Source organism: Grus americana, chromosome 3 (assembly GCF_028858705.1).
Source record: "Grus americana isolate bGruAme1 chromosome 3, bGruAme1.mat, whole genome shotgun sequence".
In the NCBI taxonomy this organism is placed as follows: domain Eukaryota; kingdom Metazoa; phylum Chordata; class Aves; order Gruiformes; family Gruidae; genus Grus; species Grus americana.
Window position 1 is genome coordinate 36,684,127 of NC_072854.1, and position 72,089 is coordinate 36,756,215.

General features: G+C 42.5%; 1 protein-coding gene across 2 annotated transcripts; it reads left to right on the forward strand.

The window, feature by feature from the left end:
• Positions 1 to 1,785: 1,785 nt before the first annotated feature.
• On the forward strand, positions 1,786 to 47,386 carry SH3BGRL2 (SH3 domain binding glutamate rich protein like 2). 2 transcript variants are annotated; one of them, XM_054819412.1, is made up of 4 exons: positions 1,786 to 2,047; positions 24,073 to 24,258; positions 41,024 to 41,104; positions 42,229 to 47,386. In XM_054819412.1, exons 1-4 carry the CDS (start codon positions 2,003 to 2,005, stop codon positions 42,241 to 42,243), a joined length of 327 nt encoding a protein of 108 aa, XP_054675387.1. In that variant the 5' UTR covers positions 1,786 to 2,002; the 3' UTR covers positions 42,244 to 47,386. The 2 variants fall into 2 exon arrangements, with proteins under 2 accessions (XP_054675387.1, XP_054675388.1); XM_054819413.1 differs by having other exon boundaries at positions 1,788 to 2,047; positions 42,226 to 47,386.
• The last annotated feature ends 24,703 nt before the right edge of the window (positions 47,387 to 72,089 follow it).

Genomic DNA, 72,089 nt, shown 5'->3' on the forward strand with positions numbered 1-72,089 from the left:
GTAGTGAGTTACCCTGATTCTGTTTGTTTCATATAATAACAGTATGGCCAAACTAGAATATTAAACCCAGTATTTTATAGTAGGGAGTAAATAGGGAAGTAACTGGTAGTAAAAATCTCCATCTTTTTTAAGAACGTGTAGAGAAAGATAGGAAAATATGTTGTCAGAAATGATCTTGCAGTGTGAAGGAAATTCATTAAGTAAGGTAATGGGGATTTTCCAGCAAATTCGTATAATTAGTCACCTATCACAGAGTTTTAACAAGTTGCTTAGAGTTACCTTACAAACCAACATAAAAAAAAGTTTTCCTCCTTTGCTCCTTTTGCTGGTTGTTCACCAGCAATTAACCAGTAAAAACTTGTTGGTTGCTGGTTTATGATTCCCACAGTAAAAGTTATGCTCAAATGAAGACAGGAGCACTGAAGCCAGAAAATCTTAACCTTTGTACCTAAGTGTACTCCAATGAAGTTTACTCTGTTTTCAACAAGCACTCTTATGAAAGCAAAGTAATGCATAGTTATAAATCTTTACAAGATTGGTACCTGAATTCCCATTACAGGATTAGACTTTATATTGTTGATATTGAGCTCCACCGCAGAGGACAGTGAAGTCAGTAGAAAGCCTCCCAATGACTTCCACAAGATATAAATCAAGCTCAAAATAGGCACCAAGCATCCTGATTATTTTTATGGCTCTTGCTACGTACCTTCCATGAGACCTGCAGGATTTTGAAATAAATTATCAATATTAAAATGTAAAGAAAGCTTTAAGGACATATTTGGCAGCAAGTCAAGGTCAGCGCTTAGTCTGGGTGGTGGAAGTTCATTGAGGGCGGTGGCGATGCAAAGGTGTGAAGGAGGCTGACACCATGCACTTCCCCATTGAGTGAAATGGTGGGAAGGGAGTTTAGTCAGAGGGAATGAGTAACCATCTGGCTGCGTGTAGGGAAGTAAGAGGATGAGGGTTACGACTATAGTAACACATATATGTCTGCCAGCTACGTGGTTCCGAGTCCTTTAAATAAAGACAGGCCACGTCCTCACAGACCCAAAAGCTGATGAGGGCCACAGGGATTCCCCTCAGTCACTTGCAGATGAGCTGACTGATGAAGGGTTATTTAGGGTTATCTGCTTATTCTGTTGATTAAGAACATCTGTTCCACAGCTGACAATATTGAGAACTGTACATCTCTACCAGGGAGTGAAAATAGCGCTGTTTAACTCCTGAGATGTATGGTCTAGGAGAATCCTCTTGCCCTGCGGCACATCTCCCTTGCCTTGTCCCTTTTGCCTGCCCTGACAGGAATGCCCCCATGTGCCCTGTCCAGCACACCGCCATTTTCCACCCCTTTGCTGCTGTAAATGGCGGCCAGCTGGGCTGGACCCAGGCCCGGCAGAGTGGAAATGGTGGCTTGGTCACTACGTGTGGGACAGGAGTGCTGGGAGCGGCCAGGCAGGCTGAGCTGTCAGGGAGGAGCAGCCCTTGATCGCGGAGGGGATGAATTAAGTGCATTTGTTGTTCATGATGCGCTGGGGCCACCTTGACCTGCAGGCAGCACACCTGGAGGGTGGCACAAACCCGTTCTCAGCCTCTTAAACGCGAATGGTGGCACTTGGCAGCCCTGGGCGTTGGGGACAAGGCTGCCTGAAGCACGCAGGCTGCCGGCTTGGCTCGGTTTTCCCGGTGAAGCACGACGAACAGTGCGCTGTCTCCCGCCCGGGGAGAACTACAGCGCCCGTCGGCCCCTGCGCGCCACCCCCACCTTTCCCGCCTCTCGCCGTTATCGCCTGCCTCCTGTCAGCGAGGAGCTGGACCCGGCTCATCCGAGAGGGTTTGCCGCCGCGGGGAAGGAGGTGCTGCGGGTGGCAGCCGCACTTGGGGGGCGACGGCGGGGTGGAGCGGGGCGGCCCCGTCCCGTGCGGGGGAGCAGCATCTCCGCAGCCTTGCTGCCCGTCCCGTCCGGTCCCGTCGCCGCGGTGGCGGCGCGGCTCATGAGGTGAAGATGGTGATCCGCGTCTTCGTCGCGTCCTCCTCGGGCTCGGTGGCGGTGAGTGGGGGCGAGCGGCGGGGAGAAGGGAGAGGAGCGGGGCGCGGGGCCGCTGCGGCCAGGGCTCAGCCTCCGGGGCTGGGGACAGCGCTGGGCAAAGCTGCCCGCTGGTTGTCAGCCGCCGGTCGCCGTCCCCGCGGTTGCGGAGCCTGCCCTCAGCTCCGAGACCTCACCCCTCACGCCGACATGGACCTGAGAGGCAGTATGCTGTTGCGAAACGCGGGTCTGAATTTGCCGGGGTTGCGTGTGAAAAGGCGGGGGGGGAATAAGACGACTACGCCTCCCCACCTCCCCGAAAGGCTGCCAAAGCTTAACTTGTTCGTCAGTTGCCTTTGGCAAAACAAGCCCCCCGAAACCTCTTTGTAGGGGACAAATATTGGGTGTGTTTAAGGGGTCTTAAAAGTAATTAACGTGGGCTAAACTTGCCCGCTGGGGAGAAGGGTTCAGCGCCTTGGTGCAGGGGGAGCCGGCCCTGAGGCGCGCTGAACCCGGTCAGGTGCCGTGCCTTGGTGCCTGCCAACTACTGCAGGTTTAAAGGATAAATAAAAGGAGAGCCTAGAGACAAACTTCAAGCCGGTAGCACTTCTCTGCATTAACAAATACTCTGGAAAAGGTACAACTCCTTTCAAACTTGGTTTTGAAAGGCACCACTGCATCCTCTGCTTAATTGAAGTACTTATAGCTTTCTCTTGTTGAATTAATTGTGCATGTGACCTATGAATTTCCATATTTTCATATGAAGTGACAGCTCTGATTTCCGTTAAGGCAATCTGAGCGTAAGTGTTCTACTGAATTTGTTCTTTAATGAGAAACATCAGAAGGATTTAGATATAATTGCTATTCTTTATGCTTCAGCAGTGAAGGCAGCGGCGTTTTTGCATTGCGGAAGGATGTAGCACTGTATTTTCCCATCTGAAGGTTTACTGTGTGTTCACTTCATTCAGCCTTTTACTACTCAATACTTGTTTTCAGTTCAGTAGCATGGTGACAGGTATGTGTTGTGATATGTTTTGGCAAGAATTGTTCAAAATGCTTAGTGGCAGCATTACAGCTAATAAAAAGTAATTATCCATTTCAGTAGCCAACCGAGTAAACACAGAGCATCTTCAGAACTCTAAAGTCCATGTTCATCAAGCATCCATAATAGAAACATCTCCTTCCCTGCATGGGCAGTTGGTTCATGCTGTGGTAGCTGAAGATTGCTAAGTTTAGTTTCTGTTTCATGCCTCATAACTTGAACGATAATGCATAGTTTTATATTTTGCTTCTGTTGAAGGGGCAGGAAAAAGGGCCACATAATTAGCTCACCCATATCTCCTGTTCTGACCAGTCTGCAAATAGGTTATTGATGGGAGTTTTTGATTCTGCCTTCTCCTTCCCCTGTCTCTACCTGCAAGGTACATATCCTGTTAGCAGCAGCAGTATAACCCTCTTCACAATCTATTAACCCAGCAAACCAAATCTGAGGTTGACAAACAATTTAAGTTGCACATCAGTTCATTTGCTGACTTTTTTCTGGGTTGGACAACAAGATGACATATGATACGGATAACAGTTTGCATACTGGTGATAGTCAACTTTCTTCATCTAGGCAGCAGTATGTCCGAGTACAGCCTAGTCAGAGAATTGATAATTTAGTGATCGATGGTACTGTTAACACAGGCCCAGAGCTGTGACATTTCTTTTCTGTCAGTTTTTCTTCATCTGTGTTATCACAGCATTTAGGAATGTTCATGATGGTCTAGGTTCCTGCTGTGCTCAGTGTCGCATCACTGAGGCTTTTTACTGTGGGCTTTGCAGGGGTTGTCCATAGATCATGGCTAAGTGATTGAGGAAAATGACAAAGAAAAAATTATTATCAGCTGGTTATGTGGGAATCTGCATCTGGAGAAAAGGGCAGTTACTGTATTGCATGTCTCTAAACAGGGAAGTTTTAAGCTAAACATTAGTGAAAGGAAACAAAAGGTGTTTGAGTCATGTAATTCCTTGTGGTCTCCTCCAGCCTTCAGCACAACTATGTCAGCTACTTTTTGGGATCCTATGCAATTCATGAGAAATGAGGATTTCCCTGTCTAGAGAAATGAGTACCCCTCTAGAGAAATGAGTAGCCCTTATAGATTCTACTCTGGCTCCTGCTAAAAACAATGTTAGAATCTATGGTTTACTTTCCACCTGTAGGTCAGCTTGAGTCAAACTGTAGGCTAGCTGCTTGTGAGAGTGGATGTGGCTGACTGAGATTCCTGCTGTAATTGACCAAAACCTTATATATGTAATATTTGCTGATAAACTAAAAGCAGTATCATAGTGACATGATTCATTTTCTTAATCTCACTAGAGATATTTTGTTAAATTACTCTTTATTTTAAAATGAAAACTCCATCTAGTCTCTAGAGTAAGCTTTTGGTTCCATTTGTTACCTCACCAGCAGTGTGCTGTTGAAGCAGGAGCACTTCTTAGTCCTCTTTCCTCTTTGTGCCTGGAATAAGACTGGCTTGAGTTTTCAGAGAGGGAGAAGTGAAGACAGTGATTTGTTTAAATAAAAATAATACACAGGAATTTCCTTATGTTAACTGGTGAAAGAGATTATATTACCTAGCAAATATAATGAGCTAAACTCTTTGTGTATGACTACTTTTGAAATCTTCAGAATACCCAGGTCAAATGATAAGCATTTGGCTGAAACATTCCTGAGAAATATACTGGTTGTGTAGTCAGCAAAATCTTCAGTTTGCATAAATATCACTTTCCCTGGAAACTTTTGAAATGTTTATTGATCCTGATACTTGGTGCAATTTATTTTGTGCTAAAGATAAAAATATGCAATAGTCATACATAATTATGAGTTCAGTGCATAAGATGTTTTGGGGGTCATTCTGGAGAATGAGAAAAGGAAATAACGGAGTGGAAGAGAAGTCAAGAACAATGCCAACCTTTCCTCCATTTGGTCTTGGACTTCTCCCTGCAGCATCTTCCTCACATCTGAAGGTTCTTAGACCCCTGAGAGGCTAACAGTAGTAACTGGTTGGTTGGGATTTTTTTTAAATGAAACTTGTAAATATAAATGCCTCATGAGCTCAAAAGAGCTCACAGATCCCAAAGCCTGGTTGTTGCTTGAGAGGAAACATTCATCTTCAGTGTTAGGGAAGCTGGACTGTGGGTTTACCCTGTAGGGATGCTGTAGACAAGGTCCTGAGACTTTCTTGTGGGAAGGGAGGAGAGAGGCATTGTGTATATGTGTACATTTCTAAATAACCTCCTGTTGTTTTAAGCATGCATTAGGCAGATCCAATTGAATCACAATGGGAAGCCTCTGAATAGGCAGGCAGGCATGTTTCTACAAGCCTTACTGTCTCCTACTTTTTCTGACCTGTATTTCTACTTCTCATTGGTTAGCTTTGTCTCGAATTCCAAGCACTCCTTTGTAGGACTGGGGAGGCAGGCTTTGCTACTCCTCCCTGATAAGGACAATCAGCGTTCCTTTGTGGTTAGGAGAAAGGCTACATTAAAATTAGCGTTTACTTTTCTCCTTCAGCAGTGCTTCACCGTTTTCAGGAAGTAGTTTATGCCCTCGTTTTTCATTTCACCAAATCATTCCAAGGTGACTGTAATTTAATCTGTTTCACATTTTCCAATCTATGAATAAAAATTCACACTTGTGCTACTGTACTATGTATTGACTCAGTTAAATGGTCTTCAGTGTTTTAAAGCAGCTCTACCTTTGACAGGAAGCTGGTAGTATGAGCTAAGTAACTCTATGCCTGGAATTCCTACAGTTGTGTAGAAATGTCGAACCGGAGGAGACTGCAGTCTTCTTGCAGTCAGAGAACTGAAGATCAGGTAAGAGGAATATCATTGAAGAGCTTTCAAATAATAGAGGAACTTCAAATGACTGTTGCACTTTCTCCTCTGTGGTAATAATTTATTGCCTTGGAGCTTCATCTGTTAAAACTGAACAGATAATACAGGAAGTTACTGAAATAATGGAACAGCGGGTAGAATCTACTCTGACTAGTGACAGATGCGAAACACTTTCCCATTGAAATTTTTGTGTCTTCACGAGATGTGAAAAACACATCACTGAAATGAATTCCATTTAGCGTACAAGTGCTGCTCAGCCACATTCTCCATGAGAACATGTTTAGGGGGACAGGAGGGTTTGGGGAGGAACCGCACCAACCCAGAAAGAATAGACTTTTTTAAATGACCAAGACTTGGACTTTGACTCTTGCTACTGAAAAGGTTTGTGGGTTTTTTACTAGGAAGCTTGATAGGTTCAGTTATAGTTAAATTGTTTCTATAGCAAATGTTGGTTTTATGAGACTAAAGCTCTTCTTTTGGTTAAGCATATTACAGAGGTCAAATGAGTTGGAATTTTTGTTTCCTGGAATGACTTTAAATCACAGTGTAAAACATCAGAATGTCAGAATAATTAGTTATGTTTGTTTGGTTCACATGTTGTTGGAATGAAGACAAATACAATGCTAACGTTCTTAAGGCTAAGCTTGTCTCCTAGCAATAACGATGAATTTCAACTCCACCCTTTTTTGTACAAACTCATTGTAACTCAACATTTCTCGTAGCACTTCTCAGAAAGAATGTGTTTCTTGTTGAGAGGTTTGGAATAAATTAATTTAGAATGTCATTTGTAGAATATCCACCATCTAACAGGGTTTTTTTGCCTCTCTGCACCCTAAAAGCTCAGCAGTCAAAACTGAAAGTGATTTGGTTGATTGATACAAGTGCCTTTTGTGAAAAATGCATTAGTTATGGCGGTCATTTGGAAGGATGTGATTTATGGAAATTCAGCTGCCTATGATATAAAATATCAAGCTTTGCAAATTATAAACATAATGATTTTTTAATATTAGAAGTTTGTAAAATCAGATCAGAGCAGCAGGTGAGTTAGCTTTTCAGAAATGAGACCATAATCTTTACAATTAGAAGTGATTCTCCACTATTTATATGGGAAATAGCAGTATTTTAAATGCATAACAACAATATTGTCAAACATCTGTCAGCATGCTGTTTGATTGGATCCTCCAGGCCTGATTTATGAATCCCACATGAACATCATACTGTATCACTTCGCTTGGTCAAGATGGTGGTGCTTTTGGTCGTGCACAGGCAGAGTAGTGCTGTAGCAACAGGAACGATACTAGAAGAAAAAAGTTGGATTCTTGTTCAGTGATGTGTACCTGTGTCTTGGACATTAGCAATTATATCATGTCCATAGGAGAGTTCTGGGGACTTTCTGGATCCAGTCCCTTTGACTGACAGAATTAGTTCCCTCGTCCTTCCCCAAGTTTCCTATTGTCAGGTCAGGTGGCTCATATTTGTCTTCACTGGCTTTTGTCAGTCCTGCTTTGCAGGGTTCACATGGCAGAGTGCCTTGCTTGACTGTGAATTCTGCAATGCAAGGAGGTCAGCACTGAAACCTTTAGCTATTTTCCACCCTAAGGACCCTCTGTGGATCTAGCACTCAAGTCTGTATTCCAAAGAAGTCTAAATTCTAGTTACATCCTCCTGCATTGTGATGGAGAGAACTAAGAGACCCTGGACGGTGGTTCACATAGCTTAAGGAATGTATTCAGGAGGGAGCTGGGTGAGAACCCTAGTCACAAGGGTACAGGTGGAATTTAGACCATCTGTGTATGGTATTCAGTACCTAACTGTTGCAACATTCTTGTGTGCTCTAGCGCTTTTCAAATATTTACATTTCTTCTTGGCAGATAGATTATGTCAGAAATAATGCTACCTTGAAGAACACACTTTAGACTACATAGTGTCATGAGCAGTAGGACGGTTGCTGACCTTTGGTTACAGTTGTGGCTGTAATAAAACTTCAAAGGAGGTATTGTTCTCATGAGTTTCTGAAGACTGTTTGGAGTGTGTGTTTTGACTCTTCATTTACTGATCTGCTTTGTACAGACATATGGTTCCATTTCTCTAACAACAATATAGTAACATCTTCATTACAGATTTAGCCCTCTATTTTGAATATATTCACGTGGATTGGAAAGAATAAAATGAGTAATAAAAGGCAACTTGTTCATTTTAAGAAGGTTTTTCCCCTCTGTTTTTCTATGAAGTACAGCAGCATCAAAGTGCAAGTCCCTGAATGCACATACTTCACAGATGGTGACCTATTCTCCTTAATCTTCACCCATATCTTCAAAGCCTGGAAATTCATTTTCGTAACTCTGGTCATAGTGTCAGTGATCACAGGAGGTCACATATAACTGAATTTGTTTACATTAATAAAAAAAAATAATTAACTTGCATGCAGTTTAATGACTTTTGGATTACTTTTGTTTTCCATGTTGTTTTGTGAAATGGAAATTAATTCAGGCACAGAGCTCACCTGTCTGTTTTCTGGAGAGTACAACCCAGGAGGAAAGGCAGGGAGTGAAGCATATGCCATTCTTTTGTCATCCCCATTTTGTTGTCTGGTGTTAGTACATCAACATATAAACTGCCACTTTTATAGCTGTCATTGTCACTTTATTCTGTGCCAACATTGCTCCTGCAGAGACAAACTCCAGCAGAGGGGCAAGGCAGGCAGCTCTCTTTCTGTAACACATTGGATCACTGCAACTGCTTGCTTCGGTGCCGCTGAACTGGGGCTCTTGGTACCAGTGACATTAATCTGGTGAATTCAAATTGAAAGCGTTTTCCATACGCAGCCTACTGCAGGCTTGGTGTCTGGTTTCTTGTAACTACAAAGGTCTCTCAGCCAAGTGACAATGAATTGAATTCTGTTACGTTTGTGCATCGTGGAACTGCTTTCCCAAAATTTGTTCAGCTATTCTTCTGTAAACCTAGGTCAGATAGTCACTCGTCTCTAGATTTTTTTTTTTCAAGAAGTCTCTTATTTGGGAAAAATATGCTAAGCACCAGACCATCAGTACTTTTTTCTTTTCTTTTGGAGTTAAGTATCTTTGTAAAAAGAGGTATTAGAAAAGGCCATTGAGTTCAAGTCACTGCTGAACTAATGCGAATCCTGTGATCTGCAGTCATTTACTGGGATGTAGTGTGTGGTGTAGTAAATTGTAAGATGTGATCCAAAGCTTGTTGAAATTAGTGAAATCATCTTAATTCACCAGCTGGGCTTTCATCCAAGCCAAGTGGCTTCCATGCTTACCATTAAACCTAAATGGTGTCTCGTGTGTGTGAAAACTTCAGGACTTTAATAATGTATATTTTAAATGCTTTTATTCATGTATATAAACTGTACAGTGCTGCTGCCACCAACTTGGAGTTGCTTGAGTACTGTCTGCAAACATAACATCCCCATTAGCAATAAGGAGATATGAACCTTGGGATATAATTTTCAAACTAAAATTAAAGACCTAGATTGTTGGTAAAACAGTTGTATTGGACTCCTAAGCTTCTGTCCTTGTGCAGACCACAACAAGTACGTACCAGTTGCATGATTTACAGGCCATGTTCTAGGCAAGAAAACTGAATTTCCTGAATTATCACTGTTCTGGTAAACAGTGAAACTAGAAACAAATAACTAACTCTTGCAAAGTTATGTCTGCTTTCTATTCCTGAATACTTCCTCATTTTTAAAATTTAAGGATCTATAGATAAAATCCAAGCAACAGTGAAGGCATGCCAGTAAATGTGAAAGCGTACTAGTCGAAGTTACTTGACAGTACCAAAGCTCAGAAAACAAAGCTTGCCAATGTCATGGAACAATATTTATGCAGAATAAATTAACTTTCTTAGTACTTATAGGAATTTTTTAAGTTCTTACATTCTAACTGATACATCGAATATTCTGGGTTTAATAGTCTTATCAAAGGTGAAGTATACTGTTGAATAAGTCCATTTCACTTGCTATATGAATGCTTTTGATTTTAATTAAAGCAAAATTTATATCTAGAATGCAACGTTTCAGTTGACCGATGTCAGATTTTCTCTGGTAATGTGATTCTTTTATGTACAATGCACCTTCCAATTTAATTATTTCAGACATTTCTATTTATCCAAAGAGGAAAATACAGAAGAAATTAAGATTTGTGGAAAAGTAGTTAGCATTTAAGGAAGTTTCTTATTGCATATAATCAGGATCACTTTTATCTTTAGCAATCTGAGTTCAATTTGGAGATAAAGAATTGTCACTAAGCTGGTAACCTAGACTGTGTCATTTTACTAACAAATACACTAAAGGCAACAGTTTCCTGACCTGCAGCCTCAAGTGCTGGCCTTTTAAGGGAGTCTATCCAGAATGAAATACTGCAATCTTTATTTTGCTTGCAGTGTGAAAGCTTGATAAGAATAATAATGAACACAGAAATGCTGTAGTCCTTGGAGGATATTCTTAGTTGAAATCTACTGTATCTAAACCTGTGGTCATGTACCAGGTTAATGTTTGGTAAGTTTTACAGAAAATAGTTAACATTTTGCAGGTCCCTTAAGTTGGTGGATTTCCTTCTTGGCAAGGTGAGGGGAAATGTAGAGGCAGTGGTAGTGCTTCTTACCTGTGACTCAATGGAAACAGTCTGCAGTTAGCTGCAATAGCTTGGAAGAGCTGCTGAGTTCCTCGGTAGCCATGATACTGTTTCCTTAATCTTCTCTCCTGGGGTTGGTATGTTGTTTAGTCAGCACCCACTGGAGGGGCAGATGGAGTCAATTTAGAAACCTAAGTCACTGTTGACTCTCATTTCTAAAAACAAACATCAGATTTCAGTGGGACATTCATTTCAGTGGTACTCATGTAGGTGAAGAATGTGTGACCTGATCTTTCAAGGAATGACTCAAACTTGTTGGTGAACTTCAGGTGCGACTAGGAGGAAGGGGTGACTGAGGTACAAATTCATTTAACATAGTTTGTCTCATAGCAAGAAAACATGGATCCAAAGTCTACTTTCTTGTATTTCTTGGGCTTTGGGCCTCCATCCATGAAGTATTTTAGGGTGAAATCTTTTGATACTTCTGTTCAAGGCTGTGGCAGTCCTTTCATTTAGGTGTGCTACTTTCCTAGGAGAGTTATTTATCACCACTCTGAAGGGACTGAGTCAAAGTATGTGGATATCCTTCTTTTGGGGTGATATGAGCTATAGCGATGAGGAACTTTCTTAAGTTATTTCTATCTCAGTGGGGGAAGAGAAAAACTGGCTTTTACAACAGTAGACAAGCTTATTTAGTCTAAATTTAATATTGTACTTCACTATAAAGTAATTGAATTTGGCATGGAGGAAGGGGAGTAACTGTCTTGCTAGCTGATTTATGACGAGAAGCTCTTAGGAGATGCAGGTTGTTCAGTGACTCATATTAATCATCAATAACAGCATGCCCTTCTGTTGTTTCCCATCTCCCTTGGATAGGGTAGAGCTTGTCTTCACAGTTAAGAGTTCCAGTATTTGTTGATTTTTTGTTTGTTGTTGATTTTTGCTTTTTTACCTCTGGGTAACAAACCCCACCATTCCTAGTAAGACAATGTGGAAAACTGCAAGATGTTTCTCATTTTAGTGCCAGGAATAAACTTGCAGAAGTTAATACCTGGGAGTAACCTTCGTAAATGTGTCAACCTGCCTTTTTTTTGAATATACATATGTAGATGTGCATTTTTACATACACACGTATATTTTGAGATATAGATATAGTGTATGTTATATATATTTATATCTATGTACATATTTCTTAACCTTGAAATCACCAATAGATGCTAATTATCATATTAGTGGTAAAAATAAACCACTAATTTTTGCATCCCCAGAAGAGAAACAAAGATAACGTCCTGATGCCTCACATTGGTTGCTCAAAATATGTCAGCATCTGTCGGGGCCCTATCAAAAATGATTGCTCCTTTATTTGAATGGCTAGACCTTATGGAATTGTAACCATGGATGTCTCTTCTGTGTAAGCTAGAGTGCTAAAATCATAGAATGATAGAATAGCCTGGGTTGGAAGGGACCTTAAAGATCATCTAGTTCCAACCCCTCTGCCATGGGCAGGGACACCCTCCACTAGACCAGGTTGTGCATGTGTGTTTTTCAGAGAAAGGCAAGTGAATTTTAGTGTGTCTTCATTTGAAAGAAAGCTTCCTTTGATCTGATGAACAATACAGCATCAGCAACTGAATCCTGTCATTACTTTGCTGCAGGGTTAGTGAAATTATCATCCCTATCTAATCTAAAGAAACACAATTCAAGTATGCATTAAACCTTTGATCTGGATCCGCATCTCCTAAGGTCAGACAATCTTCCTGAAGCATCTCTAATTGAGTGATCTGGTATGTTTATACAGAGGCAGAGACAGGAGTGGCATTTGAAAGATTTAGATAGCATCAAATTCTTCAGTAGGAACCTGCTAGGAAGCTAAAATTAGTTAAAAAGGAGATACAAAACTAGTCTTTGATCAGAGAAGCCAGCTGCCTTGAAGGCCAGATGTGCATGCAGTCCCTTCCTACTCAGTGAGACAAGCTTGCCTGCAGCAAGGTCTATTATCTGGTAAAGGTTCCCAGAATTAGGCCCCAGGAGAGTCTAAAAATCTATGGATTTATTCAGCATAGTATTCAGTGATACCTTTGGCTATGTGGAGGTGACTCCAGTTGGCCTTACAGGAGATGTGTCTGTAGTTTATGGGATAATAATCAGATGACTGCTGTGTTTGGGGATGCAGCTAGCCATTAAGAAATGGGGCTGCAGAAGTATAAAAGAGGTAATTTGCACATACAGACCTGCAAGAACACACAAGTTACACAGATACAGTTGCAGTTCTTGAAAGAGAGATAACATTGACATTTGTTAATAAAGTTAGATGCCTCATTCTGTTCTCAGTTGAGTCAAAGGTAATTCTGTTATTGATCTGAATAATAGCAGTGGCAGTCAGCCCTAGTTTAGAGAATATCAACAAAATCCATCATCTTAGCCTTATAAAAACGTACTGGTAGAACCTTGCAGTAATACAGTCCAATTTTATCTGAAATCTGACATTTGTCTAGACCTGCAAATGCATTTTTCTGTTGCTATTTCATATACTGCTGGGAAAACCTGTAAATATCTGTAAAAACTTAGCACAACAAATTCTGAATGACTAGCACTGCCGTTACTGCTGTTATTTTAAAGTGTATTATCAGGGGTGTGTATATCTGTAGTTGGCAGAATTACACATCTGTGCTGTGTGGATAGTAGCTGTCAGGAAAAAATAGTGAAAGTATTGACAGCTTTATTTCACAAACTTGTTTTTATATCTCTGATCCTTCAGGATAAGAAAAACAAATAAATGCAAGCATACTCCTTCTTAGGGAGAGGCTAGATGTTTTTTCCAAGTGTCCAAGGGGTCTTGTAATTCTCTTAAATTCATGAAAGAGGATTGGTAGTTATGTGGGAGAAATATGGATGTGACCTTGTGTTCATGTGAGAACAGGGTTCTCCATGAAACCCGGTATGCCACTGCTGGGCTAGGCAGTGCTGTGGTCTTGGAGCGTGCCTTAATGTCTCTTTGAAACTCCACCATATTGTCAGGAGATTCTGCTGCATGTGGTATCTTATGGCTCCACATTCTTCATCAACTAGCTCTTGTTTCAGAAGTAGCTGGAGCTGCAGTTGGGTGTAATTGCATGTTGGGCTGTGGGTCCTGAGTGACAAAATGCAGAGGGCGCAGCCTCATGGGTAAGGTAGGAGATGGCCAGTGGAACTTACCTCTTGAGCTAACAGAACTGAGACACCACCCAGATGAAACAAGGCTAATTACTTATTACATCTCATGGGCCGCTAGGTGTTTTATCCATTCTAATAGATAAGTATTCCTATGCCACTGGGTTTTAATGCTTAAAGCTAATGAGAAGGAAGAAATATGACTTTTTTTTTTTTTTAGTACCAAGAAATTTGCTTTTATACCTCTTTTGCAGTAAGTACAGAAAATACAGCTGGGGATACTTTATTCATTGTTACAAAACAGTGTGACTGATAAATACATAGAGCTCACAATGCTTTCAGTGCTCTGCTGACTCACCATGTCACAAAGGACAATTGTGTGTTTTCATCTTAAAAGTCTAGGTGATAAATGTGTTACATAATAGGAAGTGTGTGTGAATTTCTTGTTTCAAAGATTTTTTGGTTTAAAACTTTTATTTTTCTTTGCAGAATTTAAAACAGAATAGAATTATTTCAGCTGGAAGGGACCTAGTCCAACTGCCTGACCACTTCAGGGCTGACCAAAAGTTAGAACACATTATTAAAGGCATCGTCCAAATGCCTCTTAAACACTGACAGTCTTGGGGCATCGACCACCTCTCTAGGAAGCCTGGTCCTGTGTTTGACCACCTCTCGGTAAAGAAATACTTCCTAATATTAAATCTGAACCTCCCCTGGTGCAGCTTTGAACTGTTCCCATGCATCCTATCACTGGATCCCAGGGAGAAGAGCTCAGCACCTTCCTCTCCACTTCCCTTCCTCAGGAAGCTGTAGAGAGCAATGAGGTCGCCCCTCAGCCTCCTTCTCTCCAAACTAGACAAACCCAAAGTCCTCAGCCGCTCCTCACAGGACATTCCTTCCAGCCCTTTCACCAGCTTTGTTGCCCTCCTCTGGACGTATTCAAGGACCTTCACATCCTTCTTAAATGGTGGGTCCATAACTGCACACAGTACTCAAGGTGAGGCCGCACCAGCACTGAATACAGCAGGACAATCACCTCTCTTCACCGGCTGATTATGCTGTGTCTGATGCACCCCAGGATGCGGTTTGCCCTCTTGGCTGCCAGGGCACGCTGCTGACTCACATGAGTATTACAGCATTTGCTTGCTTTCCAAAACCTGCTTATAAAACTGCGCTCTTCAGTGCTATTTCAGTGAACTTTAAACAATTACCAAATATTTAACACATTTTAAGAAAATAAAGAAAGAAACCATGGTTATCATGTTTTTCTTCCCTCCACAAAATCATCATTCTACCAGGCAAGCTTGATTCACATAAACAAAGTGATATCTCTTAAATCTCTGCAGATTTCCAGCTATAGCAGTGTTGGAATTCCATGTGCAAGACATCAAACTATTCCCTGCTCTCCTAACTCTGCAGGAGGAACTGTGAGATTCAAAGGTCAATTTTCTGTTCATCACTGCAGGACTAAGGACTGAGTTTCCAATAGTTCAGAACTTGACAGTTCTCAACTACCTTGCTGAATTGCGACTTTACTGGGAAGCAAAGGATATTCTTCAGAGTCAAATAACTTACAGAAATCAAAAGAAATAAACATATGAATAAACGTAATATATCATGGAGATCAGAGGACAACTTGCATTTAATTAGGGCGTACTAAAGAGTAACTGAATTAATAAAGGTTGCAGTTATCATACTTGTATTTATGTGTAGTATACATTTTGAAAAGGAAGATAGATGTTGCTTGTTGAAAGGGCTTCTTTCATGATGCAAAATACTTGCTATAAATATGCCATTTTGGCAAAAGAGAAAAGTATGAGGAGGAGTTAAAAGTAGAATGCTAAACAGGAGATTTAAATTATTCTCTGGCAACTTTGAGAGGTTTCTGTTGGAAAAAGGCATAAAAATAACACTTTCTGTTTAACTACTCTCTTGAATTACTGAAACATATGGTAAATTACAAACAAAAACATCTATCTTTTGAAAGAAGTTAGCTGCTGGCTAGGGTTTGAGTTGTTAGTTTTATGAAATGAATTATTCTAGTCCTGCAGGATGATTCCACCAGAAGTTTTTGATAGCTGAGAATATGCTTTATGAATCCCTGAAATCTTCCAGACCGCTCAAGGTTTCTCTTGGTTTTTTTGTGCTTGCCAGTAGGATCCCCAACCTTGTTTAAAAAAAAAAAAAAAGTCCTAGCACATAATTCTAATAATTTTGAAACTTATTGGCTCACTGTTGGCTGAGACATTTTTAAAAACAGACCAAGTTATCAGCTTGTTCTGGTAATCTGCCCTCTGTTTTAGCTAGAGGCCCAGCTGAAGAAGAACCAGTATGCCTTCCCAGTACCCTCACAAGAAAATACCTATGACTAGGAAAGATCTTGGTATCTGTAGCACAAATATCATTGCAAGTGTGCATTGTGTCAAATAGAAATGCAGAATAGTGTAATTCTGTAGGATGGAGCTCTTGTAGCTTACAATCCAAACTGGCAGTAGGTTTTGCAAGCTTCCTACTAGAACAACCATCATCCTGACCTTCAATCTGGCAGTCACCTGCTGCTTGCCAGGCTAGGCAAGGGGATCCTCTTGCTATGTTTCCCAGTGTGCATGGAGTCCTCTGGCTGCTAGTCTGTCAAGGTCTCTTTGATTTGGAGCTGCCTGCCTGTCCACCCAGTGGGACTGCCAAGTTGTTCAGTTCCTGTTGCAAAGTCTTCAAGTTTCACTTTGTTTTAGCCATTTTTTATTTCCACAAGCAATGCTGGGGTTTTTTTTTTGTTTCACATTGATGCAACTGAATAAAAATTGACGTCATTAATTGGAAGATAGATCCAGCTTCAATGGTATTCTTACTCTTTTGATGGGAAGTAATGAGCCAAGATTTGGGTCTCATAGCATCTGGTTTCCTCCAGTCCATGAGAGACTCACATGTAGTGAGTGGATTTTCAACACTGTAGGAACACATTGTTCCTACTGCAAGAAGAAAATTATGATAGAGTCACTTACTTCATTTGTGTACATCATTGACAAGTCTTGTTTTCTGAAGTACAGAATAAATCAGAAGAGGTAGACTTGAGAGTGACTTGAGAGGCTTTCTCAGCTACGCACAGCTCAAAGGTGTCCTGCATGGCACTGCCTGTAGCTGATATTTCTGTAGAACCTTCTGTTTTTCTTTTCTTGGTCTTTCCCCTTTTTCTGTCTCTCCTTTTCCTTTTATGCTTACTGAAATAATACCAAGTAAACTCCTGAGCAAACTCCCATCATCTTTTTGTTTTGTACAGTGATGGATGTATTTGTACTTGCTAAAGACTCCTTAGTGTTTTTGAGTGTTACCTTGTTACTTGCACAGAGAAAAATGTTTTTTTACAAACTATCTTAAATAAGAAACTTCTCCCTTCAGCTTGTATCAGACATACATACACAGATTTAAATGCATTTTATCATAGTGCAACATCTGACAAGGAAAATACGAGGTTAGCTGGCATTGGCCATGGAACAGTTTACTGTCTTCCATAGCTTTATAGAAAAAGCAAATAATGTTTTCCTTTGCTGACTGCTTGTGATTAGGAGTCTTTTAGAAAACAAACCTGGCTCAAATTTTAATTGCATTTGTTAAATACTGGACTCCTTCAAAGATGCCATACAGATATTGCGTGGAGGTAAAGGTGTGCAGATTGCCTGGCTAAGCAGTGGCTCAGCAGCTCCCAGGGACCTGCAAACTTATTTTGCATAAAGCTGAACAGATTGCCCTCCCAGTTCAATAGAGTATTTCATATGGCGTGTCCTTAATTATGTCTCTGTATGCAAGCGGAAGATTGCTGCTAGCAGATCAGGGCAGTGCAGGCTGCATGTGGCCACTGTTCAGGGACTGTTCTATTTCTTCTCAGATTGAAAAGTTCTGTGGTCAATTTGTAGGATATTGAAACATTTTCTTGAGGATGAAGCATTGAAGGTGTTTTTAGCTATTTGGAGGTCTGTTCTGAGGAGACTGTATTTTCCTTTTATCACATGTAGTGCAATATTTGCTACGGCAGGTAACCACTTACTTTCGAGAATAGCTATGTAATGCTGATTTTTTTTTTTCATTTTAAATTTCTTCTTTATTACCCTCCTTCACCTCACTACAGCTTCTCATCTCCTTTTTGCCTACGCACATAACTGAGTTGTATTTTCTTATGCCAAAAACATTGAATTAATCATATAAACCCTTGTAAAGATCTGTCACAGCACTGGCATCTCTGTGCAATAAAAATTACCAGGTGTCAGTTGTGCTCTCCTTTCCTAAGCCAGAAAGAGAAATTTGGTAGAAGTCTCTGTCGCTACAGGTTGCAAATGTAACAGGACCATGAGGATTTGCATGTCAGTTTTGGTGAATGTGTGAGATGATTGTTTTCCATTACTTCTGAATGAAAGCAGAAACACAGTGGAAACAGAAGAAAATAATGCAGATGTTGCTTAGTCTGTTTGAGAGGCATTGCCTCCTCCTTGCTTTTCTAAGGTAGGTATGTGTAGATTTGCAGTTAACACTGTTTAGAGTTCTGTTTATTTGATGTGGTTAGCGCTTGCATCTCTTCGTTAGAGTGTAGTATCTCCTTATTATATGGGAGTATGTGTTGAGCCTCATCTGTATGAGAAGTGAAGATTACTAATCCTCTGCAGTAACTATAGTACATCTGCAGTTTACACTGCTACAATCCCTTTGGTTTTGTTTGCATGACTTGTAAAGGCAGAGGATCCCATTTGATATTTTCAGCTGTGGGAGTGAGCTGGGGCTTGTGTTTATGTAACTCAATGTTGTTTATGCAGTTCATATTTCAAATACCTGTAGCTGGTCATGGTTCAGTTTCTGCTGAGCCATTTTCTTTGGGTGCGGTTTTGCTACTGATTATAAACTGATGAGATTGTGGTGCTGACATTATTGATGCTTCTTTGTTCCCCTGATTCCTGCATTATGCTCGTGCAAGGAAAGCTGCAGGAGCTGCTTGGCAGGAGGGAGGAACATTGTGTCGTCTCAGTGAGATGGCTTAGCTGTATCATCAAACTCCACCCTAAAGGTGCCCCTGCCAAATGCAATACATTCAGTTTTCAGCTGAGTCAGTGAGTGGATAACAGCTGCTGCAGTTGTGGAGTAAGGGCAAAGGTCAGGAAAGAGTAACAAGATTGAAAGAGAAGGAAGGGAACCAGCAGGACCATCTCCATCTTCAGAGGCACAGGTCTAGGTAGACATATGCCAGTCTGTGAAACAAGTCTTTGAGATGGACTTATACATGCATTCTGTTTTGTTCGTTTAAATGTCAGACTTGTAAAATGTGTTTGTGGTCTGACAAGCCAGCTTAGAAGATACTCATCATAAGGCCTTGTTTTCAGCCTGTGTGGTCTAGATATTTTTTGGGGTGGGATTTTGTGTTAGAAAGCTGGCTGTTTGTTCTTAGGATCTGTCTGCAGTGAGTGGACAGTTCAGTTAGGCTTTTGGTCCCTTCAGTTCCAGGATGAAGAGGCTGGAACACATATCACTCACCAGCCAATGCACTGAATGGTACCTGCTGTTGTTCCCTCCGCTTGCAGGCAGGAGGACTGAAGCCCAGGGAATGCCTTATCTCCAGACAATGGGTGGAGTTAAGAGTCCAGAGCAGAAGACCAACCTCCCAGGTCTATTTTGTGGGCACCAGACACTGAGCAACATGCCTGCTGACACTGTGAAGAGATTTGAAACTGAGATTGTGTCTGCTTTGTCCCACTTACATTAACTGGGCTAATGAAATAAGGGAAAGAAGTTCTCTTTAACCATGGTTATTTCAGTTCCTATTAATACTGCTACTTGAGTCATTTTGGCTATACTACAGTAGAAATAATACTCATTTATCCTATCTGGGCTAGATAAATCCTAGACTAGTGAGATTTTTGCAATGTATTCAGTATCTTAGTTAAAATAGTATAGAATAATGGCATACTGCTGTGATTTAGTAATGGAGACACCACGTGATATGCTCTTCTGGTTCAGCAGTTGTCAGCAGGCAAGCCTTTATAGTACAGATCTTCTGAAAACAGGTTCAGGAAGCATAGCAAAGGAAGAAAAGAAGGAAATTGTGACCTGTTGGAAGTGATGAGAAGCTTCCAGGGAATTTTGGAGCAAGGATGTGATCTGATTTTGCTAAACTTCTGATCCAGTCTGGATATGATTTATGATGGTAACACTCTTATTCTGCTGTTAAATGAGCATTAGGATTTATCTTTTTATTGGAGATCACTGTTCAGGTTAGCTGGGAGATCTGTTCCCCCCATATTACTTGTGTGGGAAACAGAAATCTTGTTAACAGAAGAGTTTTCAGTCTAGCCAAAGACATAAAAAGTAAAGCGGCTGAAAGCAGGAAGTGAGGCAAATTCTGAACAGAAGCAAGCAAATATTTTAAGTGGCAGCAGTTAATGAACTATGGGAACAATTTGCAAAGGCTGGCAGATTCTCTGTTATTATCAGTTCAGGAATGGAGCTTAGGGAGAAAAAATCCAGAGAAACTCTTTACTCCTAAGAGGAATTAATTCAGGGATGCTGAAGGTCAAAGCAGATAATCCCAGTGGTCCCACCTGGCCTGACCTGAGGATGTCTTCGAAGTATCTCTCCAAAGCAGTCTGAAAGCATATCTTCCTATTACCTGTAGCATATCAGTATAAAGAAATGAAAACTAGGGGAGACAGCCAGGATACTTTAGCTGAGATAGAGGGGTTTTTTGTAAATCAGTCTACTGAACAAGTGATTAGCTCATTTTAGCAGTTCTGTATGTCAAAATGAACATCCTATTTTTCTGATTTTTAATCCTAATAAGGAGACCAGCTTCAAATACCAGGATAAAATGGAAATGTCTCTGGGAGTTTTTTCCTGTCTTACTTTTGTGAATAAAAATATAGGTTAGCAGTAAAACCAAACCCAGAGAAATGACGTTCAGAAAACCATCAGCCTGTTAAAAATACAGCAGACAAACATCATATTATGATAGTAGACTGTTAGCTCTATTAGAGTTTTCTTCACCATGTTAAAGGTAGAGTAGAATCATATTATTTAGACACACAGATTTTGTTTCAAAGTCAGTGTCACTGCTTCATAAAAAGAGATGATATTGCCTGTTCCTAGTTGTATTTATGGCTAATACTCTTTCATGACTATAAGGAAATTTAAACAAAATCAACATTGAACTGTCTGTTTGAGATGAGATAATTAGGATGCATATGGAAGCTACAGTCTCTTTATAGAAATCAAAATTAAATGGGGGATGTGTTTTCCTCTGAAACTTCACAAAGTATGTATATTTTGATGGTGTATCTCACAGTGTCTTCTGGTATGCTGCAATGTATTAAAACCAAAATATTTTTATGCTAAAGCAGTCTGTCCTGTAAGAATACAGATGCTTTCCCAAAGTGATGTATGAATAACCACAAACTAAGTTTTTCTGAACATGGTACCTCTGATTATGTGAATAATCTTTTCAGATTCCTTTTGATTGCATCACACTCTGGAAACCTTGGAAGCAGCAAGGTCCAGGGCTGTTTCACAAAGAGAACTGAAGTATCCACCTCCGTAGTTTGTCAAATGAGGATATATTTTTCTCCACTGGGCTCTTGATAGGAGCTCGGATCCTCTGCATAGGCTAGTGAGGAAGGGAGAACTGACACTGCTCTTTGTGTCATGTTGTCTTTGCTCAGTTTTTCATGTGGTTGAATGCTGGAAGTTTTTATAGCTCAGAGTAACCACAGATGAGAGCTACAGGCAGGATTGTGAGGCTGACACGCTCCTGCGGCACAGATCCAGTTGCAGAGGAAGACAAAGGTCCTGTGGTTTTCTTGGGGAGTAGTCAGATGGCTTCTGTTGTGGCAGATGCTCTGAGCATCCATCTTAAACAATAAGGCATAATTTAATAGGATTTTTAATGTACCTGATGCTCTTGTTTCAGTTTACAGACTTGAATCAAATCACTTGGGGGAGGAGAAGATGCTACTTTTTGGGCTAAGAATTTTCAGGGCATTTTGTTTAAATTTATGCAGCTGGCACATCCACAGCTGATAACTCATGCAGATGTCATGTGGTAGAATTGCAAGGCTTCTGGCTAAAAAACCCCACCCTACAATTTATTTCATTTCAACATCTTAATTAGTTTTATAAAAATAAAAAGGAGGGATTAGGAAATGTGAATTCTTATGGTGTGAACAGTAAAATACTACGGATCTGATTAAATATGAGTTGCAGTTAAACTTGTGCCCAGTATACAGACTACTGGAAGACAGCAGATGAGAATAGGTACATGTAGATACATGTGTATCGGTGTGTGGCCTGGGTCTAGCATTGGAGCTCTCTGCTACTGTGAAACTGCTAGAAGAATGGTTGCCAGCACAGACAGCTTTGGACAAGTCTTACAGTGTCACAAACAGTTCATGGCCATGATTTAGATGTTACAGCATGCCAGGGATCATTCCCAATGTACAGTTCACATGCAGCCACTCTGAGAAGGTGCAGTTTTAACAGACTTGGCCAGATGATGCCATTTGGCCTCAGGGCCAGAGGGTTGGCCCAGGCACTATGTAGTTTGCTAGTTGCTCTGACCAGTGCAGGAGGGAATTCATGGTGATTTTAGCAGTACTCCACTATAAGGAAATGACCTCTCCCACACATCATTTTAGACGTCTCATTTCTGTTTGAACAAATACTTAATATTCGTCTTAAGAAAATCTCAGTCTCTGTCTCTTTGGGGCCTCTCTTGCAGCTTTTTTTTTTTTTTTTTTTTTTTGCAAAAGACAGAGGAAAATATTTTTGTCTTTCACTTCTACATTGACAACAGAATTTGTTTTTGCAATTTTTAGGGAGACAGTGAATGTCATGTTGTCTTTGGTACCAGCAGTGATGATGATGCAGTAATTTTGCTGTGGTTGGTAATGCATTATTTGCACACAATTTTAGGACCTGCCTTCTGTATGAAAAAGTGATCCTGTCACATATGCCTAAAAAACCCCGTCAGTATATGTAAGAAAAGGAAAAAGAATAAGACACTGAGACACAAACTTACTATGCATCCCACTTCTTAAGAAAGACAGTAATCATTTAAGAGCTTTGTCTTTGCAGTTTCTTGGGATGGCTACCCCCTTATTTCAAGGAAACAATGATTCCATGAGCATTACCTCCAAAAGTTATGTGTTTTTGTGATGCATTCAGATAGACAGAATGGGTTGTGTGACAAGAACAACGAGCACATGCACTTTAAAAATTCTCTGATTTCTAAATAGTATCTAGGTCATATGATACCCACAGGCATGATTCATCCACCTGGGCTTTATGCCAGTCAGCAACTGCGTGGATCTGACACTCCACGAATACTGTAAAATTATTAAAGCTCTATTTTTTTTTCTTCAAGTAACACTGTTGATGATAATAGTAAAAAATACAAAATATTATTTATAGTTCCTTTCTGAAAGAATTCATTTCATTAAGTAGATGCAAAAAGTACAGTATGGACTGAAGAGAATGCAGAGCAGACCTAGCAGGCCCAGGTAGCCTTCCTTGGCCCTACAGACTTTCGTTTCATAGGTTGCTGTCTTGATATAAAGTCCTGTTTGAGGCAGAAGTAGTCTTCACCTGAGTCTATCTGTTTGAAGCCCAGCTAGCTGTTAAGGGTAGATCTTATTTAGCTACAATTTGCTAAAAACTGCTGGTGTTCTGCTCCTGTTAGGTTTTTGTATAAAGGTGATAATCTCTTTGAGGGGCAGAAACACCATACATTTATGCTTTTTTTTTTTTTTTTTTTGTAATGGAGTTAATCTTCAAGAGATGAGATCATGCTTATTTTTAGGCATGTGTATTATGCAGACAGACACTCTTAATTAAAGATTCAGCAAGCCTTGTTCAGGGAACCATCAAGCTGCATTTTTAAAAGATGTGTAGGTGTCTAGGAAAACAAAAATGTGTGTAGCTGCATTGGGTTTTTGCTAGATGTACCAACATGTTGATCTCAATGAACACTTATTGGAGTAGACTCTTCTGGGGCTTGCCAGGTTGCTTACCTTGCATTTTGACCTTGCATAATGACTTTGAAAACAAGCTACCTCTTTTAACGCCTACTTCCAAAGAGTCCCACACAGATTATTTTTTTTAAAGCATCTTTAGTGAGTAAAGGCTAAAATTCCTACAGCTGAACGAAAGAGAGAGCCTTCTAGAAATGAGGTGAGGAAGTATAACCTTCGCCAACTTGTAAAGAAACAACAGTGTTTAACTTCTATGAACTTAGAGCTGAAAAAAATATTTTCTTTCTCTTCCTGAGTTTGTGACTACCCATCCCATGAAAGTAGGATGGGAGAGGAGGGAAGTTCTCAGGTTTGTAAGCATGTCTGGGTTATGGTGGACTTGGTCTGATTATTGTTTTTTTTTTCCCTTTCTTTCATCCAGATAAAGAAGAGGCAACAAGATGTGGTGAGGTTTCTGGAAGCCAATCGCATAGAGTTTGAAGAAGTGGATATCACAATGTCGGAGGAGAAAAGACAATGGATGTATAAAAATATTCCTGAGGATAGGCAGCCCGCGCAAGGCAATCCACTGCCACCACAGATATTCAGTGATGATCGGTACTGTGGAGTAAGTAGCTGTATGGTTGTCAATAGACAATATATTGATATACCCTGTTGGCCATTTGAAAAACTGGGACTTGCTGTTGAGCTTTCTCTAGTAATATCTGAATTAATGGTGACAGTTTGGGGCGATAGGAGCAGGTGATGATCATACAGTGAAAATTCAGATCATTCGTCTGTAAATCCTAAAGTTGTCTTCAGCTGGTGGATTCCCTCGAATGTAAGAATTTGTAATGTCACGTGCTTCATGTACAACCTGTTGATGGTAAAGTTCCTTGTGAAACCCCACTGTAAGCTGGGGATTTATGGTTTTCTTGCTACTTGGTCTAGTCCAAGCATAAAAATTCAGAAGGAAATCTTTGGCACAGTAAATGAGAACATTGGCTAGATTGAGTTATATTGTCATTGTAATTAATCATCAAATCATAGAATGATACAGAATGGTTTGGGTTGGAAGCGACCTTAAAGACCGTCTAGTTCAAACCCCACTGCCATGGGCAGGGGCACCCTTCACTAGACCACGTTGCCCAAAGCCTCATCCAACCTGGCCTTGAACACTTCCAGGGAGGGGAGCCTCCACATCTTCTCTGGGCAACCTGTTCCGGTGTCTCACCACCCTCACAGTAAAGAAATTCTTCCTTATATCTAATCTAAATCTATCCTTCTTCATCTTAAGGCCATTACCCCTTGTCCTATCCCTACAAACCCTTGTAAACAGTCCCTCTCCAGCTTTCTTGTAGGTCCCCTTTAGCTACTGGAAGGCTGCAATAAGATCTCTCTGGAGCGTTCTCTTCTCCAGGCTGAACAACCCCAACTCTCTCAGCCTGTCTTCATAGGAGAGGTGCTCCAGCCCTCTGATCATCTTCATGGCTCTCCTCTGGACTCACTCCAACAGTTAACGCTCCTTCTCTGCTGCTGTCACAGTGTAAATTTCATTTATGCTGAGAGCGCCTTTATGCAATCAAAGTCTCTAGGATAAATGAAAACGATTTGCTTTTTGAATTGTAGGACAGTTTTATTTTTCCCTAAAGTAAAGCAGCTTGAGACTTGTCTTCTGCTGAAAGACTGCTAAGCACGAGAGCCTGTGAATCTGACAACAGATTGATGGGTGGACTGGTTTCTCTCATGATGTAAGCTGCAATAACTTCTCCATCCACTAGTGCATGCTGGAGCAGTAGCCTTTGATACGTTAAGAATGGCACCATATGAATGTTTTACTCTCCTGCTTAGCCAGCATGGTATGCTGTAGCTCTGAGTCTTGGGAGAATCTTCCCAGAACTTTTCCTCACCTTTGAACTAAATGTTGTAAAAAGATCAAAGCTGGGCCCTCTTTGCCCTGCCACATCTTCTCATACTTCAACCATGTGACTTGTACATCCTTTAGGAGGCAGGTTTGAGGTACCTGTTAGACTAGCTGATGAGAGAAAGGGAGGTTTGATGTGCCACCCTGGCTGCATCAGGAAGTGATAGGGTAAGGTTTGTCTGTGACTTCAGCAGGAGAATGAAACGGGGAAGAGAGTCTCTGTGGTTATAATAGCTGGACCAGAGTAAATGTGGGTATCGTGTGAGTTTCTGACTACAATGTGGTCAAGATACATAGAAGCTGGTTCTAACTTAGTCCCTGCCAGACTCAACAGTGCTGTAATGAAGCTACTTCTGGCTGATGGATCGTTCAGATCTGCTGAGATCCTGTCAACTGCAGGTGCAATTGTTAGCTTAATGTAGGAAGTGCATAAGAAATGATGTAGGATCCAACAAACAGAATGCGTGTGATGCAGCAGCTAATTGGCTTCTGGAAGCAAGGTTTTTAACATCCCTCCCCTATGCTTTGTATTGGCATTACTTGTTTACCTCAGCAGTGTAACTGGTATCTTCCTAGTTCCAGGTAAGAAATGGCAGTTAAAGAAATGTATCTGGGACATGAAGGTATTTTGACCCTCGCTTATGGAGCAGCCCCTCATTTACAAATAAAAACATTTACATTGTTCTTTGTGATTTTAGTTTGCCTGGGAAATACAATGTTTTAAGCTGTTGTTTCTTACCCTTTCAGCTTGTCTTTATAGCATGTTTTAAGCTAGCCTTAGAAATTGCTGTTTGGAATTAGCAACATGTGAGATGATCTCGTTAATCTGTCTGCTCAGCTGATAGCCGTTTTGGTTGAGCAGAGTTAATCCTATTACTAGACCTCACTGTCCGCATGAACATCTTTAAAGAGAAAACATGCTTTGAAAGAAACTGTATTTTCTAGGATGAAGGAAGATGTATGTGCAGGATCTCCAACATTCATCAGTTAGCTTGCTGCATTAGTTAATGAAGTTCTTAGGTAATAGAGTGGAGGCAGAACATTAGGCAGGAGGCAAAGGAGGTCAGTGCTGGAAAGGGGGTTAAAGTATCACAATTAGATGAAGTCAGCAGACGTGATATATTTTGTTTCTATTTGTCATTTCCACAGTGAGTGTTTTCATATGTTTATCTTGACAGAAATAACTAAAAAAAAAAATCACTATTAAATAACTTAAACTGAAAAAAATACCCACTGAGTTTTCTGTTAGTTGAGTTAGTGAAAATTGTAGCTTATCATTCCTGATTTGTGTCCAGGCAATTTCAAATCCAATTTGTTCTATTAACAAACACTGTCTGTTTTACTGCCTGCCAGTTCTACGGTCTCACCAGGAAACTGCCTATGTACTTATTGTGGCTTATTACACATTACAGACATACAATACAAATTGGTCAGAGCCATTGCTGTTGCTCTAAATGTGTGGGAGCTAGACAAGGCAGAGCAAAATAGGTACACTATTTATTTTGTTCAGGTTATTTCGATAGAGGTTCACAAGCATATGGTGTATGAGCCATGACTCAATGTAATGTTCATAGCCATCTGTGTTAGTAAAAGCATTAATAGTTGGGGTTTTTTTTCTCCCCATTTTCTTTTGAGTAGATAACCTCAGCAATATGCACAAAAATATTATCTCAGAATAGATTTTTCTGGCTAGGACATTACCATTTGAAATAATCACTTTTCAGAATGTAACTGCAACATAGAGGAAGTTTGTCTTCAGTGTTTTCAGTAAGTATCCAAAATGGGTTGGTGTCAGCCATTTGAGCATCTGAGAGCTGGTGTAAGAGGGGAGAAAGATACAAAAAGATGACCAGTGCTTACCGGTTCACAAAACATCTTGTACCACAGGGGGAGGTACAACAGACAAACTCCATGGAAAATGTGAACAAGACCTTGAAATTTTTCTGAGTCAGTGTAATTGCAAATATGATCATCAATCTATCTTCTCGTTTTCTCAGTCTTCTGAGATGCACTCCCCAATTTTTTGTTACAAGTTATGCTAATGAATTTTGAAATAAAGTACGCAGCAAGAACCATTGTTATTTCCTGTGAACAAGATAAGAGCTGTGAGCACACAAGAACACAAATCATTTTACTGATAATCCAGTGCTATGTCGTAGCACTGACACTATGATAATTTACATATTTTGATGACTTTACAATTTGTTGTTTCATCTTAATGACATTGCTATAACATTGTAAATATGTGAGAAGAGAGTCTACATTTCAGACAAATCAGACACGTGTACCTGGTCTTCTAATTTACAGTAGGGTAAATCTGAAATTACTACAGTTACCTTGCTCTAGTTAGTGCTATGTAAGAGTAGGGAAGTGCCTAGTGCAGGTTCCAAGAGGGAACTCATGCACTTTGTGTAAAGAAAAGTAAAGTGGAGATAATCTGGAAAAGATGGGGAAAAAAAAAAAAAGAAAAGGACAAGTAAAGCCTAAATAGATAAGTAGAGCTGATGTTTTGGGTTGGGTTGTTGAGCATTGAAACCAGTTGTGTCTTGCCCGGTTCCTTACAAGGCTCATCCTCAGTTAGTTTTAGTGGCTTCTGCTGTAGCACTTTGTTGTACAGCTATGACATACAACTCAAATCATGGGTTATTTTCCCACAATGTTAAATCTCGTTGCGGTACACAATGGGTTTCCCCATCCTCCTGGATTACACACCAAGTATACCCTGGCCCCATGAACAGGTTTGACTTTTCCCAAGGGAGGAGCAACCTGCGCTGTCTCTTCCAGCCACTGTTCTCCTCAGCAGAGAGGCTTTACCCACTTGACTTGTTTGATCATGGCACATGTTTCACATTCATGGATAACCTGTCCAATGGCTTCAATGGTCAGGTCCACCCCTTGATCACAAGCCCACCTATACATTGCATCTCTTCCTGATGTGTCGTGGGCTCACTGAGCTATGAATAGCTCGCCTTTACATTCCCAGTCCAGGTCCACTTGAGCCATTTCACTGCTGGCAGCCTGGTCTACTTGCTCCTTGTTTCCATGTTCTTTGGTGGCATGGCTCTTGGGCATGTGAGTATCTACATAACATACTTTTACAAAGAGGTTCTGTACCTAGTCAGCAATGTCTTGCCACAGTGCAGCAGCCCAGATGGGCTTACCTCTGTGCTGCCAGTTAGTCAGCTTCTGTTGCTGCAGCCACCCCCACAGGGCATTTGTCACCATCTGTGAGTCAGTGTAGAGATAGAGTACCAGCCATCTTTTGGCAATGTCCAGGGCCAGCTGGATGGCTTTCATTTCTGTAAACTTCTCTCCCTCAGGAGGAGCTTCAATCTCCTTTACTAACTGGGTCATCTTTACCAACTGGGTGGACCTATGCTTCCATTCTTTCTTCTTGACTGCAGGAACAACTGTTGTAGTTGAGGGTTGGATTTCTGATTTACCCACAGTGTCTGTTTGTATGTCCTCAGATTCAGAGACCCTCTTGTTCCTTTGAGCATAGGCCTAGGCCTACCCCAAGCCCCAACACAGTGCTGGAAGTTGTGTCTTTATGATATATGCAAGGCATCCTTTCTTCAAGTGGTCTGCCAATTCAACAGGATTCCACATCTGTTCAGGAGTGAAGTCCCAAACCATCGGAGGTGAAAACTGCTCAAATACTCCCCCACACCTTGCCACGCAGGAATTGGTTGTGTCATGGCACATTCCTGTGTGGCATTCCCAACTAGTTGGTTAACCTTCTGAAAAGCCAAAGTCAGCATCACTGCACATACCAATACAACCTTCTGGTTACATTGGGATGTTCAAGACATTGAAGGGCCATTGCAACAACGGTGGAAACCTCTGTCCTAGAGAAGAGGAAGATGCCATTCTTCATTTCCTCCACAAAGTGGCTCCTGCAGGAGAAAGATGTAATTGCTAATTGTCTCCATGAGATGGTTCCCCCACAGTGCAGGAGCCAAATACCAGATTAGGCTCAAGGCTGATGCTTTTATCATGGCATTCAGGCAAAGCAAAAGAAAGTGATAAACAACACGGCAAACAGCAAAAGCTGAAAACAGCCATTAACGAGCTCTTGAGTTTGATGTACAGGAAGAAAGGGAGCAAGCAACAGAGCAACCGAGGGGAAAAAACAAATTGGCATCAAGAACAAGAGAGTCAACATCGTGACCAGTAACATGGAGTAACAGCCTGCCAAGTAACAGTTTAACGGGTGTAACAGCTGTAAATTCAGTCTAGCACACTCTGATCAAATCTGTCATTATCTTGAACCTTTTTGAGTCCCTGTTCAGGAGCCAAAAAGGACTGTTGTGAGTTGATCCCAGCCAGCAAACACACAGCTGCTTGGTACTCCCCCATTCCCCTAGCAGGACAGTGGAGAAAATAGGAAGAGCAAAAACAGGAGAGGTCATGGGTTGAGATAAAGACAGTTAAGTAACTGAAGGAAAGGGAAGAAAATGAAGTTATGCAAATGCGATCACTCACCATCTCCCAAAAGCAGACCACTGCCCAGCCAGTCTCTGAGCAATGGGTACCTTGGAAGACTCCCCATTTTTTTATGAGCATGAGGTTATATGGTATGGAGCCTCCCTTTGGCCAGTTGGGGTCAGCTGTCCCAGCTGTGTTTCCTGCCAACCTTTTGCCCACTCCCAGCCTACTCTGTGGGGGCGGCAAGGGGGAGCAGAGTGAGAAACAGAGAAGGCCCTGATGCTGTGCAAGCACTGCTTGGCAATAGCCAAGACACTGGTGTGTTATCCAGGCTGTTTTAGTCACATATCCAAAACACAGCACCATAGGGGTTGCTGTGAAGAAAGTTAACTCCGTCCCAGCTGGACCCAGTAAAAACATGAAGACTGTAGTTCATTTTCTAAGTTTTCACTACCTAAATCCTTGCTTTCAAGGTTACAGAAAAATTTCTAAATGCTCTATCTCCCATTGTGAATTTATTTTACACAGCCAGATCAGTGATTTTGTGTGTGAGTTACTCAGATTTTTCTAGAATACTACTGGTAGGATCCAACACAGTACTAACTATTAAGTATCCTGCAGGTTAAAAACACTATTTAAAAGAATGAACAAATAATTACTTATCCTTACTTACTTATTACTTACTGTTACCTTTTTTACACAGACCATGGAAAGTCGAGACAGATGGAGAGATCACTGCAGTTCAGTGCCTTAGGGCCAGCTTCACAAAGGGACTATAGCATGATGTCAATCACTGAAATGCCTAAATTTTGCCATGTGGCTTCTGGAGTGGAATTTGCAGCCCCCAGCTAGGGCTCTAGCTTCTTCACAGTGTAGGTGAGGTGCCATGTACATGTATCCAAACAAGTACATATATCCAAACAGGATCTGTAGTAGCCAGAATGCTGGACTGTTCTTAAAGAAGAAAGCAAGAAACACTGGAAAAGTCATGTCTGAAATTAGGCCTGTGTCTCACACCTCCCTCTTCTGCTTTCTTTGAAATCTCCACAATTAAATACACAACACTTCTTAGACTGGAAGTGACTCCTGGATCTTTCAGAAGATTGGAAATCTCCACTTACCAGTGAAACTGCACTCTAATTTTAACCTTACAAAGCTGCAAGTTAACACTTTGAAACAGTGACAGTTTTATATGCAGAAATCTGCCAGTGATGTGAGATCGCCTGAAATTTAGGCCAACCAAAATTAAAAGGAAATCTGTTTCCAGGTGGGAGTTTGAGCTGAATGGAAAATATTTACATAGCAGGCTTTTTTTTTTCTCCTGGGTTTTTTGGTTGGGTTTTTTTTTTTTTCTTGAAAGCTGCTCATATGGTTTAGAGCATTGGGGTAGGTCCTGATAGAGTGCCTAGTGGGCAGCAGTAGAGACAGAGATATGTGATATTTATTGTCCTTCCCTGAAATGTAATATATGGGTATCAACTCCGTCAAAACAGTGAAGGCCTATAGACAAGAAAGAAATAAAATAGGCTGCTGAAAGAGGTGCACTGTTCTCAAGAAACTATTCAGCACACAGGCAATTACTGTGGCACTGATTTCTTTGCACTGTTAAGTATCAGTCTCTTGTGTTGTTTTTTTTTTTTTTATAAAGATCCTGGAAAGATTCATACACATTTCTTTTTCTTCCTTTTTTGATATGTGTCAAATGACAAATCAGTAACTACTCACTGATAAGAGAAAGAAGAGAGAAGAGAGGATTTAAGAAAACTGGCTAGAGGCCACCTCAGAGTTTCTGCGCTGGCCTGTTGTTGGGGAGTTTGTCATCAAGCCTACAGATACAGAGAGCTTGAACTCTGTCTCTCTAGATCCTCAAGCAACGTGGCAGAATTCACCTCAGCAGGCCTGCTGTAGTGTCTTTACTTCAGGAGCTAGGGCAGTTGTGAGGCTAATTTGGTATTCAGCAAGTCTACATTTGGTTCCCTGCACCCTTGGAGTTGTCTTAGCTGACTCACTTAGAATCTTGGGGGTCTGGGTCTGTCTTTAGAAGAGGGATAATCTCGCTAGATAAGAGTTAGTGTGAATTGCTCAGAGATGATGCTGAAACTTTCTTGATTAATTATTTTTCCATCAGTGGTAGAGTTTCCTGTATGGCCAATTTAAGCTTTTTGTTTGAAATCATTCTTAATTACCTTTTGCAGTTGCACTGGAGTAGTTTGTGGCTCACAGGTGTCCACAGACCCTAGGCTGAATGGGGCCAGTGACACAGCACTGTTTATCTTCCTGGCGAAGCGCTTTTCTCAAGCAAGGAATATAGAAGGCAAAGCTGGCGTTGGAGAGCGACCTCTGCCCATGTACCTTCTGCATGTTGACAAGATACTGTTTGTTACGTCTCTTACCCATGATTTCATGTAGAAGGATGAACTACCATAGTTAACTCCCTGACATTTCAGTCCCTTCCTCTCTCAAACTCCTGTCATGGTCTGATTTGATAAAATTCTTGTCCAAACAATTTGTAAAATAAGATGGTGAGCTGGAAGGTGCACAAAAAAGGGAGGTGGCACCAGTTATCATCCATAGTACTTACTGATTGTGCCACTAACTCCCCCTGAATATTCCCCTGCCCCAGGTGGGCACTATACCAGTTTGAGGTCTTCAGTGCTTGGATGGGGGAAGCCCTTCTGCATTTTGATTCCCTGTCTTAGAGGTGAGGGATATCGGTTCTTAGAGAGTTGGTGTCTGTGTACCCTGTCATGGTTGCTGAATGAATGACAAACATCACATCAGCCTGAGTTTGCCATGTACTGTTCACACAACAGAGCTGCAGCTGACATCTGCTTCTCTTTTATTAAAGCCTTTGTTTTTGGAAGCCTACAACAAGAGATTATGGAAATAAACATCTGGCCCTTAGGAGAGAAGTAACAGGTTGCTTTGTAGAGTCAATTGTGTAAGCTCTTTAAAAATCCTGGGCAGAGATCCTATCAGAAGGTTAGCTGGTTGAAAACTGTCATGTTTAGACTGTCCTGTGTTATGCAGACAAGATCTTCTTATTTTTGTGTGTTTATATAATATTAAAAAGACTCATGCATGCACACACACTTGTTCTCCAAGGAGAGCTGTGCTGAGTAAGAGTTTTCCATTGTAATCCTAATCAGATCAGTAAATGAATGTCATCTGTCCTAGAGAACCGGACTGCCCTTTACAGGAAGGTTGCTAACAGCTCATTCTCAATGGCATACAGTATTAACTCAGTCAGTAGCAGAGTGCTGATTCAATGCATTTAATTTATGAGTTCCCCATTATTACTTGTAAGAGCAATTACCTTGCTTCTTTTATAAGAACGAGGAGATCATAATCGTATATGAAAAAATTGTTGCCAAAGAGGAAGAAATTCAAACAGCATGCCAAGACACTTAAGTGCTGTCCAATAATTAGTGCATTTAAAAAAATCTGTATAAAAAGCAGTGCAAGCTACATTTGGGTGGGTTCCTTCTTTTTCTGCTTTTTGATGTGGTAAGCGATAAGGATTTGTCCGAGGTGTGTAACAAGCTCGTTCCTTCTCTTGTTCTGAACTAAAAACAACCAGCGACAAAGCCAGCTTGCTCTTTTAAAGAAACTTACTGGGAGGAATTTTATTCACAGTTACTTTCTTTGAAACGCCATTAGATATAATGTTCTCCTAATCTCACTTGCAATAGTAGTAGATAGACAGTGTCTGTATAATTGCTAATTGTAAATGCAATCTACTTTGTGTTAATGTTTTACTTTGACCCAATGCCATCACGCTTGTGTTATGTTCTTTGAAGCACGAATAATTATTTATGCTGACCTGCAGTACTGCCAATTTTAACTTTGGTGTGCAGTAAATAGTATCTCCCAGCAGTGACAGTGTTTATTTAAACAAGCCTCAGTGTACCTGCTTAACAAAATGCTGAGCCAAATTAATTATGTCAGTGTCTGTAATCACATCACTACAGTGATCTGGTTTCCAAGCACCAGGAATACAACCCACTTACGACCTTCACATCACAGTTGGGATACAGCTACTGTTGTAGCCAAGTTGACCATTGTGAACTTGGCAGTTGCTGTTGAGAGAAGAAGCTACCCTGGAAGTGGGATTTCTAAGGAGGAGAGGATTCCCAAGGACCAACAGTTTTCCTACTGGAGTAAATTGGCGTAAAACCCACATGAATGCCAAAAGGATGTAGGGCATTTGTGTCATAATGAGGAGTTAAATCCAGATTTCCTGAATGCTTGTCCATTATCTCAAAGACTAAGTTGCTCCTACTTCACTGTAGCATTTGGGCAGTGGATTGCTGTTGGGATTTCTGCATAGTCTAGACATTAAGAGAGTTCTCCTGCCTTTGATTAATCTGGTTTTAAAGAAGTACAAAACAACCACAGCACCTTTTGGTTTCAGGATAAACTGCAAGGACTCAGGTTTTGAAAACAAAACTATCTAAGCGTGAGGCTTGATTTTGCTTTTTTTTTTTCTTTTTTTACTAGCATACTAAGTGGACAATATCACTTGACTTTGCTGATTATTTTAAAACTTTGTGTAAAACACGACTTAAGATAACACAAGTGGCCTTAACTGTGTGAGACTGAAGGTCCATCTAGCCCAGTTTTGTCCCAACAGTGGCCATAAGCATATCTCTAGAAAGACTACAAGCAGGTCAAGCATACAAAATGCTTCTGTTGAATATTCTCCCTGTCCTTGGCTATTTTTTCTGAAACAAATATAACTTTAATGTATTTAGTAATTCTTACTACATTTGTCTTTCATGAATTCAGCCTTCTGGTGAAGCCATGTAACCATTTAGCATCCTTAATGTGCTTTGGCAATGTGCACCGTGGGTCCACTGAGCTCTGCATCTAGTACCAGATCATCCTGCCACCACAGTGAGCTTCCCAGCCTTCCTCCCATTACCACCTGGGGTAACATTGCTCCTGAAGACTTTTGCAGCCACAACCTGCATCTCTATCCTGGTTTAGAGTCACTCAGCAGGAGTAGGGAAAGCAAAGAAATGCTTTATGCCATGCCAGCAAGATTTTGCTTGTCTCTGTAGGTGAGCTGTTGAAACTTCAGCACAGTTAGCTTTGCTGATTTTCAACAAAGCATTCTGGTGGTAAAACAGGGGCTGTGTCTTGCTCAGACTACTTGGTGATCAAGCTGCCATTGACTGTAAAGGTGAGGAGCCAGGCCTAAAGCAGTCAGATGGCTGTTACTCTGTTAAGAAACCTTTTCTGACTTGAAATAGCTTTTTACTTGCCTTATTTATACTCCTGTCACTTCTGTATCCCCTCAAACCATCCTGAGATGTATTTTTTTCTCCTAACTGGCATTTGTTGTTTTCTGTAACGTTTCATACCCTTGTCTTTGTGATTTGTCACCTGTATTTGTATGGCTTTTCAACTTTTCCAGAGAGACTAGCATCTGTGCATCACTGATGATTCACATCCACTGTCTCTATGTCCCCTTAGTTTTAGTAGTCTTAATCAGCTACTAATGTTGCCAGAATTTTATACGTTGATAATGTGTAATTAGCAGCTCTAGAAAGCACCAAGGATCATAATTTAAAGCAATACAGTCAAAATTATATTTGTGCACATAGTTGCCTTTTGAAGTGGGGCAGCGGGTGGCAGTTTGCCGTGCTTGTATATTTTTAGGTTAACAGCTGCTTTCTGAATGCCTCCAGGGCATCAGTGGGAGCCACTTCCTTGTGCAGGGGCAAGACAGCGCTGCTCAGCCAATCCCAGCAAAGCCACAGCACCCTCTGGCTTGGTAGAGCTGCTTGGCACAGTAGCAAGGGGATTGTAGTAACTTCTTACCGGCAGTGAATCCTGGTGCAGAAACAGGGAACCACTGCCTTGCCAAAACCAGTGGATGGTGGTGTCCTTCCTCTGTGGGAGGCAGTGTCCTGCCGAGTTTTTCCAAGTGGAACCCGTTGGCTCGCAAGCAAGTTGGGCTCTTGCCTGTGTATGAAGCTCTCAGCTTGCACTGAGCTTGGCACCATTTTCATTCTTCAGCCTTTGCATCTGCTGCTGGTCGCAGTGGGATGTTCCTTATGTGAGACAAGAGTTTTCATGTCCTCACCCATGAATTTAGTGTGTTTACATGCAGCCCAAATCTGCACAGATTTTCTGTCCTTAAAAAGATAAGGTCAAAGGCAGGATGTTTTTGGAACATTGTTACCTCCCTTGTATTACAGGGAAAGCTAGGGATGCCCACTTTGAACTCCTACTACATGCCAAAGCAAAACTGATGAGTCCTTGAGGTCATGTTCCTTGAGATCATGCTTCTCAAAAATCTCTTAAGAAACTACCATACTAAAGTGACTATTTTCAACTTTCCTAGGATTATTATGCATTTCCTAGGATTATTATGCATTTTTGTAACATTTTTTCCACATTTGAGTATTTTGGGATCATAGGTTTTCATTGCATTGTAGGAAAATTTTCCTACTTAAAATTTTACTGTTGCTTTATCTAAAGCATACCTTCATATCCCATGAAAGTAAGAAAGTGTCAATAGCATTTTAATGTGTTTTGCAATGCAGATATTTCAAAACATCAGGGAGATTACTTCTGGTGCATAATCTCTTGCAGTTATTAAATATTCCTCTCCTTTTAAAATGAATCAATCCACTGGGTTTTGTGCTCTTTCAAACATACACTTCCTCATTTTAGTTCATTGTTTAACCTTCGCAGTTTTTTCAGTAAGTGAATCTAGGTTTGATAATCTGTAGAAATGTGGAAAAAACATACTAAATCTGGCCTGGATACTTCTGCAAGTAAAAATTGATAACTAGCACAATTTACAGAGGTTATGGATGTTCACAGATATTGGTGGATTAGTTGAGTCACAAAGTCATTGTCAGAGCCAGGAATGCAGCCTTATTTCTTATGACAGTATTTTCCTACCCTGTTTTTCTTTCCAGTTTATTAACAAAGAGTGAAAAACCCATGGTCTTACACCAATGGTGCTTTTAGAGCTAACTGAAGTACTGGGATTAAGATGCTTCAGGAGAGCCCCAGAACTTGAAAATGGTGCTGAGAGATGATGACTCACCTGAACAAACAGAGAGCCTTCTCTTGGACAAACGATTGAGACAAACAGGTGTCTGGGAGTTCATGAAAACTGTCTGTGTGCTTAGGAGGAAAGGGTGCTCTTAGAGGGGAGTGAAAATGATGTCATGCTGCTGCAGAAATGCTCTCAATAGCTGCTGGCCCACAGGTTGGCTGCTTATAGTTTACAGGGCTGTAATGAGCAGTTTAAGGCAATTTAAACCTGCCCTGATATTAAAAGGGTGCCCTTGTTCTTCTGACTGTGGGTTCTACTCATCCACTGCTCCCCTACCTTCAGCTCCAGAGATAGTGTGACTTACCTGTAGATGAAGCCAGTGGAGAAAATTAAGGTTATTTCTCAGTTAGATCAGGCGCTGTCTTCACATGTGGTTGCTGGTATAGCTCATGTCCCTCATGGCTTTTCATCTGCTTTAGCAGAGTTAGGCTGAACCTTTTTCAGGTTTAACAGTGTCCATGCAGTTTATCAAGTCAAGGGCATAATCGAACATCCTTCTGCAGCACTTCAGTATTACTTATTACTCCTCTAGGTATTCAATGATTACATTGTCCTCTTTTTACCCATGGCAGTGTTGGGGTTGCTTTCAGCACTGTTTCAGCTTATGCCGTGGCCTAGCTGTGAGATCTATTTACTTTCTGGCTATTAATTGTGAATTTACATTAATTCAGAAACTAGCATCAGTTTGTCACCTTTAATGATTTTTTAATATATGGAAATGTGTCTATTTCCGCTGTTCAATTATATGTTTAATTTCAAGGTTAGGTAGGACAGACCATACCTAAAAGTAACAGTAAGGGAACTTAAAACTGTGTCTAATATCTTCATATGTTAGCTTTTTAAAAAGTAATGGTAATAATTCTGTCCTCATAATGATAAGCAGCATCTGTCTGCAAAGTCTGTTTTCCAGTCTGTGATGCTGATCGTTGCAGGAGATTCTACCTTTCCTTGCTCCAGAACTGCTTTATTCCTTGAAGTGTTTCATTCCCCTGGAAGTGAAAACAAATAAACTTGACTCTTCCCATAGAGTGAAGTGAGTAGATGGTATTAATTGTAAATTATGTATTGCACATAGAGAAAACCATGGAAGTGAAAACTAGATAGAAGAAAAGTGTGTGCTCTGTCTTGTACTTGGCACTGGTGGGGTCGAACCTCGAGTATTGTGTTCAGTGTTGGGCCCCTCACTACAAGAAGGACATTGAGGTGCTGGAGCGTGTCCAAAGAATTACAATGAAGCTGGTGAAGGGTCTAGAGAACAAGTCTTCTGAGGAGCGGCTGAGGGAACTGGGGTTGTTTAGTCTGGAGAAAAGGAGGCTGAGGGGAGACCTTCTTGCTCTCTACAACTACCTGGAAGGAGTTTGTAGCCAGGTGGGTGTTGGTCTCTTCTCCAGAGTAACAAGTGGTAGGACAAGAGGAAATGGCCTCAAGTTGTGCCAGGGGAGGTTAAGATTAGATATTAGGGAAAAAATTTTCACCAAAGGGTTTTCAGTCATTGGAACAGGCTGCCCATGGAAGTGGTTGAGTCACCATCCCTGGAGGAATTTAAAAGATGTGTAGATGTGGTGCTTAGGGACATGGTTTAGTGGTTGGACTTGGTAGTGTTAGGCTAACAGCTGGACTTGATGATCTCAAGGGTCTTTTCCAATCTAAATGATTCTATGATTCTATATACACATGTGTACGAAAGCTGAAAGGATCAGTAGACATAAGTCTTAGTCCTGAATACTGACTTATTGCCTGAGTCATTACTGCACAGCAATATGTCATCTTTTAAGAAGGTGACGACAAAAAGCCATCTTAAGAAGAAGGTTTACTCCTTCTACTTATGTAACCTAATATGTCTGAGGCCTCCTGACCACCATATGCTCCTGCCAGCCTCTGTGTCTTTCAGGGTAGATGCTTTTAGTATAGAGGGTTAGGCTGGGAAACTGCCTCTGTGCAGCAATTTTTTTTCTTCCTGGGCTGAGATTATTTGAATGATTATGTGACTGCAAGGTATCACTTTGCTAGGACAGTTGTGTTCACATTGGTACAGCAGTATATCGTTATGGAAATGCTAGTAAAGCATCTTAGTCTAGTGCACCATAAAGGTTTTAAGAGATATTCTGCACATCTGCAAAATTACTATGGATCTCATGGGAGGTATATTATCCCTGCAGTGGTGACTATGTATTTTCTGTGTGAACAATCTTTTATTTTAGGTTGGTAGAGAGAAAAAAAGACAAGAGAAGTAAGGTCTTCATCTACAAGGACACACTTTCCTTACAAAGTTATTTCACAAAATACCAACCATCCTTCTGTAAGGATATAATTTGGTATATTTCATAGTTGGGTCTGGCAGGTGGGATGTAGGGCTATTCGGGGATTCACACTGCATACTGGGAAGCAGAATGCTTGCCCAGAACATTTCTGCTTCCTGGTTAGGATCTGAGAAACCAAAATGTAAGCACAAGTAGATATTGGCTAGGCATGAGTAAACTCTGGTTAGAAGGTAAAAGAAGGTTCCTGATCTTTGCATATCCTGTGATGGCCTTCCAAGAACAGCCAGATCAGAGAAGGATTTCTGCTTTTCAATTACAGCTGCTTCTGTTTACCTTACATGGTCCCCTGTGATTGGGGGTGGGGTGGTGGTGGTTTGTGAGGTTACAGGTTCAAAAGAAGGCAGGAGTGGAAGGAGGCAAGTGGGCAAAGCAGCTGTTGCTGGGGAAGAATTGAGGTCTGGTTTCAAGGAAAGTATCTGAAACTAACAATGAGAGGTGAGCTTTCAAAAAGTAATGAGATTAGAGGATAGGAGCCAAAGAAGTGCTAGCTTTGGGGGTCAGGTGCATTGGGAAAGACTGTTACAGAAATTGGAAGCATGTGGAGGCATGGAGACTGCCTGATACTATTCTGATTGAAAGCATGTATGTGCACAGTCAATATTTAAAGGTATTTATCTTGTTGAATGCTTTCAAGTTAAGTGTAACTACTAATCTTAGATATTAGAGATAATTGCTATTTAGTGATGAGCACATACCTGAAATTTCCTGTCACTTACAGAGTATTTTACATGTCAGAAGTGGTTAAGATCAATATTTCCGTCTTGCAGTTATGTGGAGGAGGAAAAGAGTCTGAACCAGGTGCTGTATTGTTTGCTAGTGGTCATAGAGGAAATCTTTGCCCGACCACTAAGAGAACCTGAAACTTCCTGGTTTCTTGCCATATGTCAAATCCATCCACTGAACTGTGCTCTGTTTTTCTCTTTTTCCTTGAAAACTGAATATTGTCAGCTCATCTGATGATAGAAGATTAGCAGGTGTCCAATGCAATAAACAAATCAGTAAAAGGAGCAGTAACACTTTGAGATAGGAACCTGATCTTAAGCAGCTGAAACCTAAAAGGAACTTAATCATGATAATGAAGCTTATTTTTTACCTTTTTATACAAGTTTCTTTATGGTAACATTTTATATTTAACTATGTGGTTGTCCAAGGCTGAGATATGATTGCTGATTTCAGAAGATACAATGGTGACGAAGTCTCTGTTCCACCACAGAAAAAATAAGGAGTTCAGCTGCTGTGGGACTTCTTGGAGGTGTCCATTTCAGGGAGTATTTTGTTTGCTAAAATACAAATTGGAAACCCGGTCAGAAACTTATTTGCATTGTTAGGCACTTAAATACCTTTGAAATATACTCACAATAGATTTCCTTTGAATGCAGGTCCATGTTTGTATTTTTCTGTCAAATAAAGTAGTGAAAGGTGTTGTAGTTAGAGAATCTATGTGGTTTTCTTTGCCGTTGTCGTTGGTGATATCATTGCACTTTAGAATAGCTTTTAGGTTTGCATAGGAGAATATGGGTAAGTATCAGTATTTTCCTGAGAGTTATTATGTATCACCCTTTAGTCTAATACATAGTGTGGTAAGATCAATCAGGGAAACACGAATACAAATGTTGACTTTTTTTTTCTTTTTTCTTTCTAGGATTATGATGGTTTTTTTGAATCAAAGGAGAGCAACACTGTCTTCTCCTTTCTTGGACTGAAACCTACTTTGGCATCAAAGGTCAGTGTAGTATTGCAGACTTTTCATGGAATTCTTGAAACATTGAGATTGAATTTTCTTTGAACCAAAAGAAATATGCGTGTTCGGATGCACCACTGCCTTGATCCATACCTTGTCCATATCAAATTCATGCTAATGAGATAATTGAAACTGTTGCCATGAGAAGCAAAGCATGTTAAATGAAACCAAGCATATACATGGGAGTTAATTTGAGACAGCAGATAAATGAAGTTTAAAAAGTGCATTCTTCTTCACATTATCAGTGTAAATTGAAAGCAACCAGGAGATGAAACTAGGATCTTAATCACTGTAATATCTGCAGCTTATGTCACCAAACATCATCTTACTGGGCTGCCTGGCATAATGGCTCAACCAGGACAGCATTTATTTGTTAGGCATTAATTTTATTTTTTTTAAAATGCTGAAGCAGTCAGGAGTTACAGCAACTTTTTGGATAAGAATTAAGTTTTAACAAATGCATATATACAGGTCAGAACACAAAGCCAGTTAACATCTTTCTGTTGAGGGCAATTTAGTAGAGGAGATTTTATTGCCATATGGAAGCCTGGACACTCGTTCAAAGAGACTGTACAGTGCACTTTTTGGCAGTAAATCAGACGTATAGGAGAGGACTTTTCTTCCCTTGGCCACTGCAGATACAGCTGGTTTTGGTAGTAGTACTGTTTCAGGCCTGGATGGTAGCTCTTTAGTATCTATAGAGTTCCTCTTCTTCCAGGGAGTCGTTTATTTATGGACTCCATGAGGGAAAGGATTAGGAGGGAACCTCAGCAGGCAATCACAAAAGCAGGTTATTTTGGCAGCCTTGCTTAAAGCTTCGTAGCTTGAAGAACTAGTCCTGGGAAAAAGATGATGTCCTACTGCAATCAGAAATAGCAGCTTCTATGCAGCTCTGTTCCTGGGAAATAACCTTTTGTTGGCCTGGAGGAGTGTGTCTATAAACTCGGCCAGACAGCTGCTTCAGTCTGGTAGTTCTTCAGAGTGATGCATCCTCAGCTGCTGTGTGGACCAGAGTTAGGGGCACTTTATATGCAAAAGTCACAGACACAGGAGATGAGAATTTGTTCATAGCATTAATAATCCTTTTTTTGTTTTCTTTTTAGTAGGAGTCAGAACCCTAGAAAGTCTATCTGAAGTATTGACAAGCACACCTCCTGGATGAATGACCCTGTTCTTCAGCACACAGCAGCTTCCCTAATGGATCACTGTGATAGAGCAAACATGCATCATTAGTAGTAGTCTGCTTGCCATGAGACGGTGCTCTCCAATAATCTGGAATTAATAACATGTATATGAAACAGGATTAAGGCTGGGCTACTCATCTTCCTTTTTGAAAATACTCATTGTTGATGTTTCACTTTTGTCTTTGGATTGCTTTTGCCGCTGACACTGACATTCTAACAGACATGTATGTTTGAGAGTAAGGAGTGGAAGTGTAGGGCTTCTGTTGTTCATGGATATACTTATGTAGTCAGATTCCGTACCTTTTTTAATTCATCCAACTACTGTAGTTGAAATTAGCTCCTCAGGATAGTTAAAGTGCCGGTGGTTATTAGAATGTTTGTGCTGGCTATGATCCAGAAGGTAAAAATCATCAATCTTAAGATCTCAGTCTAAGCCAATAACTCCCGTATTTTTGCTCTACATTTATTGTGATGTTTATGGTAGATCATGTTTATTGTAAGAGACATGGGCTGCTAACCCTGTTCATGAAAACTTGATTCCTCTCATGATACACATTGCAACCGACTGTTTAAAAACAGTTCTTACCACAGAGGAGGTGCCAAAGTGAAATATTTTGACACAGTTCCTGTTACAAATGCAGGTGAAATGTGCAGGAAAACACTTGGTGGAAAATACTGGGTAGTTCAGAAGAGGTCTTGTAGCTAATGATAATATTAAGTTATCTCTTAACTGAGAGAGACTTAACACCCAAAGTTGGAGCTCTATGGTTGGGCTGTCTTAAAATGAAATTTTGCCAAAACCTTGAGTTTACCTTCAGTAACACACAGCTCCACCATTAGTCACATGAGAGTCGGGGGGACACTTTGAAAGCCAGGGCTCAGTCCCATAGATGGTTAAGCATTCTACCATGGCCCAAGAGGATGCCTAACTTGCCCAGCTGTTTTCCTGGTTGTATCCCCAGGTGTGGAAATTTGGAGTTGCCTCAAAGGCAATGAGAAGGCTGAGCGTGTGCTTTGCTGGGTGAGGCCACGATGGTCAGCTCAGCTGAGGAACAGGAGCCACGTAAAGGAAGTGGAGATTGTTTCAGTGGGACTGCATTGATGCACATAGCAGAACTTGGGCCCGTGACTTGCCAATAACCATTACAAAATGCATTCTAGACAGAAGTCAAATTGCATTATGCATTTTGAGACAAGTCTGGCTATGAAAACAACAGCTATGCTGTAATGTAGCTTTTACTCAAATGATTTCATAATGACAGGGTAGTGCCATTCCAGTAAATGTCCTTATGTCTTTGGGTAAATGAAAGACAACCATTATGTGGGAAACCTTCTTTGCAATCACAGCATCACTCAGACTGTGTGGCTTGAAGGAAGCCAAACTTGTAAAAAGTGTCAGAAAGCAACACTGTCTGTGCAACAAATCACATATTCTGTTAAAATCAGTAACCATGGCATCCGAGACGTGTTAGTTGGAAGGGACAGCTGGAGGTCATCTGGTCCAGCATTGTCAAAATCAGGGCTAACACAAACGCTAGTTTGGGTCAGATATGGGTTTGTCTAGCAGAGTGTTAAAAATATCCAGAGATGAAGATCTCATAACCCTCTAGGTAACCTGTGCCAGTGCTGCAGTACTCTCCTAGTGAAAACTTTCTTTTAATGTCCAGCCTCAACTCCTAGGCTGTAATTTGTGGCTGTTGCCTTTACTATGTTTTCTGGCGCTCACAGGAAGAGATTGGCGCCATCCTTTTTGTAACTGCCCTCAAGATAGTTGTAGGCTACCATTAGATCACCTCTTAGCTGCCTTATTACCAGACTAAACAAAGCTGGCTTCCTCAACCTTCCTTCATAGGCTGTGTGCTATAGGCCCCTGGCTGCTTTGCTTTTGTGGAGGGCTACTCTTTCCAGTTTGTTCACATCCCTCTTGAACTGGGAGAAGGTCCCAAGAAAATATTTCAAATGTGGCCTCACTGGTGCTGAGTGGAGGGGGATAATAACTTTCTTCAGCCTGCAGGCCACACTTCTCCTGAAGTAGAGTGCTCTGCGTGCTTTCCCCTATTTGCAGTGAGTACGTTGCTGGTTTGAGATCAATCTGGCATTCACTAAAATCCCCAGGTCCCTTCAGCAGGGCCATTACTCTGTCAGTCACTTCCCAGCCCATGCTGATGCTTCGCCACCCCCAAGGGCAGAAGTTCCTACTTGTCCTTATCAAACTTCACGAGGTTTCTCATTGGTTAGCCCAATCCTCAAGATTATTGAGATGCCACTGGACTGCAGCTCCGCCAGCTGTTACCCACCACTGAACCAGGTTTCAGGTGTCATTCACAGATTTGCTGGGGGTCCACGCTAGGTCAGCATCCAAGTCCCTGCTGAAAATGCTGAACAACAGGAGAATTGTAGCCTCTAAGATTTTGGACAATGGCTTACTTACAACAGCAGAGGTATGACATGAACAATGTTCATGACTACCATTGCTGGAGTAAAGAATAGGTTACCTTCCTGTTCGCGTTGCCTCAGCTACAAACTGCTTACAGCTGTGTGGCTTTACCCTCTAGTGCAAGGCAAGAAAGCTTTAAAAAAGGAGATGTTAAAGGACTCTTACCAGTTTCTCTTTGGATCCTCTGGTGCCACCTCAGCTCAGTTAAAGGGCTAGATGGAGCAAGAGCACACACGGATTTCAAGTCCATGGTTGTATTTACTGGTCAAAATCTTATCTACAGCACCTTCTCTAGAGGAATCCTGAATGGGAGTTGATAACATGCATATACATATATGTATATATACACTTATGTATATGTACATGTGTGTGTATATATGTATGTATACATATATGTATGTGCATTTTTAAGAATTATGTTGTCTGTGGTAAGTTATTGTGACATTCTTGTCACCAATCCTATGTTTTCATGAGACTTGAATTTCACTATAGGAAAGGAATGTGACATGAGGTGGAGTTGTATGTTGTTAATTTCACCAAGTTCAATATAACTATTCCTAAAATAAGGTTAAGGAAAAATATTTAACTTTGCAAATGAATACAGCTATAAATTTACATAATTATGCAGTTGATTACAGAGAAGCCATCCTGGATTTATCATGTACTTGATATGTTGTAAACTTTGACAACTGCCTGAAGTCCCAATTTTGAAAAATTTACCTAAGTGTGTAAGTACATCCACGTGAGTAATCCTGGGCGAAATCCCAGGCTTACTGATGTGAAAGGCAAAACCACACTGATTTCTCCAGGGATGAAATTAGTTTCACAAAACTCCTCTTGAATTTTGATAATTGTAGAATAGAAGCCTCTCGTTCAGTGAGGAGCTAGTCCTGTTACAGCTGTTAGGTAAACCTAGCTTATTTCAGAGCACGCACGTGGGCACAGTCAGTTGTACTCATTGTTGGACAACACTAGCTCCAAAGATACCCTCCTTGCTTGCATGGATCAGCAGTGTAAGTGCTTTTGAATTATAAGTGGCTAGTTTAAAAAAAAAAAAGTATATATGTTGCTTGAATGTGAATTTAGGCTGTTGTGTGACAGCCTTATTTTTGTAATTAAAGCAAGTAGAGTTCTAGTTTGTTACACAAGATGATCTGGAATTTTTTAAACTGGTTTTGTAATAATGAAATGTAGCTATCAGGTAACTGCAAAGGTCTGTGGAAACTAGAGCCATTTATTGAAAGAACTAGCAAATTCTTAATTTTGTTTAAAATACTTGCATATAAAGGTATGCTTGAGAATCAGATGATCCCAGTTTTTAGCTAATACGTGTAAGTACCCCACTTTTTAAAAGGGAGAGCAGTGTGAATTAAACTGTAACTCTTTGTACCTAGCTAAAGTTGCTGTGTGGGCTGACGTGCACACACGCGTTCACTGTATCAGTGGCTTCGATAGAGGTGTTTTTGTTTGTGCCACACACTACTGGATAGTGCCTTGCAAGAAGGAGGATTGTTTCTGTAGGATCTTCTCAGATGTGCTTAAACTTTGAACTGGGAAAGGGGTAGGTTCTATATTGCTATTTTTGTAATAATGCAGTAAATTGATTTTGAGGCCTGAGTCAAAGACATATATGCTTTGTAAGGTTGAAACAGTTTTTGATGAGTCTTCTGAACTTTTGATTTTTCTTAGTGTGGCTTTCTCTTTTTTCTTTTCCTTTTTGTTGAATCAAATCTTCCAAGGGAAGTGGACCTGGAGTAAAACCCCTAAATCCATGTTTACACTTTAAAATAACTTATCTGATTGAAGTATTGAGCAGTCCAAGTGCTATCACTGGAATGAAGAGGAGCTGCCGGGTTCTCAGTGGATTTCTTGGTCGTCCCTCCCTGCCCTGTCCCCCCCGCCAGGCCATTTATTTAGGGAGTCCAATTCTGGGAATACCGTGATTCAGAAGTAGGACCCTGAGGTTTTAGGCAGTGCCTTGTGGCACTTCACAGGAGTGTGAGAGTGGGGTCATCACCAGGAAAGTGCCAAATCCCATTAGTCTTCAGTGACTTGTCCATTGGTTTCGCTAGATCTTGGCGTGAGCAGTGGGAGGAGGAGGGAGCCCGGCGCATTTGCCCTGCGCAGGGCAGCAGCAGAAGGCACGGTGCAGGATGGCCCACAGCTTGTTGATGGCACCCTGTGCAGTGGTTCTCACAGGGTCCCATGGCTGGCAGTGCCCTGTGTGAAACCACATGGCACCGCTCTCCACGGGACTCCGGCTGCATCATGGCCTGTTCGTCACCCTCTTGCATCATGGCCTGTCCGTCACCCTCTTGCTCCCTGAGGAATTTGGGAGGGGAAGTGGAGAACACCTTCTTGAGAGCAGTCCTTCAGCCAGGGCAGATCCAGCTTACTCTCTTCTTCCTGTTCTTTACCTCTTCCTAATGTGCTTTGACCTGCCTGCGTGCAAAGCTTCCATTCCTGACCATTTGTAACATCCCCGTGGGGCTGCAAACGCAGAGCTGGTGTTCACCTTCATGGCGTCACTGTTCTGTAACTCGGTGGGGGAGGGAGCACGTTGCATCCTAGGCCGTGTACACGTGGAGTTTTAAATTATGTATTAAACCTGTGTTCGTCTAATAAAAAACGTCATTCAGAAAAGACATTTGGACTGTGTTTTATGTGCCAAAGAAAACAATGAAGAAATACCAGTCTTTATTCTTGCTGCAGCTCCCTCTGGTGACAGCCTGTTGTGGATGGAAGCACTGCAGAGCCATTCGCCTGGAGTGAGTGAGCCCTATTCTATAAGATGCTAAGCAGCTTGGATCCCCCTTGGCTCAGAGGGAATTGCAGTGTGCAGAATACCTGCTGGGTTAGGGTTCAGGTCCTCCCCAGGTAAATAGTAGTAATGAAAAAAAAAAAGATGATTTATTGTCTTCCATTTTTGCACATGGGTTAGTTGATAAATACCATGGAAATAAAGGACAGAGCCTTTGGGGCAGCTTGGGCAGTGGGGCCAGGAAGTTTTCACGCACTGAAGTTCTGCTTCTCAGGCTACTTTGGGAGTGCTGCTTTTTCTTGTCTGAAAGGAATGTCAGTTCCTGGTTTGCCTATCCACTTTGCCAATCCATAGAGGGTATTTAAATGTGTTTTACCTGGTAAGTGGCTAACTAAAGGTAGAGGTTTGCATCATTGCAGTCTCCTTGATTCTCAATCTAATCTAGTGTGTAATTTTTAATACCTTATCCTTCCTGTCTAAAACTTGCCCATTATCTCCAGCGTGAACACTGCTATGAAAACTCTACTCATGTGTGGCTTCCTCTGCACCCTGGAGCAATGTTCCGTGCCCCCTGTTCTAAGACAGGGCGAGTAAAAGATATGGATGGGGAATGCAAGCCTGAAATGAGATCCTCAGCTGACGCAGGATCAGCAGCACCTCTCTGAAGCACCTCTGCTGTAGCAGCTCAGCTGTTGTGGCATGGTGGGTAGCAGCAGCCAGATTTTGCTGTGGGGGTGGATGGGAACTTCTTGATTTCCAGAGAGGAAGATGAAGAGATGTTCTGTATCACTTTGCTCGTGCAGCATGACTGCCTGTGCTCCGTGTGTAAACCCGTGTCACTGCCGTTCCTCCTACATGGTGGCCAGAGAACACACTGAGGCCACTCAGCGGGCAGAGGTCACACGATGCGGGATGCTTTGCCACTGGCTGTCATCCTCCCATGTGTCCCCAGCTCTGCGTATGCTCTCTGTGCCAGGGGAGCATCAGTGGGCTGAAGTACTTAAAAGTCATGTCAGTGTTTGCACACATGAATGCATGCGTGTGTCTGTCAGTCTGTCTACATGACCTCCTCGTACCTCCCCCAGAGCAGTCCCTCTGGGCTGTGAGAAGGTTCTCCTGAACCTGGCACATTCACTTGATTTGCTTTCTAGGTGCCGGAAGGACTTTCCATGGTCATTCCCTAGACTTGAACTGAGCTGTCGCTAAAGGTGCCTTCACGCTCTCATCGGAAGTAACCTCCCTCAGGCTGCATGGTGCGGCACAGTCTTCCCTAAATTAATTACTTCAAAGGTGAGCATTGCACATAATTCAACCCCTTGATGAATTTGGGAAACATTAGGAAATTGTAGGATTAAGGAACTAGCACCCTAAACAAAAAGTCACCTGCAGCCTCGAAAAGTTGTGTTTAGATGGCAAGAAAGAAATTGTTAGATTCTGACATGGAAAAAGGGACTTCAGAAGCAGAGTCCTTGAGAAATGCGTGCCAATCCCCAGCTGCTAAGTTATGCCACCCAGTTTAGCTGTATGTACATCTACGTTCTGGAGAGGAACCTCACACTCTCCAGGGACAGCACACACTTCTGGCCATGACTCATTTCATCCCAGGGCAATAATCAGAAGTTGAATGATTTGTGACTTGAAACTAATGCCACCTTTCCCCTCTGGAGGGGAGCTCAGAAGAAAAAATTCCTTCCTTTGTGTCTGGGAAAGCAGACAGAGCCCTGAACACCCCATCCCTCTCCGCACACTCCAGGATGGCCCCATTGGGGTCACCCTGCAAGGGAAAGAGCCCTTACGTGGTGCTACTGCCATCCTCAGAAGACACCTCACATCACGCAGCAGCCCTGCATCCACCTGGGGATGCTTCCTGCTCCCTGACACGAGAGAGAAGGTATTTTTCACATAATGGGAATAAACAGCAGAATGTTTCGGCGCCTCTCGAGTCCCAAAGATTGCACACCTCTTCCAGGTCCAGGTGCTATTTCCCATAGCTGTGCTGAACAGCAAACTGCGCTTATCTTTTCTTTGCACCTCTTTGGAGCTCGAGAGCAATTCCACTTAAATTGATGAACATTAAGATGTGTAAAACAAGAATTGAGCCTACATGTCTCTGCGTTACAGCACCTTCCATAAATTTGGCAGAGTAAGTTATTCTGCTGGAAACCAACAGAAAAAAAATCAGCAGTAGCTTGGTTTTTTAGTTCATTTCTTTGGACGAGGCACTTTGAGGATCAGCAAGGTTTTGCAAACACCTCATTCTGAAGTGCTGGAGCTGAGAGCATAGCAGGACTTCTAGCCCCGGCTGCCAAACGAAAGCTGTGGCTGCTTTTCCCTACGGCTACCAGAGAGACCAGGCCACCGCCAGCTGCATCTACGCGGGAGGGATATGTTTCCCTGATGTACAGCTGAAGGAGTAAGATGCAGAACAACGCTGGCAGGGAGAAAAACCCACAGAGGGTGATCAGGTGCCCGTGGGCAAGCTCAGGTGAAGAACACAGGGCTGTAGCCGGTGAGGTTTGCTGGAGATAACAGCTCAGGTCTGTCCCAGCCTTCTTCTCCAGCTGCTGCTAGTCCGTCCCTCCTCTTCATTAAATACTTCCAGCTCACACCTTCCACACAGGAAAAGCGTAATTATCAGATTTGATGGCTTTTGCATGCATTTCCAAGATAACTTCAGCCAATTTTCTTTCTTCCTTGCCAATTCGTGTGCCAGCTTCTCTTCCACAGGGCAAAGCTGCAAGGCTGGCACGCACGGTGCTGGAGACAACGTGGGCACAGCCACCATGGGGCTCCTGGTCTCACAGCACGTAAACACCAGCCTGTCCTCCCACCATTTGCAAAATTCGTCCCATGGAGCCTGCAGCCAGGGGTGAAGCGGCACTAACGGCTCTTCCCTTCTTCTTTTTCCTTTAGCTTCTCTTAATTTCATGTTTTTATGGGCTTAATGGGGCAGGGAGGGAAGAATGTACGTGTGAAGAGGCAGAGACGGATGGTGTACTCACCAGCCTTTCAGATGTGAGAACTAGTAAAGCTGAATCACTCTTAAGCATGATATAAGCAGCATACTAACATGTTCAAATGCATAATTTTTATAATTTAATTATACATTTCCTAATTAAAGCTGTATCTGGAGAGGAGACCTGTTCTTTCTGCCTCAGCTTCCTTTGCCAACATACCCATATTGTCCTCTTTTAGCAATTACCTAATGACTGTCTCTGCTGGGAATGGCCCTTGCAGAGCCCTTTGGTGACGTCACCTGTCTGCAGCAGTGACACAGACATATGTCATCTCCGGAAGATGGGAAAGCTGCTTGCTGAGCTGGCTGTAGCCCCTGCCGAGCGCTGCCCCTGGCGAGTGCCGTGACCCACAGAGGCTGGGTGTCCTGTCCCTGTCCCACCATGCTGTGTCCAGTAGTGGCTGACCATGGCTTTCGCTGCTGACCCCCGAGCTAATGGTCTTCCTACTGCGAGATTTTTATAATCATTGGCACCGCGGGTATAATTTTCCTTCAACACATTTTCTTCTCTGGTTTTTCACAGCCTTAAATTCTTCCATTTTTCTTCCTGGCCTTGTTGGATATGCTTTTTCTTTTAGATTTCTTCCGTGAGTGGCATAAATTTCAGTTTAAGCCATGAGAGGGCTTTTAGGTCAGGACAGTTATACAGCATTGCTGTGAAATACGCTCTTGAGTCATTAAGGTAAATCGCTGTAGCATCAGTACTGCTCCAGCCGGGCTATAATACTTAAGCACTAAGTGGTCATTTCATGTCCTTTGGAGCATTCTCGCCCTCAGCAAAGTGTCGGTATCCATCAAACCCACTTACACCTACAGAAACCTGCAGAGGTGATGGCATTTCAGGGCAACAAAATTTCACAGTCTGTATTAACTAGTCAACCTGGAGGAGATCTCTTGGGTTACAGAGCCAAATCCTCTGCCATTTCTTGGTCATCACCAAGTCTGTTTCATAAAACAACCAAACTCCAGCTAAAAGGAACAACCTGGCTTTGGGTTGATTTTTTTTTCCTCTTTCCCCCCCCCCCCCTCTTTTTTGGCTCCTCTATGGCAGTTGGAAGGTTATTTCGAAATCCCACTTCTCTTGCACCAAAACCCAAACCTTCTTCCAAATTCCAGCTGAAGTTTATTCGTGGCCAGCTTATCTCCATCGTCCTCATTGTCCTGTCACTTAAGCAAGTCTCCCTCGCAGGAATACCTATCATACGTAGTTACGTAGGGGTTTCCTCTACTGCCTTCGCTACACTTTTGTCAGGTGGAAGAAGCAGCTGAGCCAGTGTGGAGTCCGGTTCTGCTGCTGGCGCCACTGACGTCCAGCTGAGATCCCTGGGATGAGGAGATCTCCCCTATGCAATAGCATAGAGTAACTCCATGAAGCAAGTCCAGAAAGAGCTCTTTAATTGCTTCAGCTAGCAGAATTCATAATTTAGAAGTGTAACAAAGACAGAGATGATCCTAATACTTGCTTTCAGCATCTTGGCAGAAGTCTTGTCATTTAACAGTTTCTCATTTTAGCCCTGACTGAACTATTGCTTCAATTTAGCACATTTCCTGGGCATATTGTGCGGGTGGATGAAAGAACTGCGTTTGCTAAATACATGAATTAAACATTTCCTTGACAGACTTTAACCTTTGATTAATTCAAAGGTGTCAGAAAAATCGATAGCCGGGGATGCGCTCCTTGAACTTCCACCAGCTGCAGGAGTGAAATACAGATCTTGGAAAGACCATGAGTAGCCAGCCATCTTTTTAAAATTTATTTCAGTTTAATATATAGGCATATATTGGTAGATCCTAATTCCCCACTAATTTGAACAAGGAACATCTCCATGGCAGACAGCAGTTACCCGGCATAAAAACCTGTACGTGAGAGGCCTGAGACCTGCTGTGGTCGTGGCTTTATTTGTGTGTGCCGTGTGAGTGGGATAAGGGCAACGGCCACGTTTCCCCGAGCATGTGCACGATCTGTCTCCTGCCTTTCAGCAGCCACACGCTGCCTGCTGCTGCTGCACGGGGCCCAGGCGCTCCCCCTTCCCACTCCTCTGCTGCTCTTGCTGCTGCCTCTCCTTCACCTCCCGGCGCAGTCCTGCTGCCTGGCTTTTCTGCACATCAAGCCAAAATCACTGTGTTTACCCAAAAATCGCTCTTGTGGTGTTTGCTCCAACCTGGTCCCTGCACTCATGCCTCAGCTGGCTCCCACAACCGAATTCCCTCTGCCCCCCGCCTTGTCATACCATCCTAGCTGGGCTTCCAGCACGTTTATCAGTGTATTTTCCAGTCTTCTCTCCTCGCTTTACACCTTGTTGTGTCTTCAAACACAACCTCCGTGCCAGTGGCCTCTTCCATATACCACCCTCCCCAACTTCACATCAGTCTCCCTGCCTTGCGTCACCAGCTGAGAACTTATGAAGATATGTGAGATATTTTGGGATGTTTGATAAGGGGAAATGTAACAAACATCTTGATTATCTTCTTCCCAGGATAATAATTTGCCATTACAAAGCCCCACCCATCACCTCTGTTAGCCTCTCGTTCTGTTAGCCGAAACCCCACGGAGCAGATGCATCACTGCCCCAAGGTGTGCTTGGAGTTTATGCTCTCCAAACCGCAATGGGACAGACGCTCTTACAGTTAATAATAATAATAATATGTCCTAAAACCACTGAGAATAAAACATGAAGTGGTGACGACTTCAGCAGTTTTTCCCAGCTAAAGACTGGGGAGAGTTTTGATCACTGTAACTTACAGGATCTTCTTTACCATTAAGACCTACTCAACATCCTCACAGGATTACATATGACCTCAAGTTTAAATTAAGCTGTCTTCAGGGGTGGTGATAGCTGAAACTAGAAACACATTCCAGGTTTTCTTAGCTTCCTCTATCCCTTCCAACTGTGCATCACGATATCTGTTTCTTAGCGATGTCTTCAACCGATCAGCAACAACAATCTTTATAAAAGATCCTCTTATAGGGACTTAACACTGTAGGGGATCAATAAAGGCAGACTAAATGATGATTGCACCTTCTTAAAGACCTCGTTGGCATCCTGGGGGAATAAAAAGAGGCAGGGGATGAAAAGAGGGTGAAGTTAGAGAATGAGGTCTCTAGTGAATATGGTCTTCACATTGTGCTGACTGAAGATCTTCACGTTAGAGATGTTTAGAAAGATGTTGTCCACTTCCCTTGTAGAATAAAATGATGGAAAACAAGCCCACACAATAAATAAATGAATTATTTTTCACATTATTCTTAAAAGATAGAAGCCCCAAAGAAAGTAGGTATATTGACCATATTTTGTACAATTTCACCCACCTCATTTTTCACTGAGAAAGGATTTGATGGAAAATTCTTTTACAGCAGCTCCATTAATAATAAGTTCACCCTCATACAAATTAGCATAGCAAGTTGTTGAATAGCTTTTTGTTTCTTGTACACCTCCTTATCTATGCATTGTTGAAGATTCTCCTCTAACACCCTCAGCACATGCTGGCATGGCGTTCCCCATCCTGATCAGGGGACTGCAGCAATCCTTCTCTACTCACCCCTGAGGAGAGCACACCAGCTTTTGGAAAGCACCCCCGTGTTAGCCTGGTGATCTCAATGGCCTGGTCCTATCAGCGCACAGTGAGGAAACATTATTACCAATGATTGGTAGCCCACGGGAAAAATGGACACTGGCCTTTTCAAAAAATTAGGTCACAGATTTGCATCTCAGCTTGGTTTGGAGGACCATCTTCTTTGGTGCTGCCACGAAGGGTCCGTTCTGTATCGCAGAGACAATGAGCAGGGAAGGGGAAGGAGGGAAGAGCCTGGCCCAGCCATGACGGGGTGTGGGTGGGAGCAGGGAGTTGGGATGTGCTGGCTGTCACTGACATCTAGAGGACAGCGCAGAGAGTTTGTATATTGTGAAGCATTATAAAGTAACCAAACCTGGGGCATGACAACTCTTCCTTTGCCCTGGCACCACTCACGGGCACAGCAGCACTTGCGGCTGAACCTCGCTGGCTTTCCACACCGGTGCTCGGGCTGTTTGTAAGGATTTTACCCAGTTTGGACACTGATGTCATATTTTTTGTTGTCGGTGAGACACCAGCACCACTACCTGCTGCGGGGCCTGCTCATCTTCCTCTCCCCAGCAAACACACAAAATTGGAGACTGACCAAACCAATCGCTGCTGATGGACATTTCCTAACGGGGAACACACCAGCAGCTCCGCAAGCTGCCATCACCCACGGCAAGTGTGAAGCCCACGGGTTTTACCCGACCAGGTAAAGGAGGCCAGGTGCCAGAAGACCCCCTGTGGCTCCGATGCTGGGGTCCACGGGTGCCTGCTTGGCACCCTGCACCGGCGAGGTGTCGGCAGGAGATTGCGGGGTGCTGCCGGACACCGCATGGTGCAAGCCCTGCTGCCCCGCTGCACCAGGGCTGGGGGCTGGATGAGGTCCTTCTGGTTGGAGGAACGTTACGAGATCCTGTCGTCATCCATTGGTATTAGGTGTATTTTACACCTACCTATAAAGAATATGTTGTTTAAGCCCCTGTTAATGTAAGGTAAGCCAGCTTTTTAAATTAAAGAAAATAAGTAGGGAGGCTCCTGGGAAATCAGTTTTAATTTCAGAGACATATTTTCACAGTAGGTCGCTCTTCCTGGCACAGCTAAAGAGGATGAAGATGGAAAGTTATTATAGACGGGCCACCTTCTCTGCATCTTTCTGCCGGCACCAATCTTTGCAGATGTAGAAAACAACCGAAGGGGCTGAAATAGTGCTTCATACCGTTTCCAGAAAGGTTTAGCGGGATTATCTATAACTGTTTGCAGATCTTGGGGGTGGGATGGTTTCTTTTGCCCCAGAAAGCAATCAATCAGTAATCACTTCAAGCCAAGGAGCTGCTTCTTCCACTCAGGGTGGCTGAGCATGCGCGCAGCAGCTCATCACCCTGCTTAGACCATGCCAAATTGGCACGTAATGGGGCAATTTTCCAGAGTCAGCAGGTTACCCCACACCTTGGTTTTCTAGCACTCGTGAAGAGGCTGTCCTCATAAAGAGAGTGTGAGCAGAATAGTAAAAGGATGAGTAAGCTGTTTTGCACAAAGCTAGTTATTTTTTTTAGAGGAATTTTAATTGAGCACTACGTTTAATTAGCTTTTCCCATGCTTTCAGCTTTGCACTCTGGATTTACAGGGCTGAGGTCAGCGAGGGCAGGTGACATGGTAGGTGTTACCTGTGCCACTGCTTCCCAGCAGCTCTGCACATTGGCTGATCAGCACTCCCATCAACCACCTCCACTGCTGCCTACTTTGCAGCTGGGAAGGCTCCTACCCATTTGCTTTTGCGAGCAGTGGCCCCCATGGCTGACATTTCCAGGGGCTTGTTTTATTTTATTGGAGTGGTGAAGGATCTCTAGTAGAGAGATGTCATCGGTGAGCATGGTCCTCATGCCTGTGGTGTTATGGACGGTCCTTCCACTGCTGCTGCACACCGTGCCAGGAACAGCAGACAAGAACAACCAGAAAAGAGGAAAAACTTCCTCTGCAATGAAAGCATGTTGTGTGCGAAAAATAAATTGGGCAGTGACCATCCAGTGGTGTTTCAGCAGAACTGGATAACACAGGGATTGATTTCTTTACAAAGCTTTAAGGTTGCAAAGTTCTTCCAGTTTTATCCTGGCACAAAACCCCCAAATCTTTAGCAGTTTCACTTTACAAACCAGCCAGTAGCTGGTATCCCTAGACCAAGGGAAATTTTGGCAGTGGATGGAAAGAGAAAAGTTACTTCAGCCCTCCTCCCCACTCTCCCAAACGTGGGGCTGTCAGGTATGGTTTCAGCATGGACCCTGGTGAAGGATATGTACAGACGAGGAGGAAATGCCCCCTTCGCAGGGTAGCACACTCCCCTGGCACTGGGGCCACCTCTCTGGAGCGCTCCTGCATGAGGACGATGGCTTTGGGGGCCGTTTTGCACCACCTGAGACAGCCGGCACGGAGGACGACGCCTGCGTGCCCAGGGGAAGACTGATCGAGGTGGGTCCGGGGGGCTCAGCTCAGTGCCACGCAGGGATGCCAATTGCTAAAGGAAATTAATTTTAAAAGCAGATGGTTTAATAAGAGCGCCAGGCTCCTTCCATGTAATGCTGTGTCTCTAGATATTTTTACTGTTTTATTAACGAGTCTCTTGTCCCTATTTCTTTCCCATTACATGACAGATGCTTTCATGAGGGTTATATAAAGTCCTATTTTCATCCCTCCTTTCCCTAGAAATAGATTAAAGAAAAGCTGAAATACAGATTAATAATGATATGCAGAGCAAAATATTTACCACATGCATTTTTAAAATAAAAATGCAATTTTAAACCAGTTTTAGAGGAGCTGATGCTCGGCAGCAGTATCTGCCTACGTAGGAGTGGTTTCTCCAGGGAAGCAGCTGTTTCGCTGAGACTGACAGGAGCTCTGTGCTGCCGAGGGGAGAGCCGGAGCGAAATGCCTCTCCTTGCACAGACATACAGAAATGGGAAAAACCCCTCTGAAAATTTCAGTGCTGCTGTTGTCAGACAGCAAATTAGGCTTAGGTTAGATGGGTTCCCATTTAAACACGTTGCTTCTGCTAGATGCTTTTCTGAGCAGTTGGACCAAAATTATGAGACAAGTTGGACAAACTTCACGGCTAAAGTTAGCCCTCCTTATTGCTGGATTGAAAGAAGCACTGACAGAAAGCAGAAGCTTGCTGGCAATGGTGTCCCTGCACACTCACTTGGCTGGACAGTCAAAGTGACAAACAGATGTTACAGGTATGTTTTGAAAGCAGCTATGTGCTTTCTTACAACCCAAGCCACCTAAAGTACAAGTTCTATTCAAGCAAACCACGGTCGTAGCAGCCCCAAGAGTAGCACCATTTTCAATTGTTTAAATATTGGTTACAACTCTTCAACATTAATGATGTCATCAAGATCATAGCAACTCTATAAATACCTTCTCCACCCCCCCTAACTCATCAGTTGGCTTTATCGCTGAATAAATACATCGTCAGTTTGTTGACATTAATTACAGTCCAACAACTGAATGCATCCTTTGGGTTTGTGGGTTTTATCCAGTTTAGAAAATGTGCAGAGGGACGTGATTTAGCTCCATTTAAGATATCTAAATGCATGTTCTTATGTGAGCAAGGTATCAAAGTTCCCATTACTGCAAATGGACTTCTAGGGAAGGCTCAGTTCAGCTGCCTGAATGCAGGCTTTTGGATATCTAAGCCTGGACCCAAATCCTGTCTTCTGTGGAAAAGATAACTAATATGTCCATGTTTCATCCCATGCCCATGTCCAATGCACCAGCTGTCACAGCTCCCAGACCTCCAGGAATGCATTTTCTTTCTGCTTGTGCTACAACAATTGCCCAAAACTTCAATGCAGTCACTGTGAGGCAAGATTTTGGGGATGGAGAGAAATGAGAAAAAGTCTGCTTGAGGTCATTTGGCAGTGGTTATCTTTTAGAGAAAATACTTATTTCAGCATAAAAGGCCAATCAAAGCCAAATTTGGTCTTAAAAGAACTTTGAAAGTCTCAAATGTGCTCAAGATTTTCTCCAAACCTGTATATTTATATTCCATTGGTCACAAGAAATATAAGTTCAGATAATATTCAGTATTTGTTTTAACTGGTGTACATGTATCTCAAAGATGGTTCATAAATAGGCCCCACATATCATTCTCGTCTTCAAATAAACATCTGTAAAACCCAAAGGTGGTCTAAGGAAAGGTATTTGGCAGCAAAGTCCACTCTTGCCAGATGCAGAAGTATCTCCCCGTGGCACCTGGAATCACAGATCCTCACCGTGCAGTGGATGAGTCTGACTTTCCCCTTCTGCCACCTTAACACCAGAACAAGCAATACGTCACCACGTGCGAAACACGGGTCATGGCATCATCTGCCAGCGACAAAGGTCCCACCTTCGGAGTGCTAATATGGAACCCAAAAATACATCATGAGTGTGCTTCCCTCTGCAAAGGGCTGGGGTTTTTTTGACTGAAAATATACTTATTGCTAATAAAGCACTAACAGGGTTGTGTCTGGTTTCATGTGCCAAAAAAGAGCAGGACATCCTTGAACTGTTTTTGAGGGCAGGACCAGAGAGAGTCAGGGAACAGGACGATGTCAACGTTCCCTAAGAAGCTGCTTTTAATGACCAACTTTTAATGAACAGCAAGCAGTATATGTTACAGACTCTGTGTAGTTTAACTAAAAGAGGCCATAACCCTCTGGAGTTTACAAGTGCTTTGTATGAACCAGAACAATTTGGCTGACATCTGCCTTTACAGCAGATTTCCCATAGCATCCAGCTATTCCAGTTTATTCATAATTAAATGGCATCAGAGACATCTGCTTTAAAAGTGTGAGCAAACCTTCCAAAGTGATTAGAGCTGCATGGTCTTTATTTTTCAAAGCAATGGGACCATCTTCTTCTCAAAATGACCTTTAATTAATCTCCTTCTAACTACCTCTATAAATGCTACTGTTGTCCATAGCTTGTTACCACAGTAAATTACTGAACTAGAAACAATACAGAACGATCTTCTTTTTGAGGAGATTACGGGGGGTGCAGCGGCAGCAGCAGCAGGGGAGGCACGGTGCTTAACAGAAATAACACTGACATGAGCAATGATAACCTTTAAAAATATTTCCCATGTAATGGACATCAGGTAAAAACATAATCAGGTCTTTGTTGACACAAGATCACAGGAAAGGAGAAACTTGCATGGACAACACTCACAAAGCTTTCTACTCAACTGGCATTTCACCTGGTTTAGGTGTTGAGAAGGAGGATCAAGCAATGGAGCAAGTGACTCCTTTCCCACTGGCCAACTCCCTTCATAAAGTGTTTTATAAATGATGATGCATAGAAATAAAGTCTTGTTTACTTGGGAAGTGAAATATCACTGCCTGTTTTTTCTCAGTGCACTTTTGTTTCAAAGGAAGCCATGGTTTATTCTGTGTTTTCCTCTGCCCTTTCATCCACTGTCCTGATCATAACGCCCAATTTTCAGCTTCACATAAACTCGTCTTGAATTTACAGTAGTGGCATTACCCCTCTGAGAAGGTAACTGACTGGCTGCAAGGACAAGAGAGGTCACCCAAAGCTTGTGTTCCTACTAAAATTGCTACGATAAATGTTTTATCACCTCCGAGGAAAAATACCTGAAGAAATAGGAAGTACCTTTCTCAGATATTTATAAAGGAAGATTGCATTAGCCCCATCAGATGTCAAGTAATGTGGCAAAATGTTTTGTTTTTTTCACTCCTCTCTTTAGCCAAACGCAGGCTTGGCCACTTCTCATCAAAGGTGTATCCTCCACAAAAAGTGTTTGCTCCCTGAAATGAAGCAGCAGTGCACACATCTGCTCAAGTGCAAACCTCAGAGGAGATCAACCCCCTCCAGCAGTGACAGATCCAGGCAGACCTGAGCCCTAGAGACATTTTGTGTAGCTCCCAGTCAACAGGAGGTTGCATCTGCTCCGTTGCCCTACCCTTGTTGCAGTGCCTGGACTGATGCTAAACTCAGCCTGGGTGTCCCTCCAACACCAGGAAAGCTTTGCTGTAGGGCACCAAGCTGCACCGATCGGGTCAGTGTTGAGATGGTGCCTCTCTGGGAGGTGGAATGGTGTCCCAAGAACATGTCCAGGCCAATGATTTGTGACTGAGTAGCAAAGGGAGAGCAGGATGTGCTGTGAGCACAAAAACAGAGTGAGAAAAGCATGTTACGGGATGAGCTTTGACAGGTGTCTGGTTTGCGTATGAGAAAAGACAGTGCTTGAACTTACCTGGAGCTGAGAAGAAGAATCAAGACACAAGCAGGATAGCATGTCTCAGAAAGCACGCAAGGTAAGTAAACTGAAAGCAGTATGAACCAGGTAGTTTAAGGGGTGTTTGGAGGCTCTTTTGAGGAGTGGACCCTTGCAAGGGTAGCTGTACATAGGAAACCATATCATCAATGCCATATAATGCTGAGTTTGCATATGTAATGGCAGCAGAAATACCGGATTTGGAAATGGATGTAGCAAAATAGGGATAATAGGGGGTTTGTTTGGAAGGAGACTGGGTGGAAAAAGGGAGGGAAAGGTCGTGAAAAGGAGAGCAGAAATGGAAAAAAATGGAGAATAAGGCGGGAAATCAGTCAGTGAACAGCAGGAGGTGGGATGTTTGATGTCAGGAGCGTGAACACCTACAGGCAGTGCTGAGGTTGACGGGCACATCCCAAGCCCACCGCAATACTGGAGGAAACCCCTTGGATAACCCATTAGAGTCTCCATCAGGTCTATGTCCAAAAGCCATGTGTGGCAGGGTAGAGCAAAGAGGAGGGGAACTGCGCTGCACTAACACTTGGTGTGGAAGGGCACAGGGAGCGGTAGCAGAGCTGGGACCCTTTGGAAATGACCAAGGTGTGATCTGTCAGACTGTTACAGTTTCCCATTACAGCTTTCAGTCTCATAAACAGATAGATAAAACTGCAGTCAATCACTGGAAAAAATCTTAGTGCTATCACCCATGCTAAAAATTTAATATAATTTAAAAATTAATATTACATATTCTAAACAGAAAAAAAAAAAAGATATTTTGCGTGGTGTTTCGAACATCATTCTTATTGCTGAAAAAACATCTTCACATTCAACAGGCATTTCTTAATACATGCACAGTTAAAGTGAAATATTTGTTGACAGATACATAGCTAACTTGGCTTTTCCTCTTTACGATGAATGATGATGAAATATGTTTGCATTTAGAAAGTGACAGAGTAGCATTCATCATTGATGAGTGGGCTGGTAAACTAATAATGTGGGACTGTTCCCTATTAACCATCTGCTCTGGCAGATTATGGCTGAGTGCTGAGTACTGTTTTATCCAGAATGCAACGGTCTCAGCGGTCTTGCACATCAACATGGGCCTGGGCATGCAAAAAACGGAAAGGCTGTCATTGGGTTAAGCAATCAGAAACTCTCCAAGTGCACCCATAATCTGCTTACTGGTTAAGCTGGTTGGGATGCAAGCAGCTGAGATCCTGCTGACCTTGCCCAAGGGGTCATCTCAGTCCACACAAATTTTGGAGGGTCTCAGATTTTGCAAAGGTGGCGTGCTGGCCCTGCTCAAAATTAATGCAACTGCATCAGAGAGGTCTTGTTCTTTTGCCTGCATGAGCCTATGTGATAATGATGATGATGACAGTCTGCTGTTAATTTGGAGAGGCTGACAAAATAGACAAAAGGCAAACAACTGCTGCAGGAAGAAAAGGTGCATTTGCCAGCTGTACTAATAACACTGGCTTCAAACAAAGAGCAGGAATGATTTTCCGTGGCTCTCATTGAATGTCATGAAGCCCAAAGACTGTTGTTAAGTCTTTACCCTACCAAGTGTTTCAGTTTATTCTAAGGAAAAAAAATGTGCTTTTGTGAAATTAAGTCATACTCTATTTCTCATCTTCCACAGAAATGAGAAACCGGCATGCGTGGGAAGTGGAGAACGAGGACAGATTTCCATATGTTGGGCCCCAGGAATGCTTGAATTTATTTTTAGGCTGGATTTGGTAAAGATTTGGGCAAGGTTTATTCACTGTTTTACTGGAATTACAACTCGCTTCCTAATTTAAAAACATTGCCGTGTTTTACCTCGTTCACCTTTGGAAAGAGACTGAATTGTTTGTGTCAGTAGCAAACTTCAACCCTTCCCCTTTTGCCAGCCTGTCCAGTCATCGCTACAGAGCACAGCTTCTCATGGGTGCTCCCGGGGAAAACCTGTACATGCATCCCTTGGGGAGGTTCAGCATTTCTCAGCAGGCACGGACAGCCATCTGCTGTGACTTCTGATGCTTACACAGACCTCTGGCTATTCTGAAATGGTATTCCCACCACCATCCCTGCTCCCTCACAGCCTGTTCCCCTCCAATCTCTTCTTCTCAAGGGTCATTAGTCCTCCCTTTCTAGCACTTTAGTTTTACACGTGATGGACCAAACTGCTTGTGGGTACTCCTTGCAATCCCCTGAAGGTTCCCGTCAAGAACCAACACAGATTTCCCCTAAAAAACCCAGCATGATGGGAATCACTGATTTTTACCAGCTGTACGCTGACCCTGAATTCGTTTAAAATGGCAAGATTCACACTTGGACAGAAGCATATGGATTAGTTCTATTTGTTCATTTATTTTTAACTGTCTTTAGAGGTTTTCACTGACATTCTGGTTTCTAAGTCCTGACATGGTAAATACTACTTTGCTTGCAGACAGCTCACAGTTTTGAGTTGTGTAATGATGTTCTTCCTAAATATCCACTAGGAAGAAAGCATTATACATCCACAAGTCTAGTTCATTTGAATTCTGAGAATAACCTAATTTCAATAATTTATTATTTCTACTTTATAATTTAATGACCAAAGCTATTTTTTAAATACTTTCTCAAATAATGTTTGTGTTTTCACTTCTTCCCTAGCCTTCGCCAGACTATCAGATTTATATTTCCAGTTTGATTTTACTGATTTTTTGTATCCCTATGCTTCACTTTCCTGGCATCAAGAGGAAATTCAACAGTTAAAAAAAAAATCAGATAGTTGCTCTGTTTCTTATTTAGTAAGGCTCATGTCCAAATCTGATAGCTAAAATTTGGTGAGATTACTTTTCTCCAGCGGTAGAAGCCACAGCCCTTGGGTGTCCGTTAGCATTCAAATCAGTTATTAAAATAGAGCCAAACTGCAGTGGCACAAGGCAATGTACTGGCAATGCCCCAAACAGTTTCTGCAAGACAGGAATGTTGGGAAAGTCTTCCGAGGTGGGATGAATTTCTGAAGAAAATGTTAGTTAATGTACAGCTCTATGGTCTCCATCTAACAGAAGGGGCTTTCTGCTCACCTGTGTGGTGACTTTGCTTTCACCAGTGTGGCCACATGAATATTTGTTAGATGAGAGGTGCGCGTGGAGTCGTCGTACATCGTGGGGCACTTCTGTCTCTCCTCCATATAACATTGTCTTGTTTCTAAACAGATTTTTAATTTCTGGCTTATAAGATAATAAGGGACTGAAAGCCAAAGCAGGCATTTCAAGCACTTCCTCAGTAATTACTGTAGCAGGTTGCATTTCATAGTGCTGGTCACTATTACAGTTGGGTTTAACTTCTTGAAACACATTTCCAGGTTCCTCTCCTCCCTGTTGCAGAAACCTCTTCTTCATATGACAACTATGTGCAAGGTTGAACATAAAATCTCTGCATTAGTCATGGTTTTAGAAGACAAGGGAAAGGGGATAAGTGGACTTTGCAGCATACCTATACAATTTCACTGTAGCAGAACTAATCTCCTTCCCAGTTGCTTTGTGTTGCACACGCACGCTCAAGCCTTTTGCCCGCCAAGCCTCTGGTATAGAGGATAAAGAGTGAAAAGGGGTCTCTCTCCCTTCAGCAGGGGCATTGCTGCTCCCTTGCCTTTAACCATGCATTTTTTACAAAATTTAAAAAGACCCCACACTTCTGTTTTCCCTCTCAAAGCACCTTGAATCACTGATCAATCAGTTCAAAGTTATAGGGGAGAAGAAGGTTACCTGGGAGAAGCAGTTCAGGCAGCCAGGCCGTCTCCTTCTCTCCTGGGCAGTGACCGAAACAGCCTTATGCGAAAAAGGGTTAAAAATGGGGGTTCTGGTAAGCCCCAAAAGCGAATGCCTGCTTCTGATTGCGTTTCAGAATGGACAATGCTGCATAAAAGTCTCACTAACACCTTTTTCCAAAATGTAAATGAGTTCCTGTATAAAGTCAGTGCAATCAGATGTATTTTTTCCTAAAAAAGAGGTGTTCAAGTTACAAATTAAACAAACTTGTTACTTTAGAGTAGAATTGATTTTCCATATCAAGATAAGAATTCACTGCTAATAGTAGAGCGTGGATGACTAATAACTTCAAACCAGTTACAGAACAACCAATTTGGACATCTTTAGTAAATGCTGAAATTTATTTAGCCCTGGCTGATTTATTCAATTCACTAAGAAAATCTAGCTGTTTATTACAAGATGTAAAATAGTGAAAATTACATAAATGATATAAATCTGAAACTCTCATTTTCAAAAGAAAATGGCTGGATGGGAGCGAGAACTGTGAGCTCAGTCTCCCAGCATCAGCTCGGGAAAGATGCTTCATGCTCCACACAGCATGCATCAGGGGCAGCTGTGTTTAAGAACTACGTTTCAATATTATTCACAGTTTATATTTGATCACCTTACATCCGAAAAGCACAGAGGTTAAATGACAGATTTAAACTCCCGGTGGAGGCAGGATATGGCTGTGTCCCCAGCAGTACCGGGGAGGCTGATTTCCAGGACCACGCAGGCTGCTGCTGACAATTGTCACTGTGAGTCTTCTGCAGTAGAAGTCTGACAAATTTTTGGCTTGGTCCCGTCTCTCACACCTGACTACCAAGAAATCCTACATGACCACGTACCAGCTCCTAGGTGGCTGAAATTAATTAAATTTTGTGCCTTTTAATTGTAACTGAGGAAGATTATGAATATACAGCTACAGAAATATGCTCTTGGGAGCCCTTTTAATCCACCTTCCAGCTCCAGAGAGGCTAAGCTATACCTAAACCAACCCCAACAGAAGTATAGGTAACCGAAAAGCCTTCCAGTGCCAGAGACCCCTCATGCTCCCCAGGTGATCCACGTCAGGGCTTTGCTATCCTCACATCTGGAAAGCTCCTCCTAGCATTTCAGCTACATCTTCCCAGCTCCCTTTGGCTAAGGCTCATGCTCTTCATCCTTCTCACAGTAGACATGAGAATGGGTCATTCCCTTTCTCTTTGTGAGAGTCTTTTAGACATTTGTTATTTGTGTCCTCCCGTACTCGCCTACATCTTTGGGTAACCTCCTCAGACCTGTGCTCTTGCCGGGTTGTTCTTCTCTCCCTCCTCTGGGAGATGATTCCCCCAAAGTCTTCTCCATTTTCCACATGCATTCATCATTGATAATTACAATTTCAAAATCTTAAATCCAGTTGTCATTTACAGTGCTGTCTGTCTTCCATTTCTTGCCAAATAACTTGAAAAGTTACTTCTCAAGCTGGGTCTATGCTGCTCTATTCTTCTAATCCATTTTGCATGATTTTTAGTTGGCTGCCACGGATAAAGCAGCATGAAAGTAAACTGTGTGATTGAAAGGTACCTTTCCTAAAAGCAGGGGATACAACCTGCTCTCAGCATTTCACTGAGACCTCTGCTCTATCAGCATGTGTTATCTCTGCTGGAAGACAGTCAGATTGCTTCTCCAGGTGATGTGCTCCTGTGAGGGTTTCTTACTGCTAAGTCACAAAGAAACGGCAATGCTGGAGCCTGGTTTTCCTTGAAAGACAACGCCTGTCTTGTAAAGTATCTTATTTCTGAGGTAGTTAGAAAAAGGGGAAAGTTTACTTGGTAGTGCCTATTTCAATACCAATTTTTATACCAAACACTGTTTTCAGCTGTTTTCCAGTGATCAAATGGAAATGTGAGGCAATTCTGTATCTTGTTTCACTGTGATTGTAGATGCACTTTTTGAATTCCCATGGGGTTTTTTGCTTTTCTTTTCTAGTGAGAGAAGCAAAAATAAAAAATCAGAGAATTTTAGAGGAGCGTTGCCCTTCTTTTGCCTGGAAGACATGTAGCCAAACCTTGCTGCCCTTCCCAACCTAATGAAACCAAAGTTTTTTTCCACTTTATTTATAATAATACTATAGCCACAGTACAGAACTCAGAGTTTTTTCTCTTTTTCTTGGGATAAATTCAAATTTGTGTGAATTTTCAAATTACAGAAAAGCAGACTTAATCATGGTACATCTAGGAGCACCTTTGGAAAGCACGGTAATAGCGTGCACATTTCTGTTTGCATGATAAACATGAGCTTCTTTGCTTCTTAAAAGAAGACTAGCAAATAAAGTGATTGCTACTCATCTAGCTAAGGAGGAGACAGGGTCTATACCTTGGACAAGCATCTGAGGCATCGAGGACACGTGTGTTTCATGTTCCCCTTACATAATCATTGGAGATAGCACTTAAACCATGTCCCTGCACACAATATTCACCCAGGGAGATAGTTTGGGGTAGCTCAGTGCTGGAATCACCTCCTGGTTCAAGCATTTACCAAAGACCCCAGGTCCTTTTTAGTCAGTGGTGGGAACCGAGGGAAGGACGGTCTCCTCCAGGACACTGGCTGCTTCTGCAGTGGGGTTTTGCAGAGGCTCAAAGCAGCCAGTGTGCTCTGAAATGCCTCTGGGCCAGGCCTGGTGGGTGAAATAGCGTGTGAACTCACCATCTGCCAAGGTGGTGGGTGTCCAGGAGTTGCTCCAGCCTCAGCCAGGAGCACACCTGAGGTGCTGGTAAGAGCTATGAGCAGAGACGATGCTATGGACATCAGAGCATCCCAAAAGTGGGTGATAGAAGTGTGTGTGTGAGTGTCTGAGGGGCAAAACATTTATAATTAAGCTGTATCTACTGGACAGTTAGGCAGTGTTTATGCAAGTCCTCGTATGAAAAAAGTTTATATGCCAAAGAAAAAAATATTTTTTTGTACCTTGCTCATTCGCGCTGTGTTGAAAACTATCCTTTACATCTGTGGTTGCAAGGATGTGGGGAATAGGGGTCTCGGGCTGCCTTTGCCCCCATTTCTCTTCCTCATTTATAAAGTTTATTCTGTTACACTATACTGACAACAAAAGCCTATCCATGAACAAGTTTATCTGAGTCTCCAACAGTTTCTTTTTCCTGCCCCCCCCATCCCTATAGTAGGTGTTACAGGCACAGACACCTGTAAAGCGCTGAGGATTCCCTGAGCATGGGAGGGTGGTCCTTCCAGTGTCTCCACAAGTCATATCAACAAAATAGTTAATATTTTCTAGGCTACCCAATAGGTTAGAGGGAAAAATCTGTTTCTGGATCTCAGGGAGATCTTGAAAAATAAGGCTTTGACTATGCATCCTCATACTCCTGGAAAGTGCTGGCAGTCACAGTTCTGTCCTTTTAAAACAGTATAATGTCCTTTTTTTTTGCTTTCTGTCAGCAATTTTTTAAGACTTGGTTAAGAAGATCCTTTTGCATGTGGACATCTTATATGAAGCTCTTCATTAAGTGGCTTTTTTATACAAGAAATATAATGTAAACTTAGCAAAGAAGAATAAACACTGACATTCTTCTGCTTATAGAAAATTTGAAGTGTTGGACAAAATAGTTGCATGAAAAAAAACAACTAATCTGGAACTACTTTTTGTTTCCCTAATGGTGAGGCACATGATAAAGTAGATTTTGAAAATCTTTGTGTTGGGAACTGTAGGTCAGATCCCTACCAAACTCCACCGCAGTCCCTGTGAGGGTCCCCTTGTTCTCCTACACCAGCACGGGGGCTGACGCAGCAGAGGGAGGCTCAGGTGCCTCCAGGGTCCTGTCCTCTCTTCAGGGACGTGGCGGCATCACCAGGCACATCCTTGTGCTGCCTGGAAGGCAGAATTGGGTTTGAGGGCTCGGCACAGCCCTGTTGCTGTAAGGGGAATGTGAGGTGCTGCATTTTTAAAATGCAGGTATGGTGCCTGGTAGTGGGTGTTTTTCATCACAGCCTCCTACCTCTGCTGAGAACTGAGCAGGGGAACAAGGGCGTGCTCAAAATGGAGCGTAGGCATTGCTTGCTGCTATTTTTACTTGCATCATTACCAGCCTGCCTTGCTTGTCCTGCTGAGGTGTGCTGAGTTCTTTGAATTAGCAGGAGGCTTGGTTGCGCAGAAGGCAGAATTACAAGTCACAGCACTTCCTACGAGCAAGCACCCGTAAGCATCACTGTCAAGTAGGTTAAGGATGGTACTGCTGCTCGCATCCAGCTGCCAGAGCAGTACAGCAGTGCTAAGGCCGTTTTATTCTGACATGAATTTTTGAACTATAGTTCACTGTTCCTGAGCGTTATCTGGAATTTAAATAATTCCTAGTGATTTATGCGAGCAATCTGGGTTTGGGTGATACTCATGGTCTCCGCCAATCTTTGTTCCCCATTTTTGAGAATCGTTAGTAAAAATGTGAAAAAAACCCAGTCTCTGACTTACCTAGTTGATTTTTTTCCCCATCTATGACTTCAAAATCCCACCCAGGCCCTGTCATGCGCCGCCTGCTTTTGGACAATATTCCTAGCCAGAAACATGTGTCTGAAAACGTAAATGACGCCTTCAGCTGAAGGTTCAAACCATCCAGTGGGCCATCTCTGCCAGGTGCCTTCCCCAGGTCTAAAACCAGTGGCGGCTCCTAGGGCTAAGGGCTAAACCTACAGAGAGGTGCCAGAATTGTGGCACGCACCCTCTGGCATCCCCTGCCTCGGGGATGTGCTGTGCCTGTCGCGTGCCTGGACTCCTCGGGGAGGGGGGGGGAGACGGCCCCTGAGAGCATCTCAGAGCCACCCAGACAAATTGAAAATTGCCCAAAGCAGTAAGTAGGAAATGCCAGCAAGCAAGTAAATAGACTTTATTTGGCATGCTGTGTATAGTCCTGGTCTTCCATGTTCATTAAAAACAGAGTTAAACTGGAATAGAGGCAGAAAAGGGCTAGGGTGCTCTCTTTCCCCTCATGAGCTTCTTATTGCATGCTGTTGGAGCAGCTGGGCTTGTTTTATGTAGCAAATGTAAGGCAGAGATGGGATGTGTTAGCTGCATTCGGCCACTGCAAGGGTGGAAGGAGATAAGCAGAAAGGATGAAGATATACACACCATGGGCACAAGAACAAGTGATGTAAACTGACCGTGAATAAAATTACACTGGGAAATAAAAGATTTCTAACCACATGGGATATAAATTCTGGAATAACTGTCAGCTGAATGCACATCTGCTTTCAAAGCAGAATTTAAACAATATATGAGAGGGATGAGATAAGGTAAGCACATAAGCTGCCTTACTTGCAATGACTTACGTGTTAGAATTTATTTTCCATGGGATAGTCTGAATCATGATGGAAGGAGCATGTCGCACGGGGCACATCGCTACCTTCCCGTCGGACACTTTCTGCGCTGGCAGTCCCTAGTGCACGGCAGTATGTGCTCAGGTGGGGAGGTCCGCTCTAGCCGGTGACCAGGGGCACCGGGCATTTCTCAAGGATGAGTGTTTCAGATCGAACTGGGGAAGCCAGGGTTTTAAAACCACACTTTTGTGTGTCAGGTGAGCATCTGTGTCTTCTGTTTGGATCAGCCGATAGGCTCTGAGGAAAGCTCTGGGGTCAGTAGGACCTTGCAGACAAGGCAGGTGGGGAAATGCCTGGTTTGAAAAATCCTCCTGTGGCTGAGATGGGAGATAAAGCTCTGAGCAGCTCAGTGGCATCAGGCTCTTTCTGGCTGTGCACACACTCCCCAGAGGAAACGTGGCCGCTGTGGGGAGCGGGGAAGGGTGGAACGGTGGCTGGCGCAGGTGGGGAGGGCGCCCGTGCCACGCACGTGCTGGGGACAGGCACAGGCGGTCGGGTGCCTCTGCTTTGGGGGCTACATCTGCTGCTCAGTCCTACATTCAAAAACCCATGAAGCCTTCGGGAGGGAGACATTTTTATTATTCCACACTCAATGTTCCAGATATTTCCAAGGCGTTGCACCCAAAAAAGGTCTTTCCTTCACTTTCTGGTTGCTCCTTCGCTGACTACATTGGAAAAGCATCATCTGTGTAATAAAATCAGCTGAGCATCCCCGACCAAAATGGCGCCAGTGTTTGAGGTCTGGAGATGGTGGTCAGGTCTCCCGCCTTGGAGTGGTGCTGTTCAAATCTCTGTGGTTGTGGACTGTAACAGTATGAAAACATAAGTGCGTGTATAGCTCTTGCAGTGTGTTTCATTCTTCAGCCAAATAAGATATAACCGTGTCTTCTTTACATGCTTTTAAAGACCCTAATCCCTGCAGGAATAAAAATAAATTATTTAGTAGATTAATGTAAACGCTTCATTATACAACCAGAGCTTTTATGTCTGGGACAAAATATTTGTGTTTTCTATCAGTAGGAAAATACATAACATGTACCTGCCCATTATTAATCATCTTTATGTTAAGAAAACCTTTCATTTATGGTTACCAAGTACATATTGTGTGATTAGGCTATTTTAAAATGTGATGAATGGAAATTTTACCTCTCTTCTGCCAATGAGGCAATTTTTTATACTCAGATGATATTTACATTATAAATAGCACAAGCTGACTGCATTAATACTAATAGAATCATTTGTTATTGCTCTCTCAGCACTCCTTGTGAAAGCTGGCTTCATTGGATTTAAATCCAGCCGGAGTGTTTGCCCGAGAAGGTATTTGTGTGCCATTAACACCCCCCCTCCGCACAGGCATTGGGGTGCCAGCGGCAAGGCATGTTTCCCTGCCTGTTAGCTTCACATGGAAACAAATCAGCGGTCTTTCACAACTTAAATTAGACTATTTCTCCCCTCCTCCCCTTGCTGATTTGAAATGCAGTTTTCACATTAATCTTGTGAATAAAGCTTGGAGGTACCTGTATTACATTTCCTTGACCGTTTATATATATCTCCAAATTTCCATGAAAGGTAAATTAGGACATCTGGCTCGCTGCAGTCACAACACTTCTCCTTTCCCCACTTCTTCATACAAACAGTATTTCCTAGGGAGAGCTCCAAGTCTAATGAGATGCTACGGTAGTTAGACAAACGCTGCTGGGCGATAGTGCGGAGTACGCTGCTAGCGTGATTAACTCACTGCAAGGTCTCTTCATCACAGAAATACATTTCTGCACTGAAATACATTTCTGCACTCAACCCCTTCAGCAAAAAAAAGACTAGTTACAGTACGAGGGCTGAAATTACCCTCTCTCATAGGAGTTTCCAACAGTGCTTAAAGCCGTGTCACAGCCCTGATGGGAGTGGGGATACAGAAAATCCCAGTGCTGGACCTTGCTGTGGACCTCCAGCACCATCCGGCACCATCCCCCGGCTCGTGGGGAATAGGAGGTTGCGAGCTTCAGCTCAGCACGCTTTGTTTTACTTCTCTTTGGGTAATAACACCGCACACAGACACAGAGCCACACGCACGCGGAGCTGCATTGAAAGCACTCCGAGAGGCAACGGCCAGCAGCACTGCAGCTCGTGCCAGGACCTCGGTGCGTGGTCGTCACCGGACCCTGCTTGGCTTTTCCCATGGGGCTACTGCTGGTCCAGAGCTGGGGAGGCACTAGCCCCGCTTCGGGAGCAAGCTGTTCAACATTTTGTTTTTCCTCACTGTCAGATGTGTGGCCCCAGGCCTTATTTACCGAATGCTAGCCAAACCCAGCTCTCAAATACTAATTTCCTAATAGGTTTTTTTTTTTTTCCCTGTGGCATTCATTACCCCATAATGTGACTGCTTCACAAACATTAATTAACTTACCTTCACGACACGCCTGCAGCAGCGGAGAGGCGCCGCTGGCCTCGCTTCCAGCCCCTCTGAGGCACAGCGTGGTGCACACCAACACCTACCTGCCAAGGGCTGGCCCGAGGCGAGCTCGCGGCGGGGGCAGGAGGAGTGAGGAGGAAACTTCGGTGAATTTTGCTCAAGCATGTATGTACTTAAGAGCCCCCCCGAA

Coding starts and splice junctions, on each gene's coding strand:
- SH3BGRL2 (XM_054819412.1), top strand. CDS start 2,003: ATGGTGATCCGCGTCTTCGTCGCGTCCTCCTCGGGCTCGGTGGCG. Junction 2,048..24,072: donor CCTCCTCGGGCTCGGTGGCG/GTGAGTGGGGGC, acceptor TCTTTCATCCAG/ATAAAGAAGAGGCAACAAGA. Junction 24,259..41,023: donor GTGATGATCGGTACTGTGGA/GTAAGTAGCTGT, acceptor TTTTCTTTCTAG/GATTATGATGGTTTTTTTGA.